The 72089-nt window shown below is 42.4% G+C and overlaps 2 protein-coding genes and 2 non-coding genes across 6 annotated transcripts in view; 2 read left to right on the top strand and 2 right to left on the bottom strand.

Moving 5' to 3' along the window:
- Positions 1 to 6473, bottom strand: part of LOC110486009 (FAST kinase domain-containing protein 4) — a 15616-nt gene extending 9143 nt beyond the window's left edge. For both annotated transcript variants that reach the window (XM_021557298.2, XM_021557306.2), the window contains exons 1-4: positions 6343 to 6473; positions 5219 to 5759; positions 4686 to 5006; positions 2530 to 2704 (exon numbers count right to left, since the gene is read on the bottom strand). In XM_021557298.2, the coding sequence (XP_021412973.2) occupies positions 2530 to 2704; positions 4686 to 5006; positions 5219 to 5635 (913 nt within the window). In that variant the 5' untranslated portion in view covers positions 5636 to 5759; positions 6343 to 6473. The remainder of the gene's footprint in view (positions 1 to 2529; positions 2705 to 4685; positions 5007 to 5218; positions 5760 to 6342) is intronic.
- A 17436-nt stretch (positions 6474 to 23909) lies between these two features.
- Positions 23910 to 23982, bottom strand: trnat-ugu. The gene has a single exon. It is a non-coding gene; the product is annotated as a tRNA-Thr (tRNA).
- Positions 23983 to 33608: 9626 nt separating this feature from the next.
- trnat-ugu lies at positions 33609 to 33681 on the top strand. Its single transcript has one exon. It is a non-coding gene; the product is annotated as a tRNA-Thr (tRNA).
- A 3808-nt stretch (positions 33682 to 37489) lies between these two features.
- Positions 37490 to 67572, top strand: LOC110485998 (protein O-linked-mannose beta-1,4-N-acetylglucosaminyltransferase 2). Of its 2 annotated transcripts, XM_021557276.2 has the most exons (3): positions 37490 to 37793; positions 62884 to 62943; positions 63673 to 67572. In XM_021557276.2, the coding sequence occupies exon 3, from the start codon at positions 63747 to 63749 to the stop codon at positions 65520 to 65522; it is 1776 nt and encodes a 591-aa protein (XP_021412951.1). In that variant the 5' UTR covers positions 37490 to 37793; positions 62884 to 62943; positions 63673 to 63746; the 3' UTR covers positions 65523 to 67572. The 2 variants fall into 2 exon arrangements, with proteins under 2 accessions (XP_021412951.1, XP_021412959.1); XM_021557284.2 differs by lacking the exon at positions 62884 to 62943.
- The last annotated feature ends 4517 nt before the right edge of the window (positions 67573 to 72089 follow it).

The following is a 72089-nucleotide window of genomic DNA, read 5'->3' as shown; positions in this document are numbered from 1 at the left end:
GCCCTGCGGCCTTGTGAATGTTGACCTGTTTAAAGGTCTTACATCGGCTACGGAGAGCGTGATCACACAGTCATCCGGAACAGTTGACGCTCTCATGCATGCCTCAGTGTTGCTTGCCTCGAAGCGAGCATAGAAGTCATTTAGCTCATCTGGTAGGCTTGTGTCACTGGGCAGCTTGCGGCTGTGCTTCCCTTTGTAAGTCTGTAATAGTTTGCAAGCCCTGCCACATAACGAGCGTCGGAGCCTGTGTAGTACAATTTAATCTTAGCCCTGTATTGGCGCTTTGCCTGTTTGATGGTTTGTAGGAGGGCATAGCAGCATTTCTTATAAGTCCCGCACCTTGAAAGCAGCAGCTCTACCCTTTAGCTCAGTGCAAATGCTGCCTGTAATATATGGCTTCTGGTTGGGGTATATACGTATGGTCATTGTGGGGGACGACATCCTCGATGCACTTACTGATAAAACCAGTGACTGATGTGGTGTACTCCTCAATGCCATCGGAAGAATCCTGGAACATGTCCCAGTCTGTGTTAGCAAAACAGTCCTGTAGTTTAGCATCTGCTTCATCTGACCACTTTTTTTAATAGACCGAGTCACTGGTGCTTCCTGCTTTAATTTGTGCTTATAAACAGGAATCAGGAGGATAGAATTGGGGTCAGATTTACCAAATGGAGGGCAAGGGAGAACTTTGTATGCATCTCTGTGTGTGGAGTACAGGTGATCTATAATGTTTTCCCCTCTGGTTGCGCATTTAACATGTTGATAGAAGTGAGGTAAAACTGATTTAAGTTTCCCTGCATTAAAATCCCCAGCCACTAGGAGCGCCACCTCTGGGTGAGCAGTTTCCTGTTTGCTTATTTCCTTATACAGCTGACTGAGTGCAGTCTTAGTACCAGCATCCATCTGTGTTGGTAAATAAACAGCCACGAAAAGTATGCATGAAAACTCTTGGCAAATAGTGTGGCAAACCTAAATCTGATTTACCACCAGCATGTCGCAAAATAAACGTACAAAGCTCTCCCTAGCAAACCATTTGGCAAATCTGACCATAATTCTACCCTCCTGATTCCTGCTTACAAGCAAAAACTAAAGTAGGATGTACCAGTGACTCCCTCAATATGGAAGTGGTCAGATGATGCGGATGCTATGCTACGCTACAGGACTGTTTTGCTAGCAGACTGGAATATGTTCTGCGATTCATCCAATGGCATTGAGGAGCAAACTACCGCAGTCACCGGCTTCATCAATGAGTGCATTGACAACGTCATGCCCAGTGACGTACATTTATTTATTTCAACTTGGGTGTCTGTAGGGAGCCCTACCAGAAGCCATGGATTACAGGCAACATCCACACTGGGCTAAAGGCTGGAGCTGCCGCTTTCAAGGAGCGGGACACTAATCCAGACGCTTATAAGATATCCTGCAACTCTTCCCTATTCCCTTATAAAAATGACATTTCCCCCCCAAATATATTTTATATTTTCCCAAATTATGTTCTGTGTTTAATTTCACTCTTAAAATTACATTTGTTCATAGAGAACCAACGAAATTGGATGTTCAGAATCCATGTCAATGCCTAAATTACATCAGAAGAAATTTGCAGTGAAGCACGTGAAAATTGCATGTACATTCAGAATTGTTTGCCGAGCTACTCATGTGTGAACCACTAGAAGTTGTGTGCACGCATGGTTTGAGATTTGCGTGGAGATGCACACTTTCCCATCAAGTTCAAAATGGATAAATACCAACCTTTATGGGAAAACTGGCGCACGCAAGGTTAAATCCTTTTTTTGTGCACTCACCTTGATAAATGAGGCCACAGGCATTTTTTTCCAAACAGATCTTACACAAAGGGCATATTATGATTTTCACAATTACAGAGTGTTACTTCAACCTCAGTGTGAAAATATCAATATACTTGCCCCCTTTAAATCGGTTGCAATACTGAAAAATTCACAGCTGAAATATCAGTTGACCGCAGGTAGTTTGATGTTAGGTAGATTGTTAACAAAGGAGGAGGATAACAATGGTACCAGCATTCAACCCTGTGTCACATCCTTTTACATCTCCAGATTTTTTTATATATGTATGCGTGTGTGTGTATATATTTAAAATAATAACATAATCTATGTAGGTCAATAAGTTGTTTAAAAACCAAACAATAACCGAAATGTCTGTTAATTGCTCAGCAGTTGTGTGTGTGTGTATATATATACATACACACACACAACTGCTGAGCAATTAACAGACATTTTGGTTATTGTTCGGTTTTTAAACAATTTATTGACCTACATAGATTATATATATTTTTTTTTAAATGAAAAAATTCTGAGCTCAATGCGCACATTGCACAGTTTCACTAAAGAAAAAAACAGTATGCCTTGTTTACTTTGAAGAACTACCCAATAGGGATTGTCAGACAGCATAGGCAGCAGCTCTATGGAGATGAAATGACTTGAACAGTCAGAAAATAAAACCAATGTAATATCCACAACAAGTTAAATATTTTAGTCAAGTGTGTCTATGTACCATAAGCGTAGGCAAGGTCCAACAGTAGCGGTGTGGTAAGGTCTGTTGAGGGTTTCTGTAGGAAGTGGTAGGACAGAGCTCTGAGCAGAGGCACTGACCGGCGTCCCTGAGACGCCAGAGACACACACACCCTGCGGATATCCTCGGCCCCAAACCCTTCAGCTAGCTCTAACGCCTGGGGTGGGAACAGAGAGAAAAGAAAAGGAGTGTTGGGTTGAGATAGATTTGTTGGTGGTGGCAGTTACAGTTGCATATTTGGATAGTGAAGCAAACATTTTTTTGTTAAATGGCAATATAGTCCAGCATTTCAGATTACGAGATGTGTTTCATATGAGCCAACAGTACAGAATGTCACCTTTTGAGGTATTTTCATACATATGTTTTAGTGTTTAGAAATGAAAGCACTATGTATTTAGTCTGCCCATGTGAAGAAGTATTTAGACAAATTCACTTATACAGTAGTGTATCAAAGTCAAACGTTTAGCATTTGGTCCCATATTCCTTAAATGCAATGACTTCATCAAGCTTGTGACTCTACAAACTTGTTGGATGCATTTGCGGTTTGTTTTGGTTGTGTTTTGCCCAATAGTAACTGAATGGTAAATGTTGACTGGAGTAATTTTCTGTCTGAATGAGTAGATAAGACGTTTCTGAAAACTACTAAATTAATCCTGATAATGACCTGAAGAAGTGTAATATCCTATGTTTCTCGGAAACGGATTCCTGCTTACAAGCAAAAACTCAAACCGGAAGAACCAGTGACGTGCTTAATATGGAAATGGTCCGATGAAGCTCATGCGAAGCTACAGGATTGTTTCACTAGCACAGACTGGAATATGTTTCAGGACTCATCCGATGAGGTAAACGTTATCGTCACGTCATTAATAAGTGCATTGATGACGTTATCCCTAAAGTGACCGTACGTACATATCCCAACCAGAAGCCATGGATTACAGAAAACATCAGCACTGAGATAAAGGCTTGAGCTACCGTTTCAAGGAGCGGGACACTAACACGGACTCTTATAAGAAATCCCGCTACGCCCACTGATGAACCATCAAACAGGCAAAGCATCAATATAGCACTAAGTTTGAATCCAACTACAACAGCTCTTAAGCTCGTCAGATGTGTCAGGGCTTGCAAACTATCACAGATTACAAAAGGTAAAGCCAGCCGCGAGCTGGCTTTAGTGACGTGATCCTACCAGACGAGCTAAATGCCTTCTACACTCGCTTCCAGGCAAACAACGGTGAACCATGCGTGAAAGCACCAGCTTTTCCAGATGACAGTGTGATCACGCTCACTGTAGCCGATGTGATGAAGACCTTTAAAACAGGTTAACATTCACAAGGCCACAGTATCAGATGGAAGGGTTGAGCAGTATCCAGATTTTCATGTCGTCATACCGTCCTTTTCTCACTCTGGGATCTACGGTATTAGTACACAACGGAGCGGCAAAAAAAATACCGCAAACCCAATACCTCTCAACACCCCGAGAACACCATCCCCACCATGTTTTTTGTCAGCAGGGACTGGGAAACTGTTCAGAATTGAAGGAATGATGGACGGCGCTAAATACAGGGAAATTCTTGTGGAAACCCTTTTCAGTCTTGAGACTGGGACGGAGGTTCACCTTCCAGCAGGACAATGACCCTAAGCACCCCGCTAAAGCAACATTCGAGAGGTTTAAGGGGAAACATTTAAATGTCTTGGAATGGTCTAGTCAAAGCCCAGACCTCAATCCAATTGAGAATCTGTGGTATGAATTAAAGATTGCTGTACACCAGCAGAACCCATCCAACTTGAAGGAGCTGAAGCAGTTTTGCCTTGAAGAATGGACAAAAATCCCAGTGGCTAGATGTGCCAAGCTTATGGAGACATACCCCAAGAGACTTGCAGCTGTAATTGTTGCAAAAGGTGGCTCTACAAATTATTGACTTTGGGGGAGTGAAAAGTTCTGTTTTTTTTGTCTTATTTCTTGTTTGTTTCACAATAAAAAAAATATTTTGCATCTTCAAAGTGGTAGGCATGTTGTGTAAATCAAATGATACAAACGCCCCAAAAATCGATTTTAATTCCAGGTTGTAAGGCAACAAAATAGGAAAAATGTCAAGGGGGGGTGAATATTTTCACAAGCCACTGTAGGTGCTCGTTACCTTATCCTCCAGTCTGTCCATCAGTGCAGGACTGAGGTGTCCAGCCCTAGCCATCAGGGTACTGACTGTTCTGGCGTCAGCGATCTCAGTCCAGCGGAGCTCCAGCTGTTTCAGCGCTGCGCTCACCAGCAACACCTCCATCTGACCATTCCGCCCTGCTCCCCAGTCTGCCAGGAAAGCCAGCTGTTTGTAGGAGAGTCTGCGTACACGCCACAGCACCTCTGTCTGGATGGAGCGTTGTACTGCAGCTGTAGGAGGAACACCCAGAGTAGAGAGGGAGCGCAGAAGAGAGACCAGCGTACCATTCCACACTGACGCTACCTGGGGGAAGAGACAGTAAATTTACAAACACTCAAAAGAAACTGAGACCACCGAAGTTTTGAATATTTTGAGCCGCCCTCTGCCCTAACTGTAACCTGCCCCATGTCTCTTGCTTTCTCCCCTCCTTACCCATCTTCATACCCTCTCAACCCTCCACTTATCTAGTCTCATCCTACCTGTCCCCTGCCACTTCTTACTACACCCTCTCCTACCTGTGCAGTAACTGTGTCCATTATGTCCAGCAGTCTGGGATCATTCAGCAGCTCAAATTGGTCCATTTTAGCCCCACCTTTCTCTCTCCCAGCCAATCTGACAAGCTGAACCAGAGTCTTAGCCGCCTGATTGGCCTTTCCTCCTTGTGCCGCCCACGCCTGCAGGACATCCTGTGGAGATTGGGCCCTCTCCAAGAGCTCATCTAGCTGGGTGCGTTTGGGCTCGATGGGATACTCCTCTTTGAACGAACTCCTGCCATCACATAGCCCCTTTACCACAGGCTGCCCCCAGGCCTGTGCCCACAGCGGTTCTGCTGGCCCAGTTGCAGGGGTAGGCAGGAAGGCAGTGGTGGCTGAGGCCTGGGGGGTGGCCCTGGGGAGGAGACGGGCACATCGGCCCAGCAGACGGCTGGTCATGGAGGAATAGAGTGCAGCACGAGACCAGAGAGAGCAGCACGAGACCAGAGAGAGCAGCACGAGACCAGAGAGAGCAGCGAGAATCCTATTCACAACAGAGCAGCCAGAGTCACCATGCTAACACCTGAGAGGGAAAGAGCGAGAGAGAGTTCATTCAAGAGAGTGAATATCACTCAGTGGTTCTCATTATTTTTGTGGATTCTGAACCTACAATCACATGTTGCTATGCCCAAACAACCCCATAATGTGCAACTTTATGATAAAGACTATATATTCTTATTCTCCGTAGTCTGCCGGCCACGGACTGCTGTCAACAAGCTTAGCCTAGCTATCTTGAGACGCTTTAGCAATTAGTAACAGTAACGCGGGGATTGTGTTGTGTAACATAACATTGTGTCAACAATCGTGTAGCCTGTACTACTACAAGCAAAGCACTTGCAGGAAATCAATGAATAGACACGGTTGTGGCAACTAGTCATAGTAGACTGAACTGAATTAACGTTACTAGCAACATTCCTGTCTCAAAAGCTGAGATGTCATCAAGCGTATTCTGACCTTGCCGAATAGGGTTTATGCCGTTCTAGCCATTACAATTATGAAACTCAAACTGGCAACATTCTCTGCATTCACAAGTACACCTATAACGGGTCTTGTGGAGACATAAATACATGTAGATGCAATTTATATCTTTAAATGACTGTTCTTACCTTGATAAATAAGCTAAATAGCTAGTGGACAAAGGCGACATTCACATGGAGCTGTCAGCAATAGTCGCATGAAAATGACCTCATCAAAGATACCGGTGTCACATGATTGTCGGATGAAGCTGCGATTGGTCTGCTTGTTTCAAGGCACTTTAAGTTGTCTTTTTTTAATTGCAGAACCTGGTCTTTATGTCTATACGCTGAACCCATAGAATTAGATACACACAGTGGCGTAAAGTACTTAAGTAAAAAATACTTTAAGGTACTACTTAAGAAGTTTTTGGAGGTATCTGTACTTTACTTTATTATTTATATTTTTGACAACTTTTACTTCACTACATTCCTAAAAAGATAATGTACTTTTTACTCCATACATTTTCCCTGACACCCAAAAGGACTCGTTACATTGTGAATGCTTAGCAGGACAGGATAATGGTCCAATATATGCATTTATCAAGAAAACATCCCTGGTCATCCCTACTGCCTCTGATCTGGCGGACTCACTAAACACACATGCTTAATTTGTAAATTATGTCTGAGTGTTAGAGATCCGTAAATGTACAAAAAAAATAAGAAAATAGTCCCGTCTGGTTTGCTTAATATAAGGAATTTGAAATTATTTATACTTTTACTTTTGATACTTAAGTAAATTTAAAACGAAATACTTTTTAACTTTTACTCTGGTACTATTTTACTGGGTGAAACACATTTTGAAACACATTTCATAGTCTCAAAACTATTAAACGTCTCATTGTTTTCCCTCAAATTGCAAAACATCTAAATAGAAATGTTATACTTTCATGTGAGATTTCCTATAAGCCACATTTACAAATGTAAAAGCTGTTGAGTCAGAAAAGTCAAACAACTACTATGTTAAAACACCCTTTTGGGAATATACATATATATATATATATTTTACATTTGAGTAATTTAGCAAATGCCTAAGGTAGTGAGTGCATATATTTTTGTACTTTTTCGTACTTTTTTCGTACTTTTTCGTAGATTGGCGGAAACAATCATCCGTCCCATGACATCCCATGATAATAAAAGCAAGAAACATACACTAGACTGTACCAGTCAAAAGTTTGGACACATCTACTCTTTCAAGGGTTTTTCTCAAATTCTACATTGTAGAATAATAGCGAAGACATAAAAACTATGAATTAACACATATGGAATCATGTAGTAACCAAAAAAGTGTTAAACAAATCTAAATATATTTTATATTTGAGTCACCTTGATGACAGCTTTGCACACTCTTGGCATTCTCTCAACCAGCTTCATGAGGTAGTCACCTGGAATGCATTTAAATTAACAGGTGTGCCTGGTTAAAGGTTAATTTGTGAAATGTCTTTCATTCTTAATGCGTTTGAGCCAATCAGTTGTATTATGACAAGGTAGCCCTATTTGGTAAAAGACCAAGTCCATATTATGGCAAGAACAGCTCAAATAAAGCAAAAAGAAACGACAGTCCATCATTACTTTAAGACATGAAGGTCAGTCAATCCAGAAAACGTCTAGAACTTTGAAAGTTTCTTCAAGTGCAGTTGCAAAAACCATCAAGCGCTATGATGAAACTGGCTCGCATGAGGACCGCCACAGGAAAGGGAGACCCAGAGTTACCTCTGCTGCAGAGGATAAGTTCATTAGAGTTACCAGCCTCAGATCTTGCAGCCCAAATAAATGCTTCACAGAGTTCAAGTAACAGACACATCTCAACATCAACTGTTCAGAGGAGACTACGTGAATCAGGACTTCATGGTCAAATTGCTGCAAAAAAACACTACTAAAGGACACCAATAAGAAGAAGAGACTTGCTTGGGCAAGAAACACGAGCAATGAACAATTTGACCGGTGGAAATCTGTCCTTTGGTCTGATGAGTCCAAATTTGAGATTTTTGGTCTTTGAGAGACACAGAGTAGGTGAACAGATTATCTCTGCATATGTGGTTCCCACCATGAAGCATGGAGGTGTGATGATGTGGGGAGGATTGCTGATGACGCTGTCTGTGATTTATTTAGAATTCAAAGCACACTTAACCAGCATGGCTACCACAGCATTCTGCAGTGATACACCATCCCATTTGGTTTGCACTTAGTGGGACTATCATTTGTTTTTCAACAGAACAATGACCTCCAGGTTGTGTAAGGGCTATTTGACCAAGAAGGAGAGTGATGGAGTGCTAATCTAACATCTAAAATATATTTTGATTTGTTTAACACTTTTTTGGTTGCTACATGATTCCATATATAATATTTCAAAGTTTTCATGTCTTCACTATTATTGTACAATGTATAAAATTGTTTTAAAAAATAAAGAAAAACCCTTGAATGAGTAGGTGTTAGTGGATTCGGCTAAACCTTTATTTATTGTTAGTGGATTTCTTTAACCTTTATTTAACTAGGCAAGTCACTTAAGAACAAATTCTTATTTACAATGACACCCTACTTCTCAGCTGAGCCGTTGTTTCTTCTAGAAGTTTCCACTTCAAAATAACAGCACTATCCTGCTATGCCCTCCGACGAACTATCAAACAGGCAAAGCATCAATATAGGACTAAGATCGATTCGTACTACACCGGTTCTGACACTTGTCGGATGTGGCAGGGCTTGCGAACCATTATAGACTACAAAGGGAAGCACACCCAAGAGCTGCCCATTGACACGAGCCTACCAGATGAGCTAAACTACTTCTATGCTTGCTTCGAGGCAAATAATACTGAAACATGCATGAGAGCACCAGCTGTTCCGGAAGACTGTGTGATCGCACTCTCCACAGCCAATGTGAGTAAGACCTTTAAACAGGTCAACATTCACAAGGTCGTAGGGCCAGACGGATTACCAGGACTTGTACTGCGAGCATGCACTGACCAACTGGCAAGTGTCTTCGCTGACATTGTCAACCTCTCCCTGTCTGAGTCTGTAATACCAACATGTTTTAAGCAGACCACCCTAGTGCCTGTTCCCAAGAACACTAAGGTAACCTGCCTAAATGACTACAGACCCGTAGCACTCACGTCTGTAGCCATGAAGCCTGGTCATGGCTCACATCAACACCATTATCCCAGACCCACTCCAATTTGCATACCTCTCCAACAGATCCACAGATGATGCAATCTCTATTGCACTCCACACTGCCCTTTCACACCTGGACAAAAGGAACACCTATGTGAGAATGCTATTCATTGACTACACCTCAGCATTCAACACCATAGTGCCATAGCTCATCAATAAGCTAAGGACCCTGGGACTAAACACTTCCCTCTGCAACTGAATCCTGGACATCCTGACGGGCCACCTCCAGGTGGTAAGGGTAGGTAACAACACATCCACTATGCTGATCCTCAACACAGGGGCCCTCAGGGGTGCGTGCTCAGTCCTGTAATCTCTTCACTCATGACTGCATGGCCAGCTGTCTCCCTGTTTCATTACAATGGCCGCCCCATCTGTTAGACCTAGTGGTCTGTCTTTTGAACAACAGAAAGAACTGCTTGTTACAACTAGAGCATGACTATGTAAAGTATGAAAAGGAATCATTTAACCAGGATTGTGCAAAAATCAAGTTGCAACAAGAGTGGCTACAGTTGGTTAGGGAAGGAAAGCTCTCAGGGGAGAGTTTGCTCTGGGAAGGTGAGCCAGATTAACCAGGGGTCGCACCTCTCTCGGTCGTACCCCAGACTCATTTGATATTGTTGGAAACTTACGGTTGCTGCCAAAATTGAATGAAAAGGAACCTGAGACGTTATTTTCCTTGGAGCTTGTTGCTGACGCACTCTCTCGTGCGCCCTGTTCCTGAATGTCTACATGACTGACCATTGTTTATTTTGTTTGGTATTGTCCTATTCTGTCGCTCCTGTCTGTTCCCTTCTGGTCTCATTTTCTTATTTCCTCTTAAAGGTAGCTTCCTGTGTGCAAAGGTTGCTGAGGTCTGGAGAGGATGAGGTTGGCTGGGGCAAGTGGAAGTGTGAACACGTACCTCCTCATGGATTTGGGATGCAGCCTGGGTAATTTGGGACGCATGGCTGGGTAATTTGGGACGCACCCTGGGTCATTTGGGACGCATGCCTGGGTCATTTTGGGACGCATGCTGGGTCATTTGGGACGCAGGCTGGGTCATTTGGGATGCATGGCTGGGTCATTTGGGACGCAGGCTGGGTCATTTGGGACGAATGGCTGGGTCATTTGGGATGCAGCCTGGGTCATTTGGGATGCAGGATGGGTCATTTGGGACGCACACTGGGTCCTTTGGGACGCAAGTTGGGTCATTTGGGATTATGCCTGGGTCATTTGGGACACATCCTGGGTCATTTGGGATGTAGCTGGGTCATTTGGGACGCATGCCTGGGTCATTTTGGGACGCATGGCTGGGTCATTTTGGGACGCATGGCTGGGTCATTTTGGGACGCATGGCTGGGTCATTTGGGACGCAGTCTGGGTCATTTGGGACGTATGGCTGGGTCATTTTGGGACGCATGGCTGGGTCATTTGGGACGCATGCCTTGGTCATTTTTGGGACGCATGGCTGGGTCATTTTGGGACGCATGGCTGGGTCATTTTGGGACGCATGGCTGGGTCATTTGGGACACATGGCTGGGTCATTTGGGACTCATGGCTGGGTCATTTGGGACGCATGCCTGGGTCATTTTGGGACGCATGGCTGGGTCATTTGGGACGCAGGCTGGGTCATTTGGGACGCATGCCTGGGTCATTTTGGGACGCATGGCTGTGTCATTTGGGACGCAGACTGGGTCTCCTGCTAGGATCCAGGGCAGTATTTTGTTTATGTGTGACTGGTATGGTGTTCAGGGGTCCTTGTTGGTCCCCAGTTTTATAGGAGGGGGGGTGGGGGGAGTGTCCCACTATGTCTGCCAAATTCTTTCCCTTTGCTCTTGTTTTCCTTAATAGGATGTCAGTGGGTGGAACTGCGAGGGTCGTCAGCGAAATGGGATACAACTGGGTTCGGGTGTGTCCCGGGATAAATACACCTCTTCCCCATTCATTGAGGAGACTCTCTCCATGCAGACACACTGTTGGATTTTGGTTGTGGCATTTTTGTTTGCTTTGGCACCTTTCAACATATCTATGCACGCAACCACTCACTTACACTACTGATTACTGACTACACACACCATTGTTAATTATTTAGGTTACTTCAGTTAATAAATATATTTTTGCTATTCCTTATCTCCACATTGTCTCCCTTTTTGTTATGGACTTCGAACCGGTTTGTGACACACGTGAATGACATCATGTACAACAAACCTTTTGATTTGCTCATGTCATATGGAGCAAGGGATTTTTTTTACTTCATTGTCCCATACTGTCACTTGATCAATTTAAGCCAGTTAAGCCAGTAAATAAATTAACACTGAATAGAGTAAACACATTTTTACTCTAATAGGAGTCACCCTAGATCAACACAAGTGAGTGTCACTATAACACTCAGTGTTGATTACCTCTTAGAGTTACATTTTATCTACACTACAATTTAACAATTTAACAATTTAACACTTAGTGTTGATTTAACACTTTCAAATTGACTGTGACCCATCAAGGAGAGACATGGCGATCTTTACCACTGCATGTGTTGTAAGGAGTACTGGGTGTGGACCAACGCTGTACCAACTAGAGGTCAACCGATTAATCGAAATGGCCAAATAATTAGGGGCAATTTCAAGTTTTCATAACAATCGGTAATTGCCATTTTTGGACACCGATCATGGCCGATTACATTGCACTCCACGAGGAGACTGGCAGGCTGACTACCTGTTACACGAGTGCAGCAAGAAGCCAAGGCAAGTTGCTATCTAGCATTAAACTTATCTTATAAAAAACTATCAATCTTAACATAATCACTAGTTAACTACACATGGCTGATGAAATTACTCGTTTATCTAGCTTGTCCTGCGTTACATATAATCGATGCGGTGCCTGTTAATTTCTCATCGAATCACAGCCTACTTCGCCAAACGGGTGATGATTTAACAAGCGCATTCGCGAAAAAAGCACTGTCGTTGCACCAATGTGTACCTAACCATAAACATCAATACCTTTCTTTAAAATCAATACACAAGTATATATGTTTAAACCTGCATATTTAGTTAATATTGCCTGCTAACATGAATTTCTTTTAACTAGGGAAATTGTGTCACTTCTCTTGCGTTGAGTCAGGGTATATGCAGCAATTTGGGCCGCCTGGCTCGTTGCGAACTGTGTGAAGACCATTTCTTCCGAACAAAGAACGTAATTAATTTGCCAGAATTGTACATAATTATGACATAACATTGAAGGTTGTGCAATGTAACAGTAATATTTAGACTTAGGGTTGCCACCCGTTAGATCAAATATGGAACGGTTCCGTATTTCACTTAAAGAATAAACGTTTTGTTTTCGAAATGAGTTTCCGGATTTGACCATATTATGACCTAAGGCTCGTATTTCTGTGTGTTATTATGTTATAATTAAGTCTATGATTTTATATTTGATAGAGCAGTCTGACTGAGCGGTGGTAGGCAGCAGCAGGCTCGTAAGCATTCATTCAAACAGCACTTTCCTGCATTTGCCAGCTGCTCTTCGATGGGTAATGATGCTTCGAGGCTGTTGTCGATGTGTCCCTGATTCGAGCCCAGGTAGGGGCAAGGAGAGGGACGGAAGCTATACTGTTACACTGGAAATACTATAATGCCTATAAGAACATCCAATAGTCAAAGGTATATGAAATACAAATGGAATAGAAAGAAATAGTCCTATAATTCCTATAATAGCTACAACCTAAAACTTCTTACCTGGGAATATTGAATACTCATGTTAAAAGGTACCACCAGCTTTCATATGTTCTCATGTTCTGAGCAAGGAACTTAAACGTTATCTTTTTTACATGGCACATATTGCACATTTACTTTCTTCTCCAACACTTTGTTTTTGCATTATTTAAACCAAATTGAACATGTTGCATTACTTATTTGAGGCTACATTTATTTTATTGATGTATTATATTAAGTTAAAATAAAAGTGTTCATTCAGTATTGTTGTAATTGTCATTATTACAAATAAATAAATAAAAATATAAAATCTGCAGATTAATTGGTATCGGCTTTTTTTGGTCCTCCAATAATCAGTATCGTCGTTAAAATCATAATCGGTCAACCTCTAGTCCAAGCACCCCCGCCTGGTCAATCTGGATGCACACTCAATCTCCAGAATTCAGCCTGTGCCCTTGGTTATCTCTGCTTTCACCTGAGGATTTACACACTGCAACCCATGGGTCATTTCCTGACAACATACTCTTATGGCAAGATCACTAATTTGTGACATTTGAATAACAGCCTCCCCTCTGTACTCCCATCGGTCTCCCAGTTACCAGTTACTAAGCCATGTGGCACGAGTCCTCAAACTGATATCCCAACAATGCTACTAAAATAACCTGTGCTACTACTAATATGGCCCATGCCTATTGCCTCCTTCAATTACGGTCCCTACAGAGACTGACGTGAGAATAACTCCTGCATGTAATCTGTCAAGTGTTCTGTTACGAGAATTATATTCTCATGTTCATTAACCAATTCAATTCAACTACTCAGTCTGCAATATCAGGATTTGTAGGATACTGATAGAAATTAAAACAGAGGCCCAGCTAAAATAGTCAAATGTTTATTCACGGGAACGTTCTAAAGTCAAGAATACAAAACAATTAATTTTATACTGGCTTCTCACGCACACACATTCACCCCACCATACGCACACACATTCATCCCACCATACGCACACACATTCACGCTAACATTAGCACACAATGTCCCGCTACGCACACACACATTCACACTAACCAGCAGACAAAGATAAGGGGATTCCGTGAGACTTACTCCCCCTCCTCCATCAAGATAGGGAGACTGGGAAGTACTGTCAGTGGCCCCAGCCAAGGTCGGCCCTGAATCATGCTCAGACAGTCTGTCTGTTATTCAAATGAGGTTTATAGACATATTGTACAGACTATGGTCATACATAATTCTAATCAATTTCATACTCATACGATTATACGGCTTCAGGGTTCAGGGTGGATTATTCTAGTCATTCATATAAATTCCATCAACACATCCACCCTTAATGACTAAATAATACACCCTGATACCTCATTTACTGTATGGAAATATAAATGGTATCCAAGAATAATTCAAACCAATACATGTATGTACATTTGATATTCATCAATGACTGTTATAGGCCTACATCCAATCATAATGCTTCCTGTTAGGATTTTTATTACAATCTCCATAAAAATACAGTCTTAACCCTCAAAAACAGTCTCATCCAACATTGGCTCGTCGTAGTTAAAAGAAACGGAGCCATCTCCTAGGCCTGGAGGCCCGTATTCGTCATCACACTGGCCGAAGCTCGAAATCGGTCCATAACTCACCATCTGTTGCGTCATTGACCTCTCCAGAGTCCTGGTAAGCAAACCTTTCACACCGGGGACCAGACAACATCCACACAGAACCAAAACACTCATACAGGTGAAAGTTGCCCACAACACAGTGATTATGAAATTTTTCCATTTCCCAAACACACTATCAAACCAATTTGTTAGAGCATTATCCACCCCAGAGGTCTCTGCTAATTCGTGAGCTAATGTGGTTAAACCAGCCAGGGCCTTGGTCACTGATCCGTCTGGAGCTGTGTTATCGGGGATGAAAGTACAACATTCTGCTCCCGAACCTCATACACTCCCCTTTTCCGCCAGTAACATATCTAATGAATTAATCCAATCTACATTTTTATTGAGAGTTGACCACTCTAATCCTGCTAAGATCTGATTTCTTGCTTTAATCTCATCTAGCACTCCCCGTGGAACTCCAATGCTATCAATGTAAACTCTATTGTCAGAAGATCCTGATGGAGCACTCCTTCTTTCTCTTCTACCTGACCCTAGGTCCTTGTGTTTGATAAGGGTGAAGGGCATGCCTAACTGCACTAGTGTACAAATACCGGTCCAATTGGTAGGCAGGTTAGGCCACAGCCTCACACCTCCACAAACCACCAGACATCTGCTTTAGGCCTTTTCATCTGCCAGTCAGGTCCCTCATTGTCTTGTCGGTTGTAACATTCTCTGTCCTATTGCATGTTCTTACTTCCCCTACGTCCCATCCGTGTGTGATGTAGCGAGCCATACAATAATAATGTCCTCCTGTAACTGTGAAAGGGGGAAGTCTGGATGTAATGGGCACATGGGGATATAGATAATGCAGATCAATGCAACTGTCATTGTCTAGCTTCCCTGCCTTCATGAACAGCTTTACCATACAGGCCATTCCCCTGGGTGTATCAATTCCATCAAATGGAAAGGGAATGGTTGTCAATTGAGGTTTTGGTGCAGGCATAACATTCTTCTTTCACCACTGATCTGGCTGTATACTGAATCCATTCTAACCATAGGTTAGATTCCCCATAACCAGTTTCCACCTAAATTACTTCCTTAAGATCTTTCGTCTGCACTATCCGTACCGGCCCTTTGCTCTGGACGAGTCCACTGTCAGTATCTGTTTTGTCAGGGGCTCTGCTGATATTCTGGCTGACTATAGAGCTATCAACTGCCCTAACCTCTTCTACCCGGAATGGTACTATGGTGTCAACTGAAACCTGAGCAAACCCAACATACCATAACCCTAGATACTCCTTTAAGTTTTTAACAGTAATTCGTACCTTTATGCAATACATCTCTTGCTCCGGATTGCAGTCAAAAACCCTCATCTTCCCTATTCTCCACCTCCTTCCATACTGGGTAAGTGGATTCATATAGCCCTCTCTCTCTGTGTGGGCTATGACCTGCTTCCATGAACTACATGGGGACCTGCACCGATATCTTCCATAATGAATCATAGTCCTAGACTGCCAAGGAGTCAGAGACCCCATTTGGTCTACATAGAACTCCACTGAGACATCCTTCCCAATCTCCACTTATTCTTGGTTAATACAAAAACCTCATCGTCTAACTATGGGTCAAGTTACCACCATTCTCGGATTGGTCATGGTGTATTTATTCATATTGCTCCCACAATAAGACAGCTCAGACCAGTCAGCACTCATGTAAATCCCCACCCTTTCCCGGAGAACATATCATCAGCTAGAGTCCAGACCATACTTTCACTTCTATGAACGCACACAGGGAGGATAGGGCGGGGTCAGGGAATCTTCGTTAGAGAGATAACCCAGAACCCTATTGGTATTCGGTTCTTCTCCTAACTCTGTGATTGTTCAACAGTGTCAGTGTCTTACCCTCTTGCAATGTGTGATATGAACCCAGGTAGCTCTTAGAGCTATTCTCACCACGAAGGCTGTCACCCGGAGTACTTGGTATGGCCTCTCCCAACGGGGCTGCCTCCTGTCTATTCACCTCAGGGACTGGATTGAGTGAATCACCTTCTCCTGTAATTCACCTGTAGAGCATAAAATCTTGGACATACATACGGGTTTGGTTAACAAACAGTCTTCTCATGTGTTCTGCTAGTATATCTTCAACTTCTCTGCCTACTTGTTCTGCTCCCTAACTCTGTCATTCTAGTTGTTCTATCTGATTAGCTAGAATGTCATCCATTATTTAAAGAAATAGATCCTAGTAAACCAACTCTAATATCTTTACACGATTATGGTCAAATAAAATTGTTATTATTATCCAATAGGCCACAAAGTGTCCTATCCTATCCCCCCTTTGATACATGGCTCCACCCCTGTATCAATATTGCCGCATATCTAAACAATGACTTAGGTAAGATAAGTAAATTATCCTTATGTCAGACATTATCATGTAGGAGCGCCCCTATCATTCTCTACGTGTCCAATTCTCCCTGGGGCGTTCGGTCATGGCCATCCTGTAACAATTACAATTCTCTGTCAAGTGTCTTATCTATTTTAAGAGTTATCTGTGCTGCTTTGTATGGTCTTAGATGGTCTTAGATGTATATGTGCTTGACTATGTAAACAGTTGGGTCAAATCATTTCTGGGCAATGTTTCCGTGTTTAACACCTTAGTTCCTGAAACCAACTAAGCTTTCATTCCCCTTTTTTCTCCACTCAGTAACTGTTATCTACCCATTCTGTGTCACTCCTATCTTGCTGATTTCCTGGCCCCCCTTCCCCACCTTCTCCTCTCTGCTCCCAAACCTTCAAGGACTCAGCAGTGCGGGGAGGGCTCCTCCGTCTGCCCTTTCTCCTATCTTTCTGTCGCTCTTTCTCATAACAGTCAGTATCAAATATGGGTTGTTTCCAAATCTCGACTAAGTGTCTCACTGTTTGGCATTGTCTGAACTCATGGATTGTAGAAAATAAACATGTTTATGGAAGTAATCTGTAAGTCTACCATTAGCCCAGGGCTATGACTTTTCTTTCTTCTCATTGGTTCAAATTACAACTATGTCAAAGAACTATAAAACTCGTTCATAATTATCAATTACTCAATTTACCCAACCTCTTATGGATAGGGGAGACGCTAGCGTCTCAACTGGCCAATTGCCAGGGGTAATGCAGAGCGCGAGATTCAAATAAAATGATTTTAAAAATGCTTTTCAGCGAAAGCATAAGAAGCTATTATCTGATAGCCTGCACCCATCTGCACCAGCAGTAAACAAAGGAGCTAGCATAGCAGGCGCTACACAAAACGCTGAAATAAAATATAAAATATGCATTACCTTTGACAAGCTTCTTTTGTTGGCACTCCAATATGTCCCATAAACATCACAATTGGTACTTTTGTTCGATTAATTCCGTCCATATATATCGAAAATGTCCATTTATAAAGCGTGTTTGATCCAGAAAAAGACAGCTTACAAAAACGCAACGCCACCACAAAATATTTCAAAAGTTGCCTATAAACTTTGCCAAAATATTTCAAACTACTTTTGTAATACAACGTTAGGTATTTTTAAACGTTAATAAACGATCAAATTGTAGACGGGGCAATCTGTATTCAATACAGGAACGAAAACAAACCAGCACTGCTGTTCACGTCTTGCGCAACTCACAAAAGTGTCCCCAGTTCCGAGTTGGCCTACTTCATCATAGAACAAAGGAATAACCTCAATCATATTCCAAAGACTGGCGACATTGTGTGGAAGCGGTAGGAACTGAAAATGGGTTCCTATTAAATATCCAATGGAAAAGACAATATAGTGAACAGAAAGGGAACAAAAAAAGAATTCTGAACAGTTAGTCCTCAGGGTTTTGCCTGCTACATAAGTTCTGTTATACTCACAGACATGATTCAAACAGTTTTAGAAACTTCAGAGTGTTTTCTATCCAAATCTAAGAATAATATGCATATCTTATATTCCTGGCATGAGTAGCAGGAAGTTGAAATTGGGCACGCTATTTATCCAAAAGTGAAAATTCTGCCCCCTAGCTTTAAGAGGTTAAAATCAGTATCACAAATGACCTTAAATTCATTATCCAAATGGCCCTCCCATGAGGCTGATCAGACCACAACGGAAAGCCATGATAGACGTCAAAGGTCATACCACCCTTTTACAGTCCTGTTCCATACTATATTATACAACTTAAAGAAAAACCATCAAAAATGTTCTACAGGTTCCCAGAGCATCCCCTTTATCAGAATTCACGTGTTTAATTAAAACTCCATATGTGAGTGTACCCCTTTACCATCTCTAGGATAGGGGGCAGCATTTTGAATTTTGGATGAAAAGCATGCCCAAATTCAACTGCCTGCTACTCATCCCCAGAAGATAAGATATGCATATTATTAGAATATTTGGATAGAAAACACTCTGAAGTTTCTAAAACTGTTTGAATCATGTCTGTGAGTACTTATTGTGAATGAATTAGTCTTTCAATTTAACCTAAACAAGCTATGAAAACGTTCAGTTTATATCTTAAACAAACGTATCTTTCCAGGCAAAACCTTTAATTACCTGAATGAATCTGTCTATTGGGGCCCAGGCTGAGATGCGAACCCGAGTCTCCCGCATTGTAGGGAAGAGTGCTACCCCTCGACCACATGTATCTGTCTCATTCTCACAATCTATGTGTATGTATTTCTATGATCTATGTATGTGCTCTTTAATTATATCCAATTACTATAGTTGCTCTCCTGCCTGACTATGTGTGTGGTCTCTTTAATCTCTTATTCTATGTGGGTCTCTCCTTTCGTGGAATAGTCAGACCTAATTTGCTATATCTATAGAGGTGTCGATCGGACATTAGGTCTCACCCGTATACAACAAGCTATTTACATTTTAGCATCGCCCCCACCTCTCACCGTTTTGTAGCAACTCTCTCTCGCTCTATCCAAATCATAACTAAAATATTTGATAAATTATCCAACACAAATTTTAAATTACAGTCCTTAGTGCTTACTTTGAGTATAGGACTCGAATTCCAGCTTCTAAACAGAGCACACATCATCCCTGTTAGAATGTACAATTATAAATTAAACCTTTTATTGCCGGGAATAACTCTTCTCATTATAGCCCCCCTTTGTCCCTGTTATCCTGTCAAGAATGGCCTGGTAATGAAAGATCAGTATCTCAACGGATCCTTAGTCTAAATTGTTCGCAGTGTGTAGACCACCCCCGTACTTCTTCCAGGATGTATCATTCTAGCCTGTCTTTTTCAGATATTGTTTACAGTTCATCTTCCCAACGGCACATTTAACTCTTGCCAACATCCAAATAGATACATCCGTTTCTCCAAAGGAAAGAAGTCTCTCACCTGAGCTGTTCTCAGCACTCTGGTTTATGGCTCGGACTCAGATAGAAGTGTTAAAAAGTCACTGTCGCATTGCACGCCATCGTCGCTCTTTCTGCAGCCGGTTAGGGAGGGTTGACACATACTGTTTGTGGTCAAATTATTCCTACCATGCATTAAGACACGATCTGACGTCACCTTACATGATAATCTCAAAAAAGCACAGATCAGAACAACAGTTTAGTTCAATTCAATTCTGTTTCAGGAAATCCAGACAAGCATTGACAATATGAAGAATTATTACATTAACCATTTCTTAATAACATTATCTCTACGACAAATGTCAAAGAGCATAAACTACTGTTATTGCTAAAATAATTTTCAACATTAGTCCATACTCCCTTATTCTACTGGTGACCTCTCTGAAGAGTTACTAGATCATGAAATTAGCACCATAACCCCTCGCATAATCTCACACTCAAGTATCCCAATCTGGTGAAATTTGTAACGAAACAAACACAAAATGAAATCTGAAATTCCTGACATTTAATCCTCGTAAAAATTCCCTGTTTTAGGTCAGATAGGATCACCACTTTATTTTAAGAATGTGGAATGTATGAAAAATAGTAGAGAATGATTTATTTCAGATATTTCTTTCATCACATTCGCAGTGGGTCAGAAGTTTACACACATTCAATAGGTATTTGGTAGCATTGTCTTTAAATTGTTTAACTTGGGACAAACGTTGTAGGTAGCCTTCCACAAGCTTCCCACAATAAGTTGGGTGAATTTTGTCCCATTCCTCCTGACAGAGCTGGTGTAACTGGTCAGGTTTGTAGGCCTCCTTGCTCGCTCACGCTTTTTCAGTTCTGCCCACAAATTGTCTATAGGATTGAGGTCAGGGCTTTGTGATGGCCACTCCAATATCTTGACTTTGTTGTCCTTAAGCCATTTTGCCACAAATTTGGAAGTATGCTTGGGGTCATTGTCCATTTGGAAGACCCATTTGCGGCCAAGCTTTAACTGATGTCTTGAGATGTTGCTTCAATATATCCCCATGATTGTCCTTCCTCATGATGACCTCTATTTTGTGAAGTGCACCAGTCCCTCCTGCACCAAAGCACCCCCACAACATGATGCTGCTACCCCCATGCTTCACGGTTGGGATGGTGTTCTTCGGCTTGCCTACCTTCCCCTTTGTCCGGAGGACATTTCTCCAAAAAGTACAATCTTTGTCCCATTGTGCAGTTGCAAATCAGTCTGGCTTTGTTATGGCGGTTTTGGAGCAGTGGCTACTTCCTTGCTGAGCGGCCTTTCAGGTTATGTCAAGATAGGACTCGTTTTACTGTGGATATAGATACTGGAGGAAACGGGTACAAAAGTATCTTCACAAGGTCCTTTGCTGTTGTTCTGGGATGGATTTGCACTTTTCGCACCAAAGTACGTTCAACCTCTAGGAGACAGAACGCAACTCCTTCCTGAGCGGTATGACGGCTGCGTGATCCCATGGGGTTTATACTTGTGTACTATTGTTTGTACAGATGAACGTGGTACCTTCAGGCATTTGGAAATTGCTCCCAAGGATGAACCAAACTTGTGGAGGTCTACAATTTTTTTCTGAGGTCTTGGCTGATTTCTTTTGATTTTCCCATGATGTCAAGCAAAGACGCACTTAGTTTGAAGGTAGGCCTGGAAATAAATCCACAGGTGCACCTCCAGTTGACTCAAATTATGTCAATTTGCCTATCAAAAGCTTTTAAAGCCATGACATCATTTTCTGGAATTTTCCAAGCTGTTTAAAGGCACAGTCAACTTAGTGTATGTAAACTTCTGAACTCATCTCTCATGGCTCCCCCTCCCCATAGGGCATAAACCAACCCCTCTCCGTATTGATACTGCTACTACACGTAAATCAAGCAATGTTCAAATATCTTATTTTTCCATTTTGTTTTTTAACTCATTAGCTTCTAGAACTCTCGTCTTACAAAAACTCACTGCAACTGGGACTTTTGTCCCTTTTACAGACCTTGCAGGGGAATACCCCCACTGGGGACCTATCCTAATACGGAACCTACCCTCCACTGTATTGAAATGTTTCAGCAAAGGCAGCATTACTAGCTCCAGAGCATTGACACGATAGAACAAACCTCCTTAACGATATGCCTCGATGTAGGTGCAACTGTACGAAATACCAAAGCATTCACTCAAGTTTAGGTTAGACAGTATTTTTTTCATGTTAGTTGTCAAAAAGGCAATTTCGATTCTTCTTGATATCCTGTCTCCACCTACTGCAAAGTCAAATCCCACATCCAAACCTCGCAAGATGTTATCGGCATTTTCTCCACACTCCCTGATGATGTGACCATAATGATAACATAAGAGGATTTAAAATGAGGTCCCAGAATTTGTACAACGATTTGATTGTATAATTTATGGCGACAAAAGTATGTAAAATGAATCCTTCTCCCTTGTATTATGTTTATCTTGCATAGACCACTAGTTACAATTAACTCACATGCAAACTACTTTGTTTTTCAGGACAAGCTATATACACATAACAAATTGCATGTAAAATGTTTATATAAGAAAACATTTGCACATACTGCATTTCTCCTCACAACTCCATATTACCTTTGGCATTTCATTAATCCTAGCTTGCACCCTTCTGACAGGAGGTTAGGGGACATTACTTTTGCATTAATCATGCTCAATCTCTGAATAAATGGAATCTACGGATTTCACATGACTGGGAATACAGATATGCATCTGTTGGTCACAGACACCTTAGAAAAAATAAAAGAGCACGCTTTTCCAGCGTGCCAGTGGCCATCAACGGTGAGCATTTGCCCAATGAAGTTGGTTACAATGCCGAACTGCAGTCAGGTCAAGACCCTGGTGAGGATGATGAGCACGCAGATGAGCTTCCCTGAGATGGTTTCTGACAGTTTATGTAGAAATGATTTGCTTCTGCAAACCACATTTTCATCAGCTGTCCGGGTGGCTGGTCTTAGACGATCCAACAGGTGAAGAAGCCGGATGTGGAGGTCCTGGGCTGGCGTGGTTACACATGGTCTGCATTTGTGAGGCCGGTTGGACGTACTGACGAGGGGAGAGTGAAATAAATGCTCAAGTAGGACTTCTTTCCTACTGCCATATACAATAATACATTGATCTCTGCCAGAAAAAGATCAATGGAAATAAAATGCAGAAACAAAACAAATCTGTAGTGGTGACATGATCAAATACAACGACATCCACAGTTTTCACACATTCATCTCATATGTCAACATTGATTGCATTGGTCCCTCAAGCAAGGCCCTTCCCCCGGGGACAAAGCTCCACACATGCCCCACCCCGGCTCCCGATCCAGGCATTGAAGATGTTAATAAAATATCTGCCCATAGGTGGAACAGTAGGCTACTCTGGCAAATTTCAATGATGTTCTGTCTGTCCATCAAATTGTGCAGCGTTGAATGATCATTGAGAGGCAAATGAACAGTTGTATGTTGCTAATAATCACCTGGTTTTACTGCAATGTAAAACAATGTTAGGCTGCACAGACACAGTGTGTGTAGTGCTGCTAGAGCACACATCAGGGCTTAAACATATGACCCCTCAAGGAAGGCCCCAGCGTGACCTGAACTCACAACCCCTGGTTTACAAGACCAGTGCGCTAACCACTGAGCTATGGAGCTAGGACTGAAGGTAATAAAACCCAGTAACTCGCCAAAAAAATGTAAAAATAAATATAGATAATGTCAATAATGTAATTTCTGTTGACAAGAGACATAAGCTACTACAACAACATAATTCTGGGGAGCAGAATTGAACACAAATCGGGATTGTACTGACCTGGATTAAAACATGCGACCATTTAGTCAAGGCCCCAGCGAGAATTGAACTCACGACCCCTGGTTTACAAGACCAGTGCTCTAACCACTGAGCTATGGAGCCTTACCTACTCACACCTTGAGACAACAGTCCATTTACATATTACAACGGATCTTGCCAATTCACAGACAGAAGGCCACACCTCATGCCACTCACTCCACCACACAGCTGTTAGTGCAGTCTGGCCTAACCAGCTAAACAGGTTGTTAGCATATGAAGCAAAGTGACCTACTCCAGGCTTTAGTGTCTGCTGGTTTTCAATCTTTCTGTTACATCATGATCTACATGAGATTTAGACCAGAAAAACATAATACACATTTTTAAATGCCAATTGGACCTGTGCAATAAAACACACACACACACACACACCCCTGTGGCACTGCAAGGACTTGCCACTAGAGAGCAGCAACAGACCATAAAATGCTTTGCCATTGCCAGAGAACAGCCTACAAATGATCACTGCATTTTATTGCCTGTTGCTGCGCTCTAGTGGCGTGTCCTAGCAGTGCCACAGAGAGTGTTTATTAGTCACATGCGCAGGGTTGCAGATGTAAATGCAGGGTACAGTGAATATCTTAAACTCCTACAGTGCAGGTCAAAGGGAAGTGAATGAAACAATAGCAACATAATAATAATTACATGTTTACAACTAACATGATAAATGTCCATTGGGTGGGGGCAGGTTAAATGTCAGATGAGGTGGTAGTGGTGGTGGGGGGGGGGGGGGGGGGGGGGGGTAGGGGGAGCATCAATGTATAAACTTTATCTCCACTATAAAAAGCATGTAGACATTATCTCCCATTTCTTTTAGACTAGCATTTAGTTCTCAACAGCAGAGATTTGTATAAACTGGTCTGTCTCTCCGATCTTTTCAATATTGAATTGCGATCTCCACCGTCTCATATAAAGTGAATGTGTCGGAACGAGACAGACAGCAAATTGAGCTGGTTGTCATACAGTAGCAACATACAAAACTTTTTTTCAGTTGGCTGGCTAATTCGATAATTTGTTGCCAAAACTAAAATGGATGAGTGGAACATTTTTGGGCGGCATGACTATGGAATAATTGGGAAAAAGAGATGGCAATAATACACAGGCATGCATATTTGGAGGATACTGATTTGAATGACCTAGAGAAAAGCCACAACGGGGAAAAAACACAGTTAAGAATACAAACTGGGCTGTGCGTTGCTTCGAGGGCTGGCTAGCAGAGAAGAAAAAGGTTGTTGAGCCCTAGGACTACCTGACATGATGACTCCTTGCTGTCCCCAGTCCACCTGACCGTGCTGCTGCTCCAGTTTCAACTGTTCTGCCTTATTATTATTCGACCATGCTGGTCATTTATGAACATTTGAACATCTTGGCCATGTTCTGTTATAATCTCCACCCGGCACAGCCAGAAGAGGACTGGCCACCCCACATAGCCTGGTTCCTCTCTAGGTTTCTTCTTAGGTTTTGGCCTTTCTAGGGAGTTTTTCCTAGCCACGTGCTTCTACACCTGCATTGCTTGCTGTTTGGGGTTTAAGGCTGGGTTTCTGTACAGCACTTTGAGATATCAGCTGATGTACGAAGGGCTATATAAATTTGATTTGATTTGATTTGTTGACTTCAAAACTGTCACTAAGGAAGAGTTTACCATTGTTCTCCGACAGTTTTATGGAAATGTACGAAATGGGAAGGGGGAGGAGTACAGCATAAGTAGCTATCTGGCACTCCTGAGTGGGCTCAACGGGTTTCTAAATGACCCAACCACCAGTCGCAGCTAGTGTCTTATGAAGGACACTGAATTTACCACCTCGAATCATGCATTTCTGGCCAACATCAAACAGCTAAGGCAAGACAAATATATCACAAACAGCCACCCTCCCATCACTGATAAGGACATGGCCCAGCTCCAAAACTTCCAGGCTCTGAATCCCGGTACACCAAGGGGTCTGGTCTAGAAAGTGTGGTTCGACTTCCAGTTACATCTGAGTCAACGAGGAAAAGAGGGGAACAGACAACTAAAACCCAACTCATTCCTCGTAAAAACAGACGAGAACAGTCTAAGGTATGTTGTTCATAGCCTGTTTGTTTTATTTCTAAGTTGCACTCGTAATAGGCTACTGGAAAGCAATATTATAACACCACATTCTCTCTCTCAGATACGCCACTCTCGCATATAAACAAGGCCAAGGGAGAGGAGCAGGGAGTCCATGAGGGGATTCATGTTTGAGCAGCCAGGGAACCCACTATGCCCGGTGGCTTGACTGGAGAAATATCTGCTGAAATGCCTGGAGAACAGCCTTGCATTTTATCTCCACCCAAAGAGGGGAGTGTATCGGGGACTCGATCTGGTACACGTCAGTGCCGATGGGCGTGAACTATCTGGCAGCACTTCTACCCAAGATCTGCAGGGCAGCGGGAAGAACTACAAACACAAATCACAGCATCAGGACCACGACAGTCCAGAAACTGGCCAATGCTGGTTTAGATGCGACGGAGATTATGTCAGTGAGTGGGCATCGGTACAGAACAAAAAGACTGGGTCTCGTCCATAGATACAGAACAAAAACAATGAATGACTGGGTCGCATCTCTAGCAACCCTAGATTTGTGTCGGGACTATATCTTGTGGAAGGATGACATTGTACGAATAAATTAATCAAAATATAGTTTTTAATTAAAATATGTCGATCATTATTTGAATATGTTGGTAACCCGTTGTATAAAAGTGATAATGTCCTCAAAGCCAGTGTTCGGCAGATATATTGGGACGGTTTGCCGGCCCTAGTCGAACACCCATGCCAATATGTCCTCCAAACACCGGCTTCTCGGGCATTATCACTTAAATGTCCTACACAGTTTTAGTGTAATTTTATGATTTCATGTCTATTGACTGTTTAGTGATGAACAAAACTGGAAATTGCTTCTCTGATGTTTTCAAGTAGCATCCCTGAGATGACTAATACAAGAAATTATGGATAGTGTAGCTCACACATGCATAATCTATGAGCAGAATTACTGCCTTACCTCAATTAGCCACAAAATTCCTAGTTTGAAAGCGACTGTTTTCTGGAAGCTGTGCCATTCCATTTTCCCTAGACTTCCCCCCATGTGGGCCAGCCCCCTATCAATTCGTGTTCCAGTCAATGAGTTCAGCCCCTCGCTACTTGATTGACAGCTAGCAAGAATCAGAGTAGAGCAAGAGAGAGCGCAATGACGTGGTGCACACATCTGCTGTCCTGTTGCACTTATCCAAGATGACCACTTGAGGGTACCAAACATCCACAGGAGTGCCTGCTTTCTCCACCACACACTGAATACAGAAAACACAATGTTTTAGGTCTGAAAAATACAATTCTACACCTCAGGGGGAGAAAAGTTGGAAACGCTTCCGGTTATGCGGGTGGTGGTGCATAGCTTTAAAATGGCAAAATTGTTTTGAGTTCGATGCAAAACTGTGTACAATTTCTGGAAATTAGCTTAAAAACTTCAAAATGTTCTCAGCTCAATTGACAGATGTAGAATTGCAGAAAATGTGCTTTACAACAGCAAAATTCTCTACACCGCCAAGATACCTTTCGAGCTAATAGACTATGTTAGTTTACATTTCCTCTTCCAATGAACTGTGGGGATGTGAAAACAATAACAGTCTACCAAATCTCTTCACTTTTAAAATGTTGATTACTTCTACTTGCCATTATCATTCACCTGATAAGAAGTGATTTTACATTTTTGCTAACATATGATGAGGGTTTGCCTGGCCGGGAGTCTCTGGGCAAGAAAAGTTTGAAAACCCCTAGACTATATCATTAAAATACATTATTAAAATATGTATACTATTGAACTACACTTCTACTAAACTCAGCAATAAAAGAAACGTCCTCTCACTGTCAACTGCATTTATTTTTAGCAAACTTAACATTTGTAAATATTTGCATGAAGATAACAAGATTCAACAACTGAGACATAAACTGAACAGGTTCCACAGACGTGACTAACAGAAAAGGAATAATGTGTCCCTGAATAAAGGGGTGGTCAAAACCAAAAATAACAGTCAGCATCTGGTGTGGCCACCAGCTGCATTAAGTACTGCAATGCATCTCCTCCTCATGGACTGCACCAGATTTGCCAGTTCTTGCTGTGAGATGCCCCACTCTTCCACCAAGGCACCTGCAAGTTCCTGGACATTTCTGGGGGGGTTGGCCCTAGCCCTCACCCTCCGATCCAACATGACGGAGACGGCTCTTCGCTGTCCATGGCAGAACACTGACATTCCTGTCTTGCAGGATATCACGCACAGAACGAGCAGTATGGCTGATGGCATTGTCATGCTGGAGGGTAATGTCAGGATGAGCCTGCAGGAAGGGTACCACATGAGGGAGGAGGCGGTCTTCCCTGTAACGCACAGCATTCAGATTGCCCACAATGACAACAAGCTCAGTCCGATGATGCTGTGACACACCGCCCCAGACCATGACGGACCCTCCACCTCCAAGTCTATCCCGCTCCAGACTACAGGCATCGGTGTAACGCTCATTCCTTCAACGATAAATGCGAATCCGACCATCACCCCTGGTGCGACAAAACCGCAACTCGTCAGTGAAGAGCACTTTTTGCCAGTCCGGTCTGGTCTGCGACGGTGGGTTTGTGCCCATAGGCGACGTTGTTGCCGGTGATTTCTGGTGAGGACCTGCCTTACAACAGGCCTACAAGCCCTCAGTCCAGCCTCTCTCAGTCTATTGTGGACAGTCTGAGCACTGATGGAGGGATTGTGCGTTCCTGGTGTAACTCAGGCAGTTGTTGTTGCCATCCTGTACCTGTCCCGCAGGTGTGATGTTCGGATGTACCGAAACTGTGCAGGTGCTGTTACACGTGGTCTGCCACTGGGAGGATTATCAGCTGTCTGTTCTGTCTCCCTGTAGCGCTGTCTTAGGCATCTCACAGTACGGACATTGCAATTTATTGCCATGGCCACATCTGCAGTCCTCATGCCTCCTTGCAGCATGCCTAAGGCACGTTCACGCAGATGAGCAGGGACCCTGGGCATGTTTCTTTTGGTGTTTTCAGAGTCAGTAGAAAGGCCTCTTTAGTGTCCTAAGTTTTCAGAACTGTGACCTTAATTGCCTACCGTCTGTAAGCTGTTAGTGTCTTAATGACCGTTCCACAGGTGCATGTTCATTAATTGTTATTGGTTAATTGAACAAGCATGGGAAACAGTGTGTAAAACCCTTTACAATGAAGATCTGTGAAGTTATTTGGATTTTTACAAATTATCTTTGAAAGACAGGGTCCTGAAAAAGGGACGTTTCTTTTTTTGCAGCATCACACATGTGCAGATGTGTGCACCACGTCATTGCGCTCTCTCTCGCTCTACTCTGATTCTTGCTAGCTGTCACTCAAGTAGCGAGGGGCTGAACTCATTGACTGGAACACGAATTGATAGGGGGCTGGCCCACATGGGGGGAAATCTAGGGAAAATGGAATGGCACAGCTTCCAGAAATCAAACTAGGGATGTTGTGGCTAATTGAGGTAAGGCAGTAATTCTGCTCATAGATTATGCATATGTGAGCTACACTATCCATCATTTCTTGTATTAGTCATCTCAGGGATGCTACTTGAAAACATCAGAGAAGCAATTTCCAGTTTTGTTCATCACTAAATAGTCAATAGACATGAAATCATAAAATTACACTAAAACTGTGTAGGACATTTAAGTGATAATGCCCGAGAAGCCGGTGTTTGGAGGACATATTGGCATGGGTGTTCGACTAGGGCCGGCAAACCGTCCCAATATATCTGCCGAACACTGGCTTCGAGGACATTATCACTTTTATACAACGGGTTACCAACATATTCAAATAATGATCGACATATTTTAATTAAAAACTATATTTTGATTAATTTATTTGTACTATTTCATCTTTCCACAAGATATAGTCCCGACACAAATCTAGGGTTGCTAGAGACGCGACCCAGTCATTCATTGTTTTTGTTCTGTATCTATGGACGCGACCCAGTCTTTTTGTTCTGTACCGATGCCCACTCACTGACATAATCTCCGTCTCATCTAAACCAGCATTGGCCAGTTTCTGAAATGGCGTTGTCCTGATGCTGTGATTTGTGTATGTAGTTGTTCCCGCTGCCCTGCAGATCTTGGGTAGAAGTGCTGCCAGATAGTTCACGCCCATCGGCACTGACGTGTACCAGATCGAGTCCCCAATACACTCCCCTCCTTGGGTGGAGATAAAATGCAAGGCTGTTCTCCAGGCATTTCAGTAGATATTTTTCCAGTCATGCCACCGGGCATAGTAGGTTCCCTGGCTGCTCGAACATGACTCCCTGCTCCTCTCCCTTGGGTCCAGACGATTCTTTGTGGCCTCGTTTATATGCGAGAGTGGCGTATCTGAGAGAGAGAATGCGGTGTTATAATATTGCTTTCCAGTACCCTATTACGAGTGAAACTTAGAAATAAAACAAACAGGCTATGAACAACATAGACTGTTCTCGTCTGTTTTTACAAGGAATGAGTTGGGTTTTAGTTGTCTGTTCCCCTCTTTTCCTCTTTGACCCAGATGTAACTGGAGGTTGAACCACACTTTCTGGACCAGACCCCTTGGTGTACCGGGATTCAGAGCCTGGAAGTTTTGGAGCTGGGCCATGTCCTTATCAGTGATGGGAGGGTGGCTGTTTGTGATATATTTGTCTTGCCTTAGCTGTTTGATGTTGGCCAGAAATGCATGATTCGAGGTGGTAAATTCAGTGTCCTTCATAAGGCACTAGCTGCGACTGGTGGTTGGGTCATTTAGAAACCCGTTGAGCCCACTCCGGAGTGCCAGGTAGCTACTTATGCTGTACGAGGAGTACGAGGAGTTCCCATTTCGTACATTTCCATAAAACTGTCAGAACAATGGTAAACTCTTCTTTAGTGACAGTTTTGAAGTTTGAAGAACTTTTTTCTTCTCTGCTAGCCAGCCCTCGAAGCAACGCATAGCCCAGTTTGTATTCTTAACTGGCTTTTTTCCCTGTTGTGGCTTTTCTCTAGGTCATTCAATTCAGTATCCCCCAAATATGCATGCCTGTGTATTATTGCCATCTCTTTTTCCCAATTATTCCATAGTCATGTTGCCCAAAAATTTTCCACTCATCCATTTTAGTTTTGGCAACAAATTATCGAGTTAGCCAGCCAACTAAAACAAAGTTTTGTATGTTGCTACTGTATGACAACCAACTCAATTTGCTGTCTCTCGTTCCGACACATTCACTTTATATGAAACGGTGGAGATCGCAATTCAATATTGAAAAGGCCGGAGAGACAGACCCGTTTATACAAATGTAACGATTGTCTCTGGGTGAAAGAGAGGAGGACCAAGATGCAGTGTGATGATAATCCATATTTAATGGAAATACTTAAAAACCGAACAAAAACAACAAACCGACAAAAGGAACGAAGACGAAACAGTCCCGTAACTGGAACACTGGAACAGGAACAATCACCCACAAAATAAACAAAGAATATGGCTGCCTAAATATGGTTCCCAATCAGAGAAAACGATAGACAGCTGCCTCTAATTGAGAACCAATCTAGGCAACCATAGACTTACAAAAAACCTAGATAGGACACCCCCATAAACATACAAAACCCCTAGACAAGGCAAACACATACATCACCCATGTCACACCCTGACCTAACTAAAATTACAAAGAAAACAAAGACTACTAAGGTCAGGGTGTGACAGTACCCCCCCGAAGGTGCAGACTCCCGGCCGCACACCTAACACTATATGGGAGGGTCTGGGTGGGCATTAATCCGAGGTGGTGGTTCTGGCTCGGGACGTGGACCCCGCTCCACCCTTACTTAATGTCTCTGGAGCGGGAACCCTAACCGCCGACCCCGGCCTAGAGGACGCCACTGGACTGATGGTTGAGACTGGAGGGGAGACTCTGGCGGATCCGGACTGGAGGGGAGACTCTGGCGCATCCGGACTGGAGGGGAGACTCTGGCGCATCCGGACTGGAGGGGAGACTCTGGCGCATCCGGACTGGAGGGGAGACTCTGGCGCATCCGGACTGGAGGGGAGACTCTGGCGCATCCGGACTGGAGGGGAGACTCTGGCGGATCCGGACCCGTCGTGGGAGGTTCCGGTGTGCGGCCCGTCGTGGGAGGTTCCGGTGTGCGGCCCGTCGTGGGAGGTTCCGGTCTGCGGCCCGTCGTGGGAGGCTCCGGTCTGCGGCCCGTCGTGGGAGGTTCCGGTCTGCGGCCCGTCGTGGGAGGTTCCGGTCTGCGGCCCGTCGTAGGCTCTGGACCGGGCACTGTTGCCGGACGCTCTGGACCGGGCACTGTTGCCGGACGCTCTGGACCGGGCACTGTTGCCGGACGCTCTGGACTGGTGAGGCGCACTGTAGGCCTGGTGCGTGGTGCCGGTATTGGTGGTACTGGGCCGAGGACACGCACCTCAGGGCGAGTGCGGGGAGGATAAACAGGGCGTACTGGACTGCCGAGGCGCACTGGTGGCCTGGTGCGTGGTGCCGGCACTGGGCCGAGAACACACACCTCAGGGCGAGTGCGGGGAGGAGGAACAGGGCGTACTGGACTGCCGAGGCGCACTATAGGCCTGGTGCATGGTGCTGGTACTGGTGGTACCGGGTTGGGAACACGCACCTCAGGGCGAGTGCGAGGAGGAGGAACAGGATGTACTGGGATTCTGTAACGATTGTCTTTGGGTGAAAGAGAGGAGGACCAAGATGCAGCGTGATGATAATCCATATTTAATGGGAATACTTAAACACCGAACAAAAACAACAAACCGACAACCGGAACGAAGACGAAACAGTCCCGTAACTGGAACAGGAACAATCATCCACAAAATACCCAAAGAATATGGCTGCCTAAATATGGTTCCCAATAAGAGACAACTATAGACAGCTGCATCTAATTGAGACCCAATCTAGGCAACCATAGACTTACAAAAACCCCTAGATAGGTACCACCCCCATAAACGAACACATACATGACCGATGTCACAACCTTACCAAACTAAAAACAAAGAAAACAAAGAATACTAAGGTCAGGGTGTGACAACAAATCTCTGCTGTTGAGAACTAAATGCTAGTCTAAAAGAAATGGTAGATAATGTCTAGATGCTTTTTATAGTGGAGATGAAGTTTATACATTGATGCTACCCCCCCCCCCCCCCCCCCCCCCCCCCCCCCCCCCCCCCGTGGCACACGCCACTAGAGTGCAGCAACAGACAATAAAATCCAGTAATCATTTGAAGGTCGTTCTCTGGCAATGGCAAAGCATTTTATGGTCTGTTGCTGCTCTGTAGTAGTGTGTGTGTGTGTGTGTGTGTGTGTGTGTGTGTGTGTGTGTGTGTGTGTGTGTGTGTGTGTGTGTGTGTGTGTGTGTGTGTGTGTGTGTTTTATTGCACAGGTCCAATTGGCATGTAAAAATGTGTATTATGTTTTTCTGGTCTAAATCTCATGTAGATCATGATGTAACAGAGAGACTGAAAACCAGCAGACACTAAAGCCTGGAGTAGGTCACTTTGCTTCATATGCTAACAACCTGCTTAGCTGGTTAGGCCAGACTGCACTAACAGCTGTGTGGTGGAGTGAGTGGCATGAGGTGCGGCCTTCTGTCTGTGAATTGGCAAGATCCATTGTAATATGTAAATGGCCTGTTCTCTCAAGGTGTGAGTAGGTAAGGCTCCATAGCTCAGTGGTTAGAGCACTGGTCTTGTAAACCAGGGGTCGTGAGTTCAATTCTCGCTGGGGCCTTGACTAAAGGGTCACATGTTTTAATCCAGGTCAATACAATCCCGATTTGTGTTCAATTCTGCTCACCATAATTATGTTGTTGTAGTAGTTTATGTCTCGTGTCAACAGAACAGAAATGACTGCCTCCGTGACAACCTGTGTAGCCTAACATGCAGTCCACACTCCAAGACTGCTTCCATCACGTGGACTGGGAGATGTTTCGTATTGCGTCAGATAACAACATTGACGAATACGCTGATTCGGTGTGCGAGTTCATTAGAACGTGCGTTGAAGATGTCGTTCCCATAGCAACGATTAAAACATTCCCTAACCAGAAACCGTGGATTGATGGCAGCATTCGTGTGAAACTGAAAGCGCGAACCACTGCTTTTAATCAGGGCAAGGTGTCTGGTAACATGACCGAATACAAACAGTGCAGCTATTCCCTCCGCAAGGCTATCAAACAAGCTAAGCGCCAGTACAGAGACAAAGTAGAATCTCAATTCAACGGCTCAGACACAAGAGGCATGTGGCAGGGTCTACAGTCAATCACGGACTACAGGAAGAAACCCAGCCCAGTCACGGACCAGGATGTCTTGCTCCCAGGCAGACTAAATAACTTTTTTGCCCGCTTTGAGGACAATACAGTGCCACTGACACGGCCTGCAACGAAAACATGCGGTCTCTCCTTCACTGCAGCCGAGGTGAGTAAGACATTTAAACGTGTTAACCCTCGCAAGGCTGCAGGCCCAGATGGCATCCCCAGCCGCGCCCTCAGAGCATGCGCAGACCAGCTGGCCGGTGTGTTTACGGACATATTCAATCAATCCCTATACCAGTCTGCTGTTCCCACATGCTTCAAGAGGGCCACCATTGTTCCTGTTCCCAAGAAAGCTAAGGTAACTGAGCTAAATGACTACCGCCCCGTAGCACTCACATCCGTCATCATGAAGTGCTTTGAGAGACTAGTCAAGGACCATATCACCTCCACCCTACCTGACACCCTAGACCCACTCCAATTTGCTTACCGCCCAAATAGGTCCACAGACGATGCAATCTCAACCACACTGCACACTGCCCTAACCCATCTGGACAAGAGGAATACCTATGTGAGAATGCTGTTCATCGACTACAGCTCGGCATTCAACACCATAGTACCCTCCAAGCTCGTCATCAAGCTCGAGACCCTGGGTCTCGACCCCGCCCTGTGCAACTGGGTACTGGACTTCCTGACGGGCCGCCCCCAGGTGGTGAGGGTAGGCAACAACATCTCCTCCCCGCTGATCCTCAACACTGGGGCCCCACAAGGTTGCGTTCTGAGCCCTCTCCTGTACTCCCTGTTCACCCACGACTGCGTGGCCACGCACGCCTCCAACTCAATCATCAAGTTTGCGGACGACACAACAGTGGTAGGCTTGATTACCAACAACGATGAGACGGCCTACAGGGAGGAGGTGAGGGCCCTCGGAGTGTGGTGTCAGGAAAACAACCTCACACTCAACGTCAACAAAACTAAGGAGATGATTGTGGACTTCAGGAAACAGCAGAGGGAACACCCCCCTATCCACATCGATGGAACAGTAGTGGAGAGGGTAGCAAGTTTTAAGTTCCTCGGCATACACATCACAGACAACCTGAATTGGTCCACTCACACAGACAGCATCGTGAAGAAGGCGCAGCAGCGCCTCTTCAACCTCAGGAGGCTGAAGAAATTCGGCTTGTCACCAAAAGCACTCACAAACTTCTACAGATGCACAATCGAGAGCATCCTGGCGGGCTGTATCACCGCCTGGTATGGCAACTGCACCGCCCTCAACCGTAAGGCTCTCCAGAGGGTAGTGAGGTCTGCACAACGCATCACCGGGGGCAAACTACCTGCCCTCCAGGACACCTACACCACCCGATGTCACAGGAAGGCCATAAAGATCATCAAGGACATCAACCACCCGAGCCACTGCCTGTTCACCCCGCTATCATCCAGAAGGCGAGGTCAGTACAGGTGCATCAAAGCTGGGACCGAGAGACTGAAAAACAGCTTCTATCTCAAGGCTATCAGACTGTTAAACAGCCACCACTAACATTGAGTGGCTGCTGCCAACACACTGACACTGACTCAACTCCAGCCACTTTAATAATGGGAATTGATGGGAAATGATGTAAATATATCACTAGCCACTTTAAACAATGCTACCTTATATAAATGTTACTTACCCTACATTATTCATCTCATACGCATACGTATATACTGTACTCTATATCATCGACGGTATCCTTATGTAATACATGTATCACTAGCCACTTTATACTATACTATGCCACTTTGTTTACATACTCATCTCATTTGTACATACTGTACCCGATACCATCTACTGTATCTTGCCTATGCTGCTCTGTACCATCACTCATTCATATATCCTTATGTACATATTCTTTATCCCCTTACACTGTGTACAAGACAGTAGTTTGGAATTGTTAGTTAGATTACTTGTTATTACTGCATTGTCGGAACTAGAAGCACAAGCATTTCGCTACACTCGCATTAACATCTGCTAACCATGTGTATGTGACAAATAAAATTTGATTTGATTTGATTTGAGTCTTGTCTACACATTGCATTGGAGTAAAACAATGTGATTATTAGCAACATAGAACTGTTAATTTGCCTGTCAATGATCATTCCACGCCTCACGATTTGATGGACAGACAGACATCATTGAAATTCGCCAGAGTAGCCTACTGTTCCACCTGTGGGCAGATATTTTATTAACATCTTCAATGCCTGGATCGGGAGCCGGGGTGGGGCATGTGTGGAGCTTTGTCCCCGGGGGAAGGGCCTTGCTTGAGAGACCAATGCAATCAATGTTGACAAATTAGATGAATGTGTGAAAACTGTGGATGTCGTTGTATTTGATCATGTCACCACTACAGATTTGTTTTGTTTCTGCATTTTATTTCCATTGATCTTTTTCTGGCAGAGATCAATGTATTATTGTATATGGCAGTAGGAAAGAAGTCCTACTTGAGCATTTATTTCACTCTCCCCTCGTCAGTACGTCCAACCGGCCTCACAAATGCAGACCATGTGTAACCACGCCAGCCCAGGACCTCCACATCCGGCTTCTTCACCTGTTGGATCGTCTAAGACCAGCCACCCGGACAGCTGATGAAAATGTGAGTTTGCAGAGGCAAATAATTTCTACATAAACTGTCAGAAACCATCTCAGGGAAGCTCATCTACGTGCTCATCATCCTCACCAGGGTCTTGACCTGACTGCAATTCGCCATTGTAACCAACTTCATTGGGCAAATGCTCACCGTTGATGGCCACTGGCACGCTGGAAAAGCGTGCTCTTTTATTTTTTTTAAGGTGTCTGTGACCAACAGATGCATATCTGTATTCCCAGTCATGTGAAATCCGTAGATTCCATTTATTCAGAGATTGAGCATGATTAATGCAAAAGTAATGTCCCCTAACCTCCTGTCAGAAGGGTGCAAGCTAGGATTAATGAAATGCCAAAGGTAATATGTAGTTGTGAGGAGAAATGCAGTATGTGCAAATGTTTTCTTATATAAACATTTTACATGCAATTTGTTATGTGTATATAGCTTGTCCTGAAAAACAAAGTAGTTCGCATGTGAGTGAATTGTAACTAGTGGTCTATGCAAGATAAACATAATACAAGGGAGAAGGATTCATTTTACATACTTTTGTCGCCATAAATTATAATCGTTGTACAAATTCTGGGACCTCATTTTATATCCTCTTATGTTATCGTTATGGTCCCATCATCAGGGAGTGTGGAGAAAACGCCGATAACATCTCGCGAGGTTTGGATATGGGATTTGACTTTGCAGTGGGTGGAGACAAGATAGCAAGTTGAATCGAAATCGCCTTTTTGACAGCTAACATAAAAAAAATACTGTGTAACTTTAAACTTGAATGAATGCGTTGGTATTTCGTACAGTTGCACCTACATTGAGGCATATCGTTAAGGAGGTTCATTCTATCACGTCAATCCTCTGGAAGGTTTCTGCGGAGAGTATGCTCTGGAGCTTGTAATGCTGCCTTAGCTGAAACGTTTCAGCTGCAGTGAAGAAAAGAAAATACCTTTCCGTTTTATCGAAACTCCCCGGTAAGAATAATAAAGACGTTTTATTATCGGTGCATGTCATGTTTTCAATGTGCTGTTTGAAAACTTTTAGTTTCATGACAAAGTTTCGAATTCAAAAGCACTGTGGCTCTTGGCGAATTATCTTGACGCTACTGTATCTTGACGTTACCCATGCATTCTGCTCATGGGCATGACACACAATTTATTTTAATGCAAGAGTGTAACGTTAACAGTTTGCCTGGACAAATTACGTTATGGCTTCAAATATGAACAGGACCTGTTGTATCTAAGTAGCTCATGGAGTCTTTATGAATATCAATCAAGTGTATTCCTACAATGGCTAGGCTATACTTGTTCAATCATAACTATGGTAATCTGAACCGACATTTTTATCAATCGCGATTGTTCATGAACACAGTTTTGTCTAGGCCTAAACAAGACTGAAGTAGTAAACACTAATTTGTCCTTGCTTTAAATCTGTCATTACTAGGGTTATGTGCGTTCATCTCAATTCAGGATGACTTAAATGGTAACTTCTAACACAGTTTGGTCAGGTAGTATTGTCTGGGATTGAATGTTTTTCCTTCAAATCAATCATCCTGGAGAGATTTAGCTAGACTAGGACAATCACAAACCAAGTAATTAATCCCTTAGATTTTCAACAATTACCTAAATCCATGTTGACTGAGGATGACTTTTATGAAAATCCCACCAACTAAAATTGAAAACCAGCATTCACGGTTGGGATGTGTTCTTGGAGTTGTACTCATCTTTCTTCTTCCTCCAAACACAGCGGGTGGAGTTTCGACCAAAAAGCTCTATTTTTGTCTCATCAGACCACATGACCTTCTCCCTTTCCTCCTCTGGATCATCCAGATGGTCATTGGCAAACTTCAGACGGGCCTGGACATGCGCTGGCTTGAGCAGGGGGACCTTGCGTGCGCTGCAGGATTTTAATCCATGACGGCGTAGTGTGTTACTAATGGTTTTCTTTGAGACTGTGGTCCCAGCTCTCTTCAGGTCATTGACCAGGTCCTGCCGTGTAGTTCTGGGCTGATCCCTCACATTCCTCATGATCATTGATGCCCCACGAGGTGAGATCTTGTATGGAGCCCCAGACCGAGGGTGATTGACCGTCATCTTGAATTCTTCCATTTTCTAATAATTGCGCCAACAGTTGTTGCCTTCTCACCAAGCTACTTGCCTATTGTCCTGTAGCCCATCTCAGCCTTGTGCAGGTCTACAATTTTATCCCTGTTGTCCTTACACAGCTCTCTGGTCTTGGCCATTGTGGAGAGGTTGAAGTCTGTTTGATTGATTGTGTGGACACGTGTCTTTTATACAGGTAACGAGTTCAAGCAGGTGCAGTTAATTCAGGTAATGAGTGGAGAACAGGGGGCTTCTTAAAGAAAAACTAACAGGTCTGTGATAGCCGGAATTCTTACTGGTTGGTAGGTGATCAAATACGTATGTCATGTAATAAAATGCAAATTAATTACTTAAAAATCATACAATGTGATTTTTCTGGATTTTTGTTTTAGATTGCGTCTCTCACAGTTGAAGTATACCTACGATAAAAATTACAGACCTCATGCTTTGTTAGTAGGAAAACCTGCAAAATCGGCAGTGTATCAAATACTTGTTCTCCCCACTGTGTGTGTCTATCAGCAAATTCATTGGTGTGTTATTGACAATACTCAGTTTCTGCTTTTTATGAAGATCTGTGTAATGCACACAATGCTTCTTAGACCTATAAATGGGGCGGCAGGTAGCCTAGTGGTTAGTGTTGGACTAGTAACCGGGAGGTTGAAGGATCGAATCCCTGAGCTGACAAGGTAAAACTCTGTCGTTCTGCCCCTGAACAAGGCAGTTAACCCACTGTTCCTAGGCCGTCATTGAAAAATAATTTGTTTTTATCTGACTTGCCTAGTTCAATAAAGGTAAAAATAAAATAGATGTATTTTCTTCTGGACTATTTCATACTATTGCATTTAATTTTCTGGCCTTTTAGGAGTCTGTCATGTGGCTGAATTCTGTGCTATGCTGCAATGTTTCCATAGGATGATCTGTCCTCCCTTGTGTCTGACATTTCTCCTCACCCCCTGCAGAATAGATGCATCAGCACCCATTTCTCATGGGCACCTGGGGCAACGTCTGGAAACAATCTAGAGGTCGACCGATCGTGATTTTTCAACGCCGATACTGATTATTGGAGGACCAAAACATGCTGGTAGTGATTTAATCGGCTGATTTGTTTTGAATTTTTATATATATATATATATATATATATATAAAATGACACTTTTTTTAAACTTAATATAATACACAAATAAAAATCTATTTAGTCTCAAATAAATAATGAAACATGCTCAATTTGGTTTAAATAATGCAAAAACACAGTGTTGGAGAAGAAAGTAAAAGTGCAATATGTGCCATGTAAAAAAGGCTAACATTTAAGTTCCTTGCTCAGAACAAATGAAAGCGGGTGGTTCAATATTCCCAGTTAAGAAGTTTTAGGTTGTAGTTATTATAGGAATTATGATGCGTCGACTCTTTCTCTCTATACCATTTTGTATTTCATATACCTTTGACTATTGGATGTTCTAATAGGCACTTTAGTATTGCCAGCCTAATCTCAGGAGTTGATAGGCTTGAAGTCATTAACAGCGCTGTGCTTCAAGCATTGCTAAGAGTTGCTGGCAAACGCAGTAAAGTTTGAATGAATGCTTACGAGCCTGCTGCTGTCTACCACCACTCAGTCAGACTGCTCAAATATCAAATCATAGACTTAATTATAATATAATAAACACAGAAATACGAGCCTTTGGTCAATAATATGGTCAAATCCGGAAACTATAATTTTGAAAACAAAACGTTTATTCTTTCAGTGAAATACGGAACCATTCTGTATTTTATCGAACGGGTGGTAACCCTAAATCTAAATATTGCTGTTACATTGCACAACCTTCAATGTTATGTCATAATTATGTAAAATTCTGGCAAATTAGTTCCCAACGAACTAGGCGGCCCAAACTGTTGCATATACCATGAACCTGTGTGCAATGAACGCAAGAGAAGTGACACAATTTCCCTAGTTAATATTGCCTGCTAACATTAATTTATTTTAACTAAATATGCTGGTTTTAAAAAATCTACTTCTGTGTATTGATTTTAAGAAAGGCATTGATGTTTATGGTTAGGTACATTCGTGCAACGATTGTGCTTTTGTTAAATCATCACCCGTTTGGCGAAGTAGGCGGAGATTCGATGATAACTTAACAGGCATCGCATTGATTATATGCAACGCAGGACAAGCTAGTTAACCTAGTAATATTATCAACCATGTGTTAGTTAACTAATGATTATGTGAAGATTGATTGTTTTTTATAAGGTAAGTTTAATGCTAGCTAGCAACTTACCTTGGCTCCTTGCTGCACTCGCGTAACAGGTGGTCAGCCAGCCACGCAGCTTTCTCGTGGAATGCAATGTAATCGGCCATAATCGGCGTCCAAAAATGCAGATTTACCAATTGTTATAACTTGAAATCGGCCCTAATTAATCGGCCATGTCGATTAATCGGTTGACCTCTAAAATAAACGAAGTACTGTTAACTTTAAGGAATCTGGAAGATTTTTTGTAAGGAGAATAATCTAGGCTATTAAGTGGTTTATTTTAGAATGATTGGAAACCTTACAGACTACAGTGGCTTTAACTGTATCTGGGTTGTTGTGGCAGGCTGACAGTGTGTCCCCAGCAGTGAGAAAGAGAGGGAGAGTATGGTACAGCCACTGTTGTGCATTGGGCTGTAGCTCTAGCTAACATGAGCACTAGGAGGCTTGATCCAACCTGACATGCCACAATTGGGCCAGGAATAAAAATGACAAGCCTGGAGGACACAGGCAATAAAGCAGCCGAGAAGAGAGGCCTATTAAGTGGTTCTTTGTGAGAGTGGAGAGGTGAACAAGTTGTCCTTCAAAAGGATGAGGATACAGAGCAGGGAGGAAATCTCCAAGGTGATCCTGAAGGGACAAGCCAGCGACAGGCAGTGAGGAGAAATGCCAGAGTAAGATACTAGCAGCGCTGTTTGCCTATCGTGGAGCGGGAGCCTTATTAAAATGCATTAGAATCTCCAGGCTGCTCCGCTCTACGCTACTTCTCCCATCCCCATCATCAGGGTGCTTATCGTCTCCAAGGCAAACGGCAATACAAAACACTAGGGAGCCGTGCAAGGCCTGTCAGCCAAGTCCTGATAGAAGAGACCTGGCACTCTCGGCCTTAGCTCAGTTGCTACAGCTTTGATGGCATCAGAGAGGCTTAATAACATTCGCCTTGGTTACTGCTGCTACTGCTCACCCTTTTGTAACCAAACCCATATAGGAGCAGTTTGGAAACACTACTGTCTCCTGCTCCCATCACTACAAATGTCAGAGGTGTGATCATGTATAGATGAAAGAGAATGGTGACTATGTGAAAAGGATATAGTGATTTCCATATAAAAGAACCCATGAGCAGCAACATGTGAAGTTCATAGGAGCATGTCAAATTTAAGTCTTTTTTTATTAAGTGATATCTAATTGTTTTTACAATTTTCCATCTTAAAATGTAGGAATAAGCAAATATGGAAAAGGGGTCTTTAAAAAAAAAAAAAATCTACCAGAAATAGTTTAAAGGTATTAGAAACACATAACACTCATATTGATGTAAAAGACCCCTTGCCAACAAATATCAACACTTTATATTTAGTTTTGGATATATTTGTCTGCCTTCTGTACGTTGTTGAACAATTGCCTTGTGCCTTAATATTCTGTTAGCAAAAACCCACATATCTTTAAGATATTTTCTAATTGCTCTCCCTCATTAGGATGGGAGCATAATGAACGTTCAGAAGTAACAAATAAAGGTAGATCTATTAATTAGTCAGTGTTTTATTGGTATCAATTTTGTTTATTAATTATTGTGACGATAACTTGTTCGCTAACTGTATTTCTGCAGTTTATTGGCTACAATGGGGAAAATCATAATAGTCAGAAGTTGGGTTCACAAGTTTGGACAGCAAAGTAGAGCACAGAAAAGTATAGCACAGGGCAGTACTGTTCAGTAAATAACTAGAGTATAGTTCAGTAGAACACACAAGTTAAATACACTAGAGTACTGTACTCGAATGCACTCTGCTGTGCTGTACTCTGCTGAGCTCTACTGTGGAATTGCCCAGATGCTGAATTGTCTTTACTATTTCAAAGACCTTTTCAGCTTCCGTGAAACAAGGGCTCTTTTTCAATTGTCTTTCCTTGATTCCTCGCATCCTCTCTCTTTGCCTCCTCAAAATGCATTGGAGGAGAAGATTAGACAAAGGAACCTAGGCTCTTCTGTGCATTTTGAGGATGTGAAGAGAGAGGATGTGAGGAATCAGGAGGACAATTGAGAAAGAGCCTAGGGATTACTAGGTCACCCAGGGACATCTCAAAAAGACAGAACTACTCCAGGCTGTTTGTCTTCTCAGAGAGACAAAAGTAGAAAGCCATTTGTATTGTAAAAGCATAGAGAGAAGTCAGGTGAAACATCAGGCTAGAAATGTGTTGTCCAGTCTGGTTGGTTTAACAGTTTTTCTACGCACGGCATATTTACTTTACTGTATCGCCTGCCTGCTGCCTTCTAAGGGACTATTTACTTTTCTTAATGCCTGTTTCATTATTTATAAGCAGAATTCAGTATAACAAAGATTTTGGGACGATTAGGGGAAAGCGGATGTGGGCGAGGTGGTTGACTGAGAAGCGTGGTGGGTGGGTGGGATCTCTAGGGAGACTGAATACTGATGAAGTGGAGCTGGAGCGGTAACATTAAACCAGACAGAAATATAATTTAAATGTGAAGCATTCCCAGTTGTAGCCCGAGTTCATGCATATGATTATGATGGGAACTATGCTGACCTTTCTCCAATTGGATCATGTTACTCTTAAGGCAACATTTACTTCCTCACACAGAAAATGTCAAGCAAAAAGCGCTCTGTTTACTCTTCATTCAGATAGGCTATGGGGAATAACACAAACTTCTATTGCTATGTGAGGACATCAGTTTTCAAACAATCTAGGCTGTCAATGTCTATTTAGGCCTAATCATTTGTTTAGAAGAAGTGTAGTTCTATACTATATCTTTCTTTAATTATTTAGTCTAGGGGTTTTCAAACTTTTCTTGCCCAGAGACCCCCGGCCAGGGGGTCCCAGTGAATGATAATGGCAAGTAGAAGTAATCAACATTTTAAAAGTGAAGAGATTTGGTAGACAATTGTTTTGACATTTGAGAAAATGCAGAGCGCCAAATTCAAATAAATTCCTATAAAAATCTAACTTTCATGAAATCACACATGTAAGATACCAAATTAAAGCTACACATGTTGTGAAGGCTTTTCGGCGAAAGCAAACGATGCTATTATTTGAGGATAGCACCTCCGTAAACAAAAGAGAGAACATATTTAAACCCTGCAGACGCAACACAAAACGCAGAAATAACAATATAAATCATGCCTTACCTTTGACGAGCTTCTTCTGTTGGCACTCCAATATGTCCCATAAACTTCACAAATGGTCCTTTTTGTTCGATTAATTCCTTCCATATATATCCAAAATGTCCATTAATTTGCTGCGCTTGATCCAGAAAAACACTGGTTCCAACTTGCGCAACGTGACTAAAAAATATCTCAAAAGTTACCTGAAAACTTTGCCAAAACATTTCAAACTACTTTTCTAATACAACTTTAGGTATTTTTTAAAGTAAATAATCAATAAAATTGAAGACGGGATGATCTGTGTTCAATACAGGAAGAAAACAAACTGATGCTAGCTTTCTGGTCATGCGCCTCTATCAAACAGTGCACATGAAGTGACCCTCGTTCAAGATGGCCGTACTTCTTCATTACACAATGGAATAACCTCAACCAATTTCTAAAGACTGGTGACATCCAGTGGAAGCGGTAGGAACTGCAAGCAAGTCCCTAAGAAAGCTGGATTCCCAATGAAAAGCCATTGAAAAGAGTGACCCCCCCCAAAAAAAAAAAATTCTGAATGGTTTGTCCTCGGGGTTTCGCCTGCTACATAAGTTCTGTTATACTCACAGACATGATTCGAACAGTTTTCTATCCAAATCTACTAATAATATGCATATCGTATCTTCTGGGGATGAGTTGCAGGCAGTTGAATTTGGGCATGCTTTTCATCCAAAATTCCAAATGCTGCCCCCTATCCTAGAGAAGTTAAGTTTGCTGATGACACAACAGTGTAGGCCTGATCACCGACAACGATGAGACAGCCTCTAGGGACGAGGTCAGAGAACTGACTGTGTGGTGCAAGGACAACAACCTCTTCCTCAATGTGATCAAGACAAAGGAGATGATTGTGGACTACAGGAAAAGGAGGACCACGCATGCCCCCATTCTCATCGATAGGGCTGTAGTGAAGCAACAAACTAACATGGTCCAAGCACACCAAGACCGTCGTGAAGAGTGCACGACAAAACCTATTCCCCCTCATGATACTAAAAAGATTTGGCATGGGTCCTCAGATCCTCAAAAGGTTTTACAGCTGCACCATCGAGAGCATCCTGACTGGTTGCATCACTGCTTGGTATGGCAACTGCTCTGCCTCTGACCGCAAAGCACTACAGAGGGTAGTGCATATGGCCCAGTACATCACCGGTGCCCTGCTTATTGACAAATTGACTCTGTCCCGGTACCCCCGTGTATAGCCCTGCTATTGTTATTTACTGCTACTCTTACATTTTTTGTTATTCTTATATTTTTTACATTTTTGGGGGGGGGGGGGGGGATTTTATTAAAACTGCTTGTTGGTTAAGGGCTTGTAAGTAAGCATTTCACTGTAAGGTCAACACCTGTTGTATTCAGCGCATGTGACAAATACAATTTGATTTGATTTATTTTGGAGTTTCACCATTTTTCTCTGCAGATCCTCTCAATGTATCTCAGGTTGGATGGGGAGTGTTGCAGCACAGCTATTTTCAGGTGTCATTCAGCTTGAGACCCTGGGTCTCGACCCCGTCCTGTGCTACTGGGCCCTGGACTTTCTGACGGGCCGCCCCCAGGTGGTGAGGGAAGGAAACATCTCCACCCCGCTGATCCTCAACACTGGGGCCCCACAAGGGTGCGTTCTCAGCCTTCTCCTGTACTCCCTGTTCACCCATGACTGCGTGGCCATGCACACATTCAACTGAGACGACACTACAGTGGTAGGCTTGATTACCAACAATGACGAGATGGCCTACAGGGAGGAGGTGAGGGCCCTCGGAGTGTGGTGTCAGGAAAATATCCTCATTCAACGTCAACAAAGGAGATGATCGTGGACTTCAGGAAACAGCAGAGGAAGCACCCCCCATTTTTACATCAATGGGACAGTAGTGGAGAAGGTGGAAAGTTTTAAGTTCCTCGGCCTACACATCACGGACAAACTGAAATGGTCCACCCACACAGACAGCGTGGTGAAGAATGCGCAACAGCACCTCTTGAATCTCAGGAGGCTGAAGAAATTTGGCTTGTCCCCAAAAACACTCACGAACTTTTTACAGATGCACAATCGAGAGCATCCTGTCGGGCTGTATCACAGCCTGGTACGGCAACAGCTCCGCCCACAACCGTAAGGCTCTCGAGAGGGTAGTTAGTCTGCACAACGCATCACCGGGGGCAAACGACCTGCCATCCAGTACACCTACACCACCGATGTCACAGAAAGGCCAAAAAATTATCAAGGACAACAACCACTTGTTGTTGAACTTGCTGTTCACCCCACTATCATCCAGATGGCGAGGTCAGTACAGGTGCATCAAAGCTGGGACCGAGAGACTGTAAAACCGCTTCTATCGCAAGGCCATCATACTGTTAAACAGCCATCACTAACATTGAGTGGCTGCTGCCAACATACTGACTCAAATCTTTAGCCACTTTAATAATTAAAAATTGGATGCAATAAATGTATCAATAGTCACTTTAAACAATGCCACTTGATATAATGTTTACATACCCTACATTACTCATCTCATATGTATATACTGTACTCTATACCATCTACTGCATCTTGCCTATCGCTCATCCATATATTTATATGTACATAATAATTCCTTTACACATGTGTGTGTATAAGGTAGTTGTTGTGAAATTGTTAGTTTACTTGTTAGATATTTCTGCACAGTCAGAACTAGAAGCACAAGCATTTCGCTACACTCTCATTAACATCTGCTAACCATGTGTATGTGACCAATAAAATGTGATTTGATTTGAAGCCGGTTGGACGTACTGCCAAATTCTGTAAAATGGAGTTGGAGGCAGCTTATGGTAAAGAAATTAACAATAATTATCTGGCAACCTGACAACAGCTCTGGTGGACATTCCTACAGTCAGCATGTCAATTGTACGCTACCTCAAAACATGAGACATCTGTGATATTGTGTCATGTGACAACTGCACATTTTAAAGTGGCATTTTATTGTCCCCATTACAAGGTGCACATGTGTAATGATAATGCTGTTTAATCAGCTTCTTAATATGCCACACCTGTAAGGTGGATGGTTTATCTTGGTGAAGGAAAAATTCTCACTTACAGTGATGTAAAATGCTCACTTACACTGTGCTATCTAACCTCCAAACGAGCTTCAATGCCATACAACACTCCTTCCGTGGCCTCCAACTGCTCTTAAACGCTTGTAAAACCAAATGCATGCTTTTCAACCGTTCGCTGCCTGCACCCGCACGCCCGACTAGCGTCACCACCCTGGATGGCTCCGACCTAGAATATGTGGACATCTATAAGTATCTAGGTGTCTGGCTAGACTGTAAACTCTCATTCCAGACTCATATCAAACATCTCCAATCCAAAATCAAATCTAGAGTCGGCTTTCTATTCCGCAACAAAGCCTCCTTCACTCACGCCGCCAAACTTACCCTAGTAAAACTGACTATCCTACCGATCCTCGACTTCGGCGATGTCATCTACAAAATAGCTTCCAATACTCTACTCAGCAAACTGGATGCAGTTTATCACAGTGCCATCCGTTTGTTACTAAAGCACCTTATACCACCCACCACTGTGACCTGTATGCTCTAGTCGGCTGGCCCTCGATACATATTCGTCGCCAGACCCACTGGCTCCAGTTCATCTACAAGTGCATGCTAGGGAAAGCTCCGCCTTATCTCAGTTCACTGGTCACGATGGCAACACCCACCCGTAGCACGCGCTCCAGCAGGTGTATCTCACTGATCATCCCTAACGCCAACACCTCATTTGGCTGCCTTTCCTTCCAGTTCTCTGCTGCCTGTGACTGGAACGAATTGCAAAAATCGCTGAAGTTGGAGACTTATCTCCCTCACCAACTTTAAACATCTGCTATCTGAGCAGCTAACTGATTGCTGCAGCTGTACATAGTCCATCGGTAAATAGCCCACCCAATTTACCTACCTCATCCCCATACTGTTTTTATTTATTTACTTTTCTGCTCTTTTGCACACCAGTATCTCTACCTGCACATGACCATCTGATCATTTATCACTCCATTGTTAATCTGCAAATTGTAATTATTCACCTACCTCATGCCTTTTGCACACAATGTATATAGACTTTTTTGTTATTGACTTGTTTATTGTTTACTCCATGTGTAACTCTGTGTTGTCTGTTCACACTGCTATGCTTTATTTTGGCCAGGTTGCAGTTGTAAATGAGAACTTGTTCTCAACTAGCCTACCTGGTTAAATAAAGGTGAAATAAAAAAATACAAAAAATGTGAACAAACCTTGAGAGAAATTTAGCTTTTTGTGCATATGGAAGACTTGGGGGATTTTTTATTTCAGCTCAGGAAACATGGGACCAACACTTTACATGTTGCATTTTATATTTTTGTTCAGTGTACATTTGACCGGTCATGCTTATCAGTCTGTAATTCTGCTTAATTTAGTGGAATTAAATTGGCGTGTGTACAGTATATTCGTTATGTATCTTATCACACTCGTACAGCATACATATACAGAGCCTTTGAGCGGAAAATCTGTCAAACAGCGCGAGAGCTGCTGCTACAGCATCTCAAACAGCAAATGCTTAGGCAACGGAAGGCAGGCTTCATCAGTGTGTCACACACCACTTTGCAATGAGCTGAAGACCCTATGCATTTTGAAAACATATATACTTAATTGTTTGAAACCTGAAAGTGTTAATACATATTATGACGTGCAGGTCTTACCTTGCTTCAAAGTATCCTAGCCAGGTTTTGACAGGTTTTACTGCTAATTGCATTATAGAACAAACATTCACGCTATTAGGCTATTACTTTCTCAACAAGCTGACCAATAGAATAGGTCAACTGTCCTACTATGGGGCATAGTAGATTGACATAGGCTAGTGATTTTGCTGTTCGTTACTTGTCTTGTTGGCTGAGGAAAAGTAAATGTAGTATTTTGGTATTTTATTAGGATCCCCATTAGTTGGTGCAAAAGCAGCAGCTACTCTTCCTGGGGTCCACACAAACCATTAAACAATACAGAATGACATAATATTGAACATCAATAAACAAGGACAGAACTACATACATTTTTTTTTAGAAGGCACACTTAGCCTACATATCAATGCATACACACAAACTATCTAGGTCAAATAGGGGAGAGGCTTTGTGCCGCAAGGTGTTGCTTTATCTACTTTTTGAAACCAGGTTTGCTGTTTATTTAAACAATTTGAGATAGAAGGAAGTTCCATGCAATATGGGCTCTATATAATACTGTACGCTTTCTTGAATTTGGGGACTGTGAAAAGACCCCTGGTGGCATGTGTGGTGGGCTAAGTGTGTGTGCCAGAGCTCTGTGTAAATTGACTGTGCAAATAATTTGCGATTGCATATGGGTCTGGTCAATTTCTCAAATTTCCGGTAGATTTAAATGCTGCTGGTCAAAATGTCAGGTGCCACCTTCTCCTAACGGAAACCCTGCCATTGTGGTATTCTGTTGCAGCTAGTGATATTAATAAAATATTTTTTCACATAAAATCACCCAAAAGACCCCTCCCCCCATTTTGAAAACCCCTGATTTAGTCAGATAAACTAGATTAGATAAGCCTACTTTGTCTGTTGTTCACAAAAACACTTTACACTTTACATTAGAACATGCATTTAGCTACATTTCATGGACTTCAAGGCCGTCTCTTAGTAGTGTGTGTACCGCAATATTATCTGGAGCACAAATGTCGGCTAATTGAAGTCATTGTGCCTGAATGGTTATGACAGTGAACCGTGGTGCAACAAATCTTATATAGAATATTTTTCTAGTTCTGTGTTCCTAGTAACAGGATGACCAAGCTTTTTTAACTTGTTCTGTAATTTCTGCATGCTGGTCACGGTTCTTAGGAAGTGCACAATTTGACAATAAATCTGAAGACTTTCCATTACGCTTTGTAATCATTAATAATCCACGTCTTAAATTGAGACAGTGTTCTGTTTTGTCCTGAGTACAAGCATCTCCAAATACATCCTACCATCATTTTTTATACATCTGTATCATTTAGAATTGAATTAAGCTATTACACAACAGGATATTTTAATATGGAAAGCATCATGGGGCGCCTCTGTACAGGGATGCAAACTAGTCATCTTTCGGCAAATTCGCCGTTTTGAATCCAAACTATGCGACCTACGTGATTCTTGTCAATCCGATGAGAAACGTTTTTTTTTGGGGGGGGGGGGGGCTTTGGATGACTACTGGCTGTATGCGAACGAGTGATGCGCGTTTCGAGCAATACTGGCTGCATCCAAGGCTCAGCCAACCATTCACATAACAACAGAATGCAGCACACGACTGAAGAGAGAAGGGACAACCAATGTGCTAGTTACAGCATCAGTGCGCATTCTAGAAAGACAGCGGAGAGTGGAATGGCAGTTTGCCAGTTAATTTACAGCAGGGTGTCCCTGGCCTTGAACATAACGAAGAGGTAGGTGAGAAACCTGACCACGGAGATGGGGGTGAGGAAGCGTACTTCATGAGCTGTAACCTGAAAAACGACTGGCATTTGGAAAGTTGGAGGTGAGGGAGAAAGTGTGGTGGAACAAGTAATGTTAACTTTACTTAAAAATGCTATCTTGCTAGATGGATCGAATTCTCCGTTAGCTGGCCAGAGAAATATTGTGCAACATTAGCCAACAAATAATTTAGTTTATGGTGTGAAAATTAACTAGCTAATAAAGTCAGACCGCTAACGTTACAACATCAGATAAGCTAACATTAGTAACCTAACCAATTCGCTATGGAATTGTAGCGACCCTCACGGACAGCTGTGTGTTATGTGTTAGGCTATTGGTTGGTTGTGTTGTATTTACCAGTTCCCAGTGTTCGCGGGGTCCGACATGCCAATCGACCTGCTATCTGCCAACAACAGGAATGCCTCAAATGTTCTGATGCCGGGCATCCTGGTGGTTGGCGGAGTGGCGTGGAGGGAGGTTTGAGCATTGGGTTTAAGACCGGGTTTAGCCATGGTTCTCTCTCTTACGTCTGGCCGTCACAAGAGAAGGTCACGGTTGTTTTATAGGGTATCCATCATTTATTTGGCGTGGGCTACGGCCAAACAGTAGCCTGTGTGAAGTTGGGTTAATAAACCGTAAATTGGGAAACTCAAGCCTCTGTCTGGACCCTTGTTCCTTTATGATCTAGTCAGGTCATTACAGTATTAACTGGCGTACGACTCCTTGTGCAGAAAAGCTTGCGTGAACGCACTCAAATCCCCCCCCCCCCCCCCCCCCCACCTATCTTGGGTCTGCAAGGCCTGGCACACTTCAGAATCATTTTGGTAGCTCATGTTGACCAGTAGTGTGTGCCACAGAAAACAAAATTAGAGTATAAAGAAACATAAACATTTATTTTAGAAACATTTTGTAATGTTTAAGAAAATAATGATAATACACAACTATTATCACACAATAACACAACATCACAGACAGTTACGTTTGTTAACAAGCATTAAATAAGAAATACAAATGTCGATTTGCATAAGATATAAAATGATAATAAATCAAATATAAAAAGACAAATAACAAACAAATATTGAAACGCTGCAAACGCTTGACTAAACATTTAGTCCACTTTAACTCAAGCCTAACCTAGTCCTGACAGGCGGCGCAGACATAATCCTCCAATGATGTGATGGTTTGGACTGGTGGAACCATCGTGGGCAGCGGTCACAACCAATCTGAAATTTATGATGAAAAATGTTAAATATTAAACATTCAATACATTTTCTTGAATTACAATTATTTAATTATCAGACAAAGTGGATGATGCTACCTCTAGAAATATTACTGCTGATACAAATTCGTACTCCTAAAAATGTGCCTTTTTAGAAGTAAACAAGCAATTACCCAGTTAGTGTCTTTCTCATTATTGTCCACCTCCCCACATAAGTGGCACAATTGTCTCAGGTCATCTAGCAAAACATAATGTCAAGTAGTCTATACATCTTTACATGTATTTTTCTGAGAAAACAGGGAACAAGGGAATAGTGTAGGGTTCTTGTAACATACTTATTTAAATACATGTGTTTTAGTGGCTGTCTAGTTAGAAGTTGGATCACAGATAACCTTGAAAGATCCATATAAATGTTTTATTTTTATCTACAATTATATTAAATTAGAAATTGAACATACCGGTGTTTTGGAGAAGAGTGACTGCTATTTCTTCTCTTATGATGTTAACATCTTTGTCCATATTTGAAAAGACAATCGACTCCTCGTTCAGAACACATTCATCAAACTGGGGAAACAATGTGATGGGCATTTCAGTTTTCCTCAACAAAATGATGTTACACTTAATTCTAATTCGCAAGTATACAACGACACAGCTATAATATAATTTCACAGTTCTGTTTTGCCTTGTAGTCAGTATGCTTTCAGCAGTTTAATTGTACATTACTTATACTCTCATACTTACTTTCAAGGCAAAGACCTCACAAGATGTAACTGATGTAACTGTAATTGTTGGCATGGGTGACCATCTGATAATACACCCCTTCTCTCTCAGGAATGTCCTGAACATATATGTTAATAAAAGTACAGCATTTTGAAACACTTTATTGATTACAATATAGAGATTAATAACAGAGGGGAATCTGAGAAGGCAGGGATTCCAGCAGGGTGTGAGTTGTAGTAGTCAAATCTGGAGCTGACAAGGGCTGGAATGTAAATGACGTGATAATCATTATCTAACATCTGAGAAAGGCCGGCATTCCCTCGGATGAAGAGCATCTCCGTCTTGCTGATTATGTGCTGTCATCCAGGTGGAAATGTCATCTGTATATCTGATGTAGGAAAATAGATAAGAGATAAGTTGAGTCCTGTGCACATGTGTCCTGTGCATATGTATATGTACTGTGTGTGTGTGTGTGTGTGTGTATATATATATATATTTTAATTTTATTTCTATTATTATCATTATTGTGTTTGATTGGTGGGGGGAGGTTGATGGGGATGGTGGAGGAGCTGGGGGTGTCCTATTGAGGGCGGAGGGACCTATTGGGGAGAGGATTCTTTATGGAGGCACATTGTCATAGTTTTGTTTATTATATTATTATACATTTATATTTTTTTTTAAATTGTATTATAACAGTTGACTGTGATTATGGATATGCACTCATGTTGACTTATATATTTGAACTTTTTTAAGCAGAGTACAAATTGTATTATTATTATTATTTTATTATTACTACTGTACCTACATTCTTAAAAACTAAAACAGAAAAAGTTTAAAACAATGTAGGAAAAGCCATAAGAGGTAAAAGCACGATGGGATGGGGGATTGAGGGATGGGTAGAGAGAACAGTAGATGGCTCTGAAAACTATTATTGCTGAAATAACCACTTCCTTTTGTGACTAGAGTCTAATCATTCCTGTGGCACACATCAGAGGGCATGATAGGTCACCAAAAAGGATTTTGAAGTGTCCTAGGCCATGCAGTCCCAATTAATAATTAATGTATGTGTGTTATATTAAACATAGAGGAGGGAGTAAAATGTAGGCAAGAAATAAACATTTCAGAACAACTACTAGTCAAATAAGACATGGGAGAGATGACAAATTTTGGCAGTGATTTATTTATAGACTAACACACTTGAAACAAATAGCCAAACTGAAAACTGCAGACATTACTAGTGCCTCCCCCGCGATCAAACCAACATAAAAAATTTAATGAAACACAGCCGAACGTGATCATAAATCTCAACTAGCAAGCAAGTCACAGCAATGAAGAATTGAGTCGTGTGCGTGTTCATGTGAAGGGGGGGGTTCTGGCCTGGGGGGCTTTTCAGCACACCGTTCCTCAAGTTTTAATGCGTTAGTTGCTTACTGGACCCTGGCAAAGCTAACGAACTAACTACTATCTGTGAACTGTTTTCCCTCTACAATATGTGGTTAATTTTCAGAATGAGAAAATTGGTGAAAATGAGGCGTTGCTTGTTAAACAAGTGGATTCAGGGATCAAGTGTAGCTGGAGCTGGGCCTGGCTTAAGCTGGATGCCTCTATAGAGGTGAAAGGAACCCCACACACTTTCCCTCTTTCTCACTTCGTAGATACAGTGGATAAAAAGGGTGACTCTCTGCCTGAAAGAGCTCAATTATGCCAACAAAGGGTATTATGCTCTGCTGGCATGTTGTAGAACAGATGTCCACAGGCAGAAAGTGTAAAATGTAATAATGTGCAGTGTAGCCCAAAGATATTGCTTTTGTTGTGATGAACTTGACAGTAACGTGTGTGTGTGAGAGGGGGATTGTTACTTGTTTTACTCAGTGAACATTATCTTTGCACACATGTAACCTTGTGCACTTGATCGATCTCTTCTATAGTGGGCAATTATTTTGAGCAAAAATAGAATGTTTTCCCAAGTGCAATATTTAGATGTGTGTGTGGTCACAATCCTTCTATTATAAAGGCTGTCATGGCTAACTGCAATATTAGTGTATTGTTTTTTTTTTCTCGAGACTTGAGTGTCATTGCAGTAAAGTCTAGGCAGCAAATAACATTGGATTTGCATTTTTTTTGCTGTGAGTTAGGTTCACATTAACCACTTTTTATTTTACACACACAGAATGAGCATGTAGGTCATATTCTTTTGTTGTTTCATTAGTTAAAATCTGCATTTCCCCCTAGCAGTGCAAAAAAAAGAGAAGCCTTTTATGGCCCTCACCCGATTGCATCCCTGCTCTGTAGGGAGAACACTGGAGAGCTGAGCAGTGGAGTTTGATTCACATTTTCGCTCATAAAAACATTCAATCTCAAGCCTGAAACCTCAACGGCTGGGTGCAGTGTTAGCTGAAGATGGTGCCATGGAATTGCCTGCTAATTTATCACAGAGGCAGGCTGACCTTTGGAATGCCCTTCAGTACTTGGCACAGTGGAATTGCAATAGGCCCTGCACGCATCCCTGTGGGCCGCCTGTGTGCATCGAGGAGAATTAACACTCACCACTGGCACTGGCACCATTGCCCTTGTCCTCATGGATTGGAGGGAAATGCTGCTTTAGGTCTTCATGCTGTGACATTTAAGCAGCAGAAAAATGCATTGAGCACTATTAACCTATTAGTAAAATGAAGTGGTATTGTCTGAATGGCATACCAACTTGTAGGAATTTGTTAAATTGGTAGGCTAAAAGGGAAAGCTGAGGGATTTGGGAAAGCTGAGGGGTTTGTGCTATCTGCTTATACAGGTACATTTAAAATCTTAGAAGTAATTTCTGGACCTAAATCCCATGTAGGGGGCTTGGCAAACTTCAGAAGAACCATGTAGGTAAATTAATTTGTTTAGGGACAGCCAGAGGTCACTTCCCAAATGGCACCCTATTCCCTTTTTAGTGCACTACTTCTGATCAGGTCACATCAAAAGTAGTGCACTGTAAAGGGTATAGAGTGCCATTTGGGACAACCTTGTCCTCCTGATGACACCCAGGTCATGAAGCCTATAGGTCCAACTGTCAAGGTCACCAGCGGTGTCTAATTATGGGCTTTAGCCCCCTGTCAGTACAATATGGATCAGTGGGCAAAGGTGAGTTAACCAAACCTGTCTCCTCTGCCAGTGCCCTTGGCGAATGGCGATCCAAGTCAAACATTTGGGGAGAGGAGAATAAAGGAGGCCCGGGTATGGATGACAAATGAACGATGGGATTCACTCAGTTTAACTTCAAATTTAGTGCAGTTCACATATGAGTATTATACGTCTGCATTGCTATCATATTGTATCTATAGATGGAGATAAGGGCTTCCCCAAGACTTTTCTCACCTGAATTAGTATCATGCTCTTTTGGTAAACTAAATCTCAAGTCGTAATGAAAACAAGTGGAAAAGGCTCTTGTGTAACTGATCTTTTTCCTGTAACTTAGCTAAAACTGCAGGGTATTACCACAAAGACTGAGCCTACTACTACCACTGACATATTGTAGCCTAGGTATTTGGATGTCAAAATAGCCTGAGGACTTTTTAGCCTGTCTCTATTGCAGCATATGAGAGCAGATATGGAAAGAGAATGAGAGCAGCAAGAGCGAGAGTGAAAGAGAGAGCAGGGAGGGAGAGATGGAGCCATTATGTCTTTGTTCAATCCGGCTTCTTCCTCCAGGGCCCTTGGCTTGGCTGGCTGTTGGAGGAGAGAGAGTCCGGGGCTTTAGGAGAGTGTAAAGCTGGCTGTGTCCAATGGGCCCTGGTCAAAAGTATTGCACTAAATAGAAAATAGGGTGCCATTTGGGATTTAGACAGAGTCAGGCCAGAGATACTGGAGTTCATTATGAGCTCAGTCTGGAGAGGAGAGAGACAGGAAGACCGTGGGGGGATGGCTACTCTCTGGGGATGCTAGTAGCAAAGGAGGATTCTCAAGGAGTTTTTAGGATAGAGCGATTTGACCCAAGGAAAAAATGAAGAAATCAGAGGTGCATGTGTGTCTGTGCAAATATGTGTTGGAAGTGGCAATGACCGTTCATTATGTTTGATATCTGCTGTATGAATCTTGTGCTCCATAATGTCTGCTGCTCAAAGCATTAGAGGCATTGAGGTAGGGCTAAAGTTATTTTACTTAACCTGGGATTGAAGGACAGATTGGCTTGGCTGCAAGGTAGGCTTGGGTGGTATCCAGATTGTCCTACCTTCAAACCAACCTTGTGCCATCCTGGGATATTCGGTAATACCTGCACCGGACACAAGGGGCGCTATTTTCAAACCCCACTTAGCCTCTAATCCCAAGGTTAGCAATGCTAACAAGTACATGGAAAATACCATAGAGATTGCTAGTCAAATGCAAACTAGTGCATGCAATTATTTTTATATAGTCTCTGATAAACTGTTTGCAGGACAGATATCACAGCTCATACAGTTTATAAAAGTAACAACAAGTTTTCTGCATGCACAAAATGAATATTAGACGGCATGGTAGGTTTATTTATCAAAATAGTTTAACCTGCTTTTTTTGTAATAATCACTGATCTGGCTTTCAAAGCTAAATATGAAAATGCCCTTTTTGTTACAAATTTAACCAGAATAATGTACAATGCACATCCACTAATAATAACCAATTTCTGGTAGCAGGCTTTATAGAAAATTAATACTGGTTTCATAAAAATCTCTCAAGCACAAGCCTACGCGCTAGTAAGTAGCCAGTGAATCTTTATATTTAAAGTCAGCCAACTTGGATCTACAGTGCATTCAGAAAGTATTCAGACCCCTTGATCTTTTCCACATTTTGTTACGTTACCGCCTTATTCCAAAATGTATTTAAAAATAAATAATTCCTCATTAACCTACACACAATAATACCCCATAATGACATGGAAAAAAATGTTTTTTAGAAATAAAATAAACTGAAATATGACATTTCCATACACTACCGTTCAAAAGTTTGGGGTCACTTTGAAATGTCCTTGTTTTTGAAAGAAAAGCTAAACATTTTATCCATTAAAATAACATAAAATTGATCAGAAATACAGTGTAGACATTGTTAATGTTGTAAATGACTATTGTAGCTGGAAACGGCAGATTTTTTTTTTTTGTAATGGAATATCTACAGTTGAAGTCGGAAGTTTACATACACTTAGGTTGGAGTCATTAAAACTCCTTTTTCAACCACTCCACAAATTTCTTGTTAACAAACTATAGTTTTGGCAAGTCGGTTAGGACATCTACTTTGTGCATGACACAAGTCATTTTTCCAACAATTGTTTACAGACAGATTATTTCACTTATAATTCGATGTATCACAATTCCAGTGGGTCAGAAGTAGAGGTCGACCAATTAATCGGAATGGCCAATTAATTAGGGCCGATTTCAGGTTTTCATAACAATCGGTAATCTGCATTTTTGGACACCGATTGTGGACAATTTTTTTTTAACCTTAACCTATTTAGGCAAGTCAGTTAAGAACACATTCTTATTTTCAATGACGGCCTAGGAACGGTGGGTTAACTGCCTTGTTCAGGGGCAGAACGACAGATTTTTACCTTGTCGGCTCGGGGAATCGATCTTGCAACCTTCCGGTTACTAGTCCAACGCTCTAACCACCTGCCTTACATTGCACTCCACGAGGAGCCTGCGTGACAGGCTGACTACCTGTTACGCGAGTGCAGCAAGAAGACAAGGTAAGTTGCTAGCTAGCATTAAACTTATCTTATAAAAACAGTCAACCTTAACAGAATCACGAATTAACTACACATGGTTGATATTACTAGTTTATCTAGCTTGTCCTGCGTTGCATATAATCGATGCGGTGCCTGTTAATTTATCATCGAATCACAGCCTACTTCTCCAAACAGGTGATGAATTGATGGGAAATGATGTAAATATATCACTAGCCACTTTTTAAACAATGCTACCTTATATAATGTTACTTACCCTACATTATTCATCTCATATGCATACGTATATACTGTACTCTATATCATCGACTGTATCCTTCCTTATGTAATACATGTATCACTAGCCACTTTAACTATGCCACTTTGTTTACATACTCATCTCATATGTATATACTGTACTCGATACCATCTACTGTATCTTGCCTATGCTGCTCTGTACCATCACTCATTCATATATCCTTATGTACATATTCTTTATCCCCTTACACTGTGTACAAGACAGTAGTTTTGGAATTGTTAGTTAGATTACTTGTTATTACTGCATTGTCGGAACTAGAAGCACAAGCATTTCGCTACACTCGCATTAACATCTGCTAACCATGTGTATGTGACAAATAAAATTTGATTTGATTTAACCAGCGCATTCGCGAAAAAGCCGGCTAACATGACTTTCTTTTAACTAGGGAAAATTGTGTCACTTCTCTAGCGTTCCGTGCAAGCAGTCGGGTATATGCAGCAGTTTGTGCTGCCAGGCTCGTTGTGAACTGTGTGAAGTCCATTTATTCCTAACAAGGACCGTAATTAATTTGCCAGAATTGTACATAATTATGACATAACATTGAAGGTTGTACAATGTAACAGCAATATTTAGAGATATATTTAGGGATGCCACCGGTTAGATAAAATACGGAACGGTTCTGTATTTCACTGAAAGAATAAACTTTTTGTTTTTCGAAATTATAGTTTCCGGATTTGACCATATTAATGACCAAAGGATCGTATTTCTGTGTTTATTATATTATAATTAAGTCTCTGATTTGATATTTGATAGAGCCGTCTGACTGAGTGGTGGTAGGCAGCAGCAGGCTCGTAAGCATTCATTCAAACAGCACTTTAGTGCGTTTGCCAGCAGCTCTTCATTGTGCTTCAAGCATTGAGCTGTTTATGACTTCAAGCCTATCAACTCCCGAGATTAGGCTGGTGTAACCGATGTGAAATGGCTAGCTAGTTAGCGGGGTGCGCACTAATAGCGCTTCGATCCGTGACGGCACTCGCTCTGAGACCTTGAAGTAGTTGTTCCCCTTGCTCAGCAAGGGCCGCAGCATTTGTGGAGCAATGGATAACGATGCTTGGAGGGTGGCTGTTTTCGTTGTGTTCCTGGTTCGAGCTCAGCTGGGGGCGAGGAGAGGGATGGAAGCTATACTGTTATACTGGCAATACTAAAGTGCCTATAAGAACATCCAATAGTCAAAGGTATATGAAATACAAACAGTATAGAGATAAATAGTCCTATAATTCCTATAATAACTACAACCTAAAACTTCTTACCTCGGAATATTGAAGACTCGTGTTAAAAGGAACCACCAGCTTTCATATGGTCTCATGTTCTGAGCAAGGAACTTAAACCTTAGCTTTTTTTTACATGGCACATATTGCACGTTTACTTTCTTCTCCAACACTTTGTTTTTGCATTATTTAAACCAAATTGAACATGTTTCATTATTTATTTGAGGCTACATTTATTTTATTGATGTATTATATTAAGTTAAAATAAAAGTGTTCATTCAGTATTGTTGTAATTGTCATTATTACAAATAAATAATAACATTTTAAAAAATCGTCCGTTTAATCGTTATCGGCTTTTTTGGTCCTCCAATAATTGGCATCGGCGTTGAAAAATCTTTATCGGTCGACCTCTAGTCAGAAGTTTACATGCACTAAGTTGACTGTGCCTTTAAACAGCTTGGAAAATTCCAGAAAATTATGTCATGCTTTAGAAGCTTCTGATAAGCTAATTGACATAATTTGAGTCAATTGGAGGTGTACCTGTGGATGTATTTCAAGGCCTACCTTAAAATTCAGTGCTTCTTTGCTTGACATCAAGGGAAAATCAAAAGAAATCAGCCAAGACCTCAGAAAAAATATTGTTGTCCTCCACAAGTCTGGTTCATCCTTGGGAGCAATTTCCAAACTCCTGAAAATACCACGTTCATCTGTACAAACAATAGTACACAAGTATAAACACCATGGGACCACGCAGCCGTCATACCGCTCAGGAAGGAGACACGTTCTGTCTCCTAGAGATGAACGTACTTTGTTGTGAAAAGTGCAAATCAATCCCAGAACAACAGCAAAGGACATTGTGAAGATGCTGGAGGACACAGGTACAAAAGTATCTATATCCACAGTAAAACGAGTCCTATGTCGACCAAATCTGAAAGGCCGCTCAGCAAGGAAGAAGCCACTGCTCCAAAACCAGCATTAAAAATCCAGACTACGGTTTGCAACTGCACATTGGGACAAAGATTGTACCTTTTGGAGAAATGTCCTCTGGTCTGATGAAAAAAAAAATTGAACTGTTTGGCCATAATGACCATCGTTATGTTTGGAGGAAAACACCATCCCAACCGTGAAGCACGCGGGTGGCAGCATCATGTTGTGGGGGTGCTTTGCTGCAGGAGGGACTGGTGCACTTCACAAAATAGATAGTTTTCATCCCTCATGATGCTATGTGGATATATTGAAGCAACATCTCGAGACATCGGTCAGGAAGTTAAAGCTTGGTCACAAATGGGTCTTCCAAATGGACAATGACCCCAAGCATACTTCCAAATTTGTGGCAAAATGGCTTAAGGACAACAAAGTCAAGGTATTGGAGTGGACATCACAAAGCCCTGACTTCAATCCCATAGAAAATTTGTGGGCAGAAATGAAAAAGTGTGTGCGAGCAAGGAGGCCTACATCCTGACTCAGTTACACCATCTCGGTCAGGATGAATGGGCCAAAATTCACCCAACTTATTGTGGGAAGCTTGTGGAAGGCTACCTGAAACGTTTGACCCAAGTTAAACAATTTAAAGACAATGCTACCAAATACTAATTGAGTGTATGTAAACTTCTGACCCACTGGGAATGTGATGAAATAAATAAAATATGAAATAAATCATTCTCTCTACTATTTTTCTGACATAAAACAAAGTGGTCATCCTAACTCACCTAAGTTAACTGAATTTTTACTAGGATTAAATAGTGAAAAACTGAGTTTAAATGTATTTGGCTAAGGTGTATTTAAACTTCGGACTTCAACTGTACGTAGGCGTACAGAGGTCCATTATCAGCAACCATCACTCCTGTGTTCCAATGGCACATTGTGTTAGCTAATCCAAGTGTATAATTTTAAAAAGCTAATTGAGCATTAGAAAACCCTTTTGTGATTGATAGCACAGCTAAAAACGTTTGTCCTGATTAAAGCAGCAATAAAACTGTCCTTCTTTAGACTAGTTGAGTATCTGGAGCATCAGCATTTGTGGGTTCGATTACAGGCTCAAAATAGCCAGAAACAAAGCATTTTCTTCTGAAACTCGTCAGTCTATTCTTGTTCTGAGAAATGAAGGCTATTCAATGCAAGAAATTGCCAAGAAACTGAAGATCTCGTACAACGCCGTGTACTACTCCCTCCACAGTACAGCGCAAACTGGCTCTAACCAGAATAGAAAGAGGAGTGGGAGGTGCACAACTGAGCAAGAAGACAAGTACACTAGAATGTCTAGTTTGAGAAACAGACGCCTCACAAGTCCTCAACTGGCAGCTTCATTAAGTAGTACCCGCAAAACACCCGTCTCAACGTCAACAGTGAAGAGACGACTCCGGGATGCTGGCCTTCTAGGCAGAGTCCCGTGGCTATTACCAAATACTCTGGAATGCGGCATATACAGTATACCGACCAAGTCTACTGCAGACCGTCTGGCTCCAGGGAGAGGAATGAAGTGTATTTAGTGTCTGCAGCCCAAAGTTGAAGGTTAGGGAGATAGCGTAGTCATTGGCATCTACGGACTAAATCTCTTGACTCTTCTTTTTGAGTATTGCTAAGTTATGGTGATATAAAGCAGTGAACACCCTCAACTTTTTCATACTGCAAAAATTATATTATTTTAATATCAGCCGCTATTATGGGAAGTGATATTTATAGTATCTCAGGCAGAGGCTAGCCTATAGAAACATTTGTTCTTGTAGCAGTTAACCTTTAGATGACTATTTACCCCCATAGTCTGGATGCAATTGCTTGGGATCCCAAATAGTGCACTACTTTTTACTGCAGCCCTATGGATCCTGGACAGATCAAAAGTAGTGCACTATATAGGGAATAGCATTTAGGATGCAGATGGTCTGTCTCACCACATGACTCACTTGTTCTCTCAATATGCAGATTAGTGTAGTTTTAAGAGTAACTTTTCTTTTCCCCTTTCTCTCCTCACAATGTCATTCATCAAGACATAACCAGGAAGGGAGTGGGATTTGAGGTTCCTGGAAAGCCTGTGCTTATCCACCAAGGTAAACAAAGGATATGGCTCAAATGGCACACTTTTCCCTAGCCTATACAGTGCACTACTTTTGATCAGAGCCATATGAGTCCTGGTCAAAAGTAGTGCACTTAAAATTAATACTTTGAGGTTTTGGCAATGAGGCCATTTGTCTACTTCCCCAGAGTCAGATGAACTTGTGGATACCATTTGCATGTCTCTGTGTCCAGTATGAAGGATGTTAAGAGGTAGTATCGCGAGCCTATGTTAACTAGTGTTGTTAGTTTCCATAGACTTCCAGTCATTGCCTCAAAGCTAGATAGCCATTGAGCTAACGCTAGTGAGAAACTTCCTTCAAACTGCATGCAGAGGCACAAAAATGGTATCCACGAGTTCATCTGACTCTGGAGAAGTAGGTAAAGGGCTTCATTGGCAAAATCCCGGAGTATCCATTTATTTGGGACACAGACAAAGGCTTCTCCAAGGGAAAGGGGCTCTGAGCCATGCTTTGATCCCTAAAATGGAAATTGTTCTACCGGTATGTAGACCTTCATCAATAGCACTATAAATAATAGGCTTGCGCTTTGTTTGATATTATTTATATGATTACTTTGAGTTTGAATGTAATTTGAATTTGGAAAGTCTGAAATATATTATGTTCAGTTGGAAACATGATATCAGTAATATGCTAAAAATAATCTCCCTCCCTCCCTCCCTCCCCCCACCATCTCTCTCTCTCTCTCTCTCTCTTTCTCTCCAGGTGTATCGGCGCCTGGCTAGCGGGAGTCGAAGCATGCGTGTGAGGTCAGAGATCAAATTGGACGTGGAGCTGTGATGCGTGCGGCGAGCTGCAGGATGAACGTGGCGGCGATACTGAATGGCCTGCTGGTGTCAGTGGTGGCAGCACTGCTCTGGAAGTACGTGAGGCTAAGCGAGCACGCTGCAGTACTGGAGGAGGAGCTGCAGCTGACCCGCCAGTCCCAGGAGTTGTCCCAGGCCCGGATAGACTACCACGCTGCTCTGCTGGCCCTCCAGGAGTATGGCACCCGTATGGTCTGCACCGGCAAGATGCACACTGATCGCATCTGCCGCTTCGACTACCTGTGCTACTGCACCGAGGCCGAAGAGTTTGTCTTCTTCCACAGCAACTCCTCCTTCATGCTGCCCAACCTGGGGCCCCGGCGATTCCAGCCGGCCCTGCTGGACCTGTCCTCTGTGGAGGATCACAACACCCAGTACTTCAACTTCCTGGAGCTGCCCGCAGCTGCCCTCAAGTTCATGCCCAAGCCTGTGTTCATCCCTGACGTCACCCTCATCCTCAACCGGTTCAATCCAGATAATCTGATGCATGTCTTCCACGATGACCTGCTGCCCATCTTCTACACCATGCAGCAGTACTCGGACCTGGATGATGAGGCCCGCCTGGTCTTCATGGAGGGCTGGGGTGAGGGCGCACACTTTGACCTCTACCGCCTGCTGAGCAGCAAGCAGCCACTTCTCAAAGAACAGCTGAAGAACTTTGGCAAACTTATGTGCTTCACAAAGTCCTATGTGGGCTTGTCCAAGATGACCACATGGTACCAGTACGGCTTTGTCCAGCCACAGGGCCCCAAAGCCAACATCCTGGTCTCTGGGAACGAGATCCGGCAGTTTTCCTCATCGCTGATGGAGAAGCTCAATATCACCACGCGAGGAGGAGAGGAGAGCGCAGCGGAGGAAAAGGACGAGTACATCGTAGTGTTCAGTCGCTCCATCAACAGACTCATCCTGAATGAAGCGGAGCTGATCCTGGCGTTAGCGCAGGAGTTCCAGATGAGAGCGGTGACAGTGTCTCTGGAGGAGCAGACCTTCCCCAGTATCATCAAGGTCATCAGCGGGGCCTCCATATTGGTCAGCATGCACGGGGCCCAGCTGGTCTCCTCTCTCTTCCTCTCCCGGGGGGCCGTCGTAGTAGAGCTCTTCCCCTATGCGGTCAACCCAGAGCAGTACACCCCTTACAAAACCCTAGCCTCTCTACCAGGCATGGACCTGCAGTATGTGGCCTGGAGGAACATGGTGGAGGAGAACTCTGTGGCCTACCCAGAGAGGCCCTGGGAGCAGGGAGGTATAGCCCACCTGGATAAGGAAGACCAGGAACACATCCTGGCCAGTAAGGAAGTGCCCAGACACCTGTGTTGCCGCAACCCAGAGTGGCTCTATCGCATCTACCAGGACACCATAGTGGACATCCCTTCTTTACTAGAGGCTCTCAGAGCGACAGTGAAAACCAGGCCCAATCTGAAGAAGGCCAAGCCTGCCAGCACGGTCCACCCAGGCCAGGTCAGAGAGCCCCAGTGCCAGACATCGGTCCAGGCCACCAACGAGGCCATGCTGACTGTGTCGTGGCAAATCCCCTGGAACCTGAAGTACCTGAAGGTCAGGGAAGTGAAGTACGAAGTGTGGATCCAGGAGCAAGGAGAGAACACGTACATGCCTTATATTCTCCCCCACCAGAACTATACCTTCTCTGAAAACATCAAACCATTTACGACGTACCTGGTGTGGGTGCGCTGCATCTTTAACAAAAACCTCCTGGGGCCCTTTGCAGATGTACTCACGTGCAGGACATAATTTGAGTTGATATTTACAGATGATCAGATGTTGGGGCTTTGGATTATTGAAGGTGATGCAAGAAAGGTTCTGTATAATTTCAGCCAGTAGTTTTGAAAGTAGCGCTCACGAGACAAAATGGGTCCCAGAAAATGGTGCACAATTGTATACGACGTCATTCATTTTGTATGACATGTTACGTCCTGCACGATAAATGTATGTTTCCTGCAATATGTTATGAATTTGCAAGTGCTTAAGATCTCGTTCAATCTCTTTTTAAAAGGAACTTCTGTGATTGAGGATTGTCTCCGATTTGAGGATAGTTGATATGATGTAATCTGTATCTAGGATGAGAGACTGTGCTGTTTGATGAGACAACCATGTCCTCACACAGAGCGTGAAATGCAGTAGAAATTCAATGGCATTTAGCATGGGACGAGGGAATACATGAGTCACGATTTAAGGATGCATTGTCTGTACCTGCAGAAAGTGCTACACAACATGTATTTTTGAGATATAGGAATTTCTTTAATATACTTATTTATGAGCAAAAATGTATAGTATAAATTCATGTATGTTTTTTTATTAGTCTTAAACACTGAACCTATCTATCTATACCTGTACTTATTTGAGTGTGTAATGTAGGTTTTCAGCAAAGCCCAGGTGGGACTTTAGGATGACTTGGTCTTGGTTTCATACTTGATTGGTTTGTGATTTGTTATACAGTTATCTGATAAATCACACCTTTGTGGCTTAGCCTACCCTCCTGCACAAAGTTGTAGCTTTGTCATGTTGCCTTTCTAATTGGCAATTTACATAATTGCAGAATGTTGCCAAAACCTTAAAGGGATACTGTGAGATTCTGGCAATTGTCTACTTACCCAGAGTCAAATGAACTCGTGGGTACCATATTTATGCCTCTGCGTGCAGTATGAAGGAAGTTAGAAGTAGTTTCGCGAGCCAATCCTAACTAGCATTAGCACAATGACTGGAAGTCTATGGATATCTGCTAGCTGGGTATCTGCTTCAGGCCTGGGAAATTCCAGTCCTCTGAGACCTGATTGGTGTCACACTTTTCCCCCGATCCCTAGCAAACACATCTGATTTAAACTAATAGTTTTTTTAACTGAAGCTCATGATTAGTTGACTATTGGAGTCAGGTGTGTTAGCTGGGGCAAAAGTGTGACACCAATCAGGCCCCCGAGGACTGGAGTTGCCCAGGCTGCAGATACCCATACACTTCCAGTCATTGTGCTAACACTAGTAGCGCTAGCAACTTCCTTCAAACCACACACAGAGACATAAAAAGGGTATCTATGAGTTCATCTGACCCTGAGGAAGTAGATAAAGGGCTTCATTGCCAAAATCCCGAAGTATTCCTTTGAGAGAAACCAAAGTGAATTTGAAAATATGGTCACCAGTCTATAGTACCATTAAGTATGTGTTATTAGTTGTGATTTGGATTATCTTGTGCTTCATTGAGGCTTTAATATTTGCCATTAACTGTTTTGAACTATTGTGGCCCATGGATAATAAATTATTCCCCTTCTAGATTATTTGAGATATTAATTCAAGGCAGATAAAACTTTCAAAGAGTGTGTCCAGGAAAATATGTTGCCAGTTTTCTAAAGATGCTGACTAAAACATGCATTATTCATTCAAATGTAGTAGTCTTTTAAGAACAGGGTTCCTCTAAATGAAAATTAAGAGAATCTATTATCATGTATTTATGTCAAAGGTTCTGTTGCTGTGCGGTCACTAGATATGCAAGGGGTAGTTCTATTTCTTTCAGAAAAACTGGAGTTTCTTCAATCAGTTTCTTTGCCATTGCCCTGTGTGTCAAATGATAAATACAAAAAGGTTCATATCACTTCAGTGTCCCCATTACAGCAATTCTGAGTTCAATTGTCCTATTTTTTGTTATTCAGTCTACACATTTGCAGAAAATGATCAGAATTCCTTACTTACTATTAATGGGTACCATTTCTGATTGTGATCATTTACATTTTGCGCAGGTTATATGCATGCATAAACTTGACTATAATTAGCCTGTTATGCTTTTAATTTGAAAGGGTGGTAATGACTGCTCTACCCCAAATCAAGCTGGACGAGTAACCCATTCTACGGCTCATCAGTGCTGCTAACCATCCGTGATGCAGGGTTTGTATCCCAAATGGCACCCTCTTCCCTTTATAGTGTACTACTTTTGACCAAGACCGATAAAGGTGACCAGAGCCTAAAAATAGTGCTGATTTTGGGACTGAGCCCAAGTCTATATGATAGTGTTACTTTTCATTGCCTTGAGGTGTGCAAAACTAAAGTAATGACTAGCTTCCCAGTATGTACCAAGCCCCCAGAGTAAGAGTGCTGATGTAGGATCAGGTCTTGCTACAGCCCTCCTGTCCTACTAAGCGTATATACATTGCCTTCAGAAAGTATTAACACCCTTTGACTTTTTCCACATTTTGTTGTTACAAAGTGGGATTAAAATGGTTGAAAAAATGTACAATTAAATTCCTCTACAAATAATCTGTAATGTCAAGTGGAAGAAAAATACTAACATTTGTAAATGGTATATCTTTATTACGTAAGTATTCAACCCACTTAGTCAACACATGTTAGAATCACCTTTGCCAGCGATTACAGCTGGGAGTCTTTCTGGGCAAGTCTCTAACAGCTTTTCACACCTGGATTGTGCAACATTTGCCCCTTATTCTTTTCAAAATTCTTCAAGCTCTGTCAAATTGGTTGTTGATCATTGCTAGCAAAATATTTTCAGGTCTTGCCATAGATTTTCAAGCAGATTTAAGTCAAAACTGTAACTCGGCTACTCAGGAACATTCACTGTTGTGAGAATGACACAAATATTAATTTACACAAAGTTTGCTGCTTCAGTGTCTTTAGATATTTCTGTCAGATGTTACTATGGAATACTGAAGTATAATTACAAGCATTTCATGAGTGTCGAAGGCTTTTATTGACAATTACTTGAAGTTGATGCAAAGAGTCAATATTTGCAGTGTTGACCCTTCTTTTTCAAGACCTCTGCAATCCGCTCTGGCATGTTGTCAATTAACTTCTGGGCCACATCCTGACTGATGTCAGCCCATTCTTGCATAATCAATACTTGGAGTTTGTCCGAATTTGTGGGTTTTTGTTTGTCTACCCGCCTCTTGAGGATTGACCACAAGTTCTCAATGGGATTAAGGTCTGGGGAGTTTCCTGGCCATGGACCCAAAATATCGATGTTTTGTTCCCTGAGGCACTTAGTTATCACTTTTGCTTTATGGCAAGGTGCTCCAACATGCTGGAAAAGGCATTGTTTGTTACCATACTGTTCCTGGATGGTTGGGAGAAGTTGCTCTCTGAGGATGTGTTGGTACCATTCTTTATTTATAAAATTGTGAGTGAGCCCACTCCCTTGGCTGAGAAGCAACCCCACACATGTATGGTCTTAGAATGCTTTACTGTTGACAGGACTGATGGTAGCGCTCACCTTGTCTTCTCCGGACAAGCTTTTTTCCGGATGCCCCAAACAATCGGAAAGGAGAAAATGACTTTACCCCAGTCCTCAGCTGGGTTTTCTGGAGAGATGTGGCTTCTTTGCTGCCCTTCTTGACACCAGGCCACCTCCAAAAGTCTTTACCTCACTGTGCGTGCAGATGCACTCACACCTACCTGCTGCCATTCCTGAGCAAGCTCTGTACTGGTGGTACCCCGATCCCACAGCTGAATCAACTTTAGGAGATGGTCCTGGTGCTTGCTGGACTTTCTTGGGCGCCCTGAAGCCGCCTTCACAACAATTGAACCGCTCTCCCTGAAGTTCTTGATGATCTGACAAATGGTTGATTTAGGTGCAATCTTACTGGCAGCGGTATCCTTGCCTGTGAAGCCCTTTTTGTGCCAATCAATGATGATGGCACGTGTTTCCTTGCAGGTAACCATGGTTGACAGAGGAAGAACAATGATTCCAAGCACCACCCTCCTTTTGAAGCTTCCAGTCTGTTATTCAAACTCAATCAGCATGACAGAGTGATCTCCAGCCTTGTTCTCGTCAACACTCACACCTGTGTTAATGAAAGAATCACTGACATGATGTCAGCTAGTCCTTTTGTGGCAGGGTTGAAATGCAGTGGAAATGATTTTGGGGGATTCAGTTCATTTGCATGGCAAAGAGGGACTTTGCAATTAATTGCAATTCATCTGATCACTCTTCCTAACATTCTGGAGTATATGCAAATTGCCATCATACAAACTGAGGTAGCAGACTTTGTGAAAATTTATATTTGTGTTATTCTCAAAACTTTTGGCCACGACTGTAGATTTGGACTTGTGTTTTAGGTTATTGTCCAGCTGAAATGTGAATTAATCTTCCAGTGTCTGGTGGAAAGTAGACTGAACCAGGTTTTCCTCTAGAATTTTGCCTGTGCCTAGCTCCATTCCATTTATATTTTACCCTGAAAAACTCCCCAGTCTTTAGCGATTACAAGCATAACATGATGCAGCCACCGCTATGCTTGAAAATATGGAGAGTGGTACTCAGTAATGTGTTGTATTGGGTTTGCCCCAAATCTAACACCTTGTATTTAGGACAAAAAGTGAATTGCTTTGCCACATTGTTTCAGTATTCCTTTAGTGCCTTGTTGCAAACAATGCATGTTTTGGAATATTTTAATTATGTACAGGCTTCCTTTTCACTCTGACGCACAGTTTATAAGGAAATCAGTCAACTTAAATAAATAAATTAGGCCCTAATCTATGGATTTCACATGACTGGGCAGGGGCGCAGCCATAGGTGGGCCTGGGAGGGCATAGACCCACCCACTTGGGAGCCAGGCTCAGCCAATCAGAATTTTTTTAAATTATACAAAACGGCTTTATCACAGACAGAAATACTCCTCAGTTCCATTAGCTGTTCGGGTGGCTGGTCTCAGACAATCCCGTAGGTGAAGAAGCCGGATGTGGAGGTCCTTTGGTTGGCATGGTTACATGTGATCTGTGGTTGTGAGGCCGGTTGGCCATACTGCCAAATTGAAAAATGAAATGATGTTAGAGGCGGCTTATGGTAGAGAAATTAACATTAAATTATCTGGCAACAGTTCTGGTGGACATTCCTGCAGTCAGAATGCTAATTGCACGCTCCCTCAACTTGAAACCTCTGTGGCATTGTGTTGTGTGACAAAACTGCACATTTTAGTGGCCTTTTGTCCCCAGCACAAGGTACACCTATAAAATGATCATGCTGTTTAATCAGCTTCTTGATATGCCACACCTGTCAGGTGGATGGATTATCTTGTTAAAGGTTAAATGCTCACTAACAGGGACTTAAAAGAAATTTGTGCTCAAAAATGGAAAGAACATTTCTGGGATCTTTTATTTAAGCTCATGAAACATGGGACAAACATGTTGCGTTTATATTTTTGTTCAGTATAATTTTGAAATGTTTTGAAAATCATTATTCCACTTTGACATTATACTGTTTTGTGTGTACGACAGTCGAAAAATCTCACTTGAATCAATTTTAAATTCAGGCTGTAACACAACAAAATGTGGAAAAAGTCAAGGGGTGTGAATACTTTCTGAAGGCACTGTATTGTGATCGAAAAGGTTAAACTGTCCTAAATCAGCACTCCTACTCTGAGACACTTGACATGCGGACCCAGATCTTTCTGTCCCGGGGTTGAGTTTTCAGCAGAGGTCACAGGTTTGAAACTAGTTTGATGGTTTTTGAGGCAACTGAGAGTGGTGACATGAATCTGTGAATCAATAGCATTGGATTGGGTTTCTCTCTTCCCCTAGAACAGCACGAGTGACACATAGATTGCCAGTGCCAATTCATGGACTTTGCAATGCGTGTATTGGTGTAACAATTTAATGGACATTAGTGGTGTCATAATAATCAAGGGATTTAAATGTAGTGCTGACTGGCTAGTGTGTGAATATCCTACCCATTGTGCTGTACCCATTGAGGTATCTTACCAATTAACTAAATTCCTCATTAACTGGAATTGATCGCTTTTTGATTGAGATATGTTTCGGTTTGAAAGTCAAAACTTGAACTGTTTAAAAAAAAAAAAAGAATCTCAAATGCAGTTCTGTCAGTGTTGAGATTATTTTGAACTGTTGTTCAATGTGATTTAGTATTTTGTGTGTTTGTAATGCTTGTCAGTTTGTGTATACCACCTTCAGTAAATAAATTATATTTGCTAAGACTGAAGTGTCAGAAACTAGTGTACATGTATTATGTTTACTATAATGATCAAAAAATAAGCGCATTGAGTAATTGTGAGTAATTGAATAAAACTTTATTTTATATACAGTACCAGTCAAAAGTTTGGGCACCTACTCATTCAAGGGTTTTTCTTAATTTTTTACTGTTTTCTAGATTGTAGAATAATAGTGAAGACATCAAAACGATGAAATAACATATACGGAATCATGTAGTAACCAAAAAAGTGTTAAACAAATAAAAATATATTTGAGATTTGAGATTCTTCAAAGTAGCCACCCTTTGCCTGGATGACAGCTTTGCACACTCTTGGCATTCTCTCAACCAGCTTCATGAGGTAGTCACCTGGAATGCAATTC

This window comes from Oncorhynchus mykiss, chromosome 2, assembly GCF_013265735.2.
Source record: "Oncorhynchus mykiss isolate Arlee chromosome 2, USDA_OmykA_1.1, whole genome shotgun sequence".
Lineage (NCBI taxonomy): Eukaryota > Metazoa > Chordata > Actinopteri > Salmoniformes > Salmonidae > Oncorhynchus > Oncorhynchus mykiss.
The sequence above is the reverse complement of the archived record's forward strand: the minus strand, read 5'-3'. Positions and strand labels throughout refer to the sequence as shown.

Coding starts and splice junctions, on each gene's coding strand:
- LOC110485998 (XM_021557284.2), top strand. CDS start 63,747: ATGCGTGCGGCGAGCTGCAGGATGAACGTGGCGGCGATACTGAATGGC.